This window comes from Papaver somniferum, unplaced genomic scaffold (assembly GCF_003573695.1).
Source record: "Papaver somniferum cultivar HN1 unplaced genomic scaffold, ASM357369v1 unplaced-scaffold_125, whole genome shotgun sequence".
Taxonomy (NCBI): Eukaryota; Viridiplantae; Streptophyta; class Magnoliopsida; order Ranunculales; family Papaveraceae; genus Papaver; species Papaver somniferum.
The window spans coordinates 8,116,660-8,188,748 of NW_020621603.1; the positions used below are offsets into that span (position 1 = coordinate 8,116,660).

A 72,089-nucleotide genomic window follows, 5' to 3' on the forward strand; every position below is an offset into this window, starting at 1 on the left:
GAAGAATTATGTCTTCTACAGAAATAGATGGCATTTGTAACTCATCAAATCTTGGTCTAACTGGAAATTGCTCAGAAAAGAGGTTACAGTAAAAATTAACAACTTCATCTGAAATCTTTGATTTATCATAAGACATATCCCCATCAATTATTAAGAAATTGATGCTATTCAGCTTATACTTATAAAAGCATGCTGATGAAGATACCTAGTATTTCTTTCAGCATCTTTAGACAATTTATCCTTAGCTCTTTGACCCCATTTTCTAGCTAGGTTTAGAGAAACAGAGCATGTTTAGTTTTAGCTCTTTCCTTATGGATAATGTCATCAATATGTAAAATGGAAAATTCTTCCATACAATCAATATCATCAATCTCCTTTTCTAGATCTTCCATCTGAATTTGAAGTTCACCTAAAGATTTTCTCCAAGGTTTGATAAGAGCCTTTAAGCCTTGTAATTTCTTAGCAAAAACATAACTTGTTCTGCATGTAATACTAAGCTAGCCCACCACTGTTTCATATTATCCAAAAAGGATGGATGAAACAAAAGATAATTATCAAGCCTGAAAGGAGAAACAGTTTTTATATCAGAATTACAGTTCAACATAATTGGACTGTGATCAGGCATAGGCCTTTTGAGTCTAACTTGCACTAAGGAAGGACAACGATCTTGAAATTCAACATTAACCAGGAATCTATCCAGTCTATTCAAAAGAGGATTATGTTGAGAGTTAGTCCAAGTAAACTTACCTCCATTTAGTGGCAAATCAATGAGAGAATGTTGTCTAACAAATTTCTTAAAAAAAAATTCTAGAAGCAACACAACCTCCAGGTTTGTTTCTTTCAGATTGAAACAAAATAACATTGAAATCACCTCCCAGTAACCATGGCTCATAAAAAAGAATTATAATATCATTTAACTCTGCCCAATACTGTCTGTAATAGCTATTATCTGAAGCACCATACACTGATGTAAAATCCCACCTGAAATCATCAGTCACATTCCTGAATGTTATTGTAATAGAAAAAGCCCCTAACAGATTATCCTCTATTTACACCACTCCATCTTTCCACATAACAATAATGCCTTCAGAAGATCCATTAATACCACATGAAGGAACATGGATATATTTGCAACCATTATTACCCCAAAGAGATCTAATGAGAGCGTCATCCACCAATTCCTTATTAGATTCTTGAATTGAACAGATGGTGATGTTATTTCTCCTGATAGCATTTCTAATTGCAATTACCTTGGCTTCTTGTCCCAAACCCCTAATATTCCAAGACATGATTTTATGATCCATTAAAATCTTGAGAAACCCTTGAAACAGAAAATGGATTAAAACCATCCAAATCATAAGGCTCAAATTCTGCAGCACCAGAAAGAGCCTCAATACATTCATTTTCTGGAGATACCACTATTGCTTCTTCATCTATTGGGTTGAAAGAACCCAATCCATCAGCATCCTCCGACTCGGGAATTTCCATATTTATGATCTGTGACGAACTTCGTATCACCAAACTTTCATAAATTTCAACTGTTTTCGGATGATCACATGAAACCCCCATTAGTCTACTACACTCAATATGCGAATTGGCATTTGAATTAATCGCCTTAGCAGTAGAAGAAACAGTTGGTTGTTGGTATCTTGTTTTTGAAATCTCCAACGGTCTAGTTTTTGAATTACAAAAATTCAAATTTTAAACCAACAACCTATGTTAGTTTGAGATAAACGAAGGAGATTGCGAGATAGGGGTTGAGTCAGACTTATTTGAATCATGAACTGGCGCAGGAACAATAGGTGAGTCCGAGTTACTCAAACCATTATTTGTCCTTAGAGGGTTCATATAACAATTCGAATAATCCGTAACCAAGTTCGAATCCGAGTCCAAAGAATCATGGGCAGGAGTTAGATTCAAAAATTTAGGGTCGGATCCCGGATCCTTAGATGGATCATGCGGAAACACCCCATCCCCCCCCCACCCACCCACCCATATGTTGATCCTTTGAATCCTGGACTCGTGAGTCATGAGCAGGAGTTAGATTCAAAAATCTAGAGCCGAATCATGAGTTACAAAAACTCGTAGAAGACACTCTCTCCATCTGGCTCATATCAAGACCCGATTTTTTCTTCCTTACTGTAACCCAAGGAATAATCACTTCATCATTTGATGGAGAAAGATCTTGAGCAGAAGGCCCAGTTGTGCTATGTAGAAGCCCGTCATCCAAGTTTATGTCTTCTTTAGATTGTGTACCCCCTAGCTGATTGCGAGATACCCGTTTCCAAACTTTATTCAGCTTTTTTAGCACCGAATTGGAAGACAAATTCGAATTTGAATGAGAGTGGTACTTATTCTCCGACATATATTTAGCATGGACTGATAAGTCTCTTTGAGTGATTGACTGCGTGCAATTAGGATCTGCATGCGAAGAGACTGCATCATGATCATCATGTTTTAATCTTTGATCAGGAATCACCAACTTTGATTTAATTGAAGGGACTTTAATATGTTGCTGGTGCAAGAAACTTTCAGTAAAGTCATGGATCCATTCGATGCTCAACCAACTACCTTTGAAATAAATAGCAGCTGGGATTTTACTGAGATCAGCATGGACCTTAATTTTACAACTATTAAGTTTCGAAAAATTACTAGAAGAGTTATGTATTTCCAGTAACTTACCACATGGATAGCAGATGGCTTCAAGATTATTAATATCCCATTGATAAAACGAAAGACCTCGGATACCTATCCAGTGAGAACCATTGTTTGAGTAAGATATCAATTCATCAGAATTCCATTGCCTCAAGGATAAGTGGGTTCTTCCAAATGAAATAAGTTGTTCCTCCTTGAAAAGGTCAAAAATTGAAGTGTTTTTTTTCCTCAAAGAAAGCCAGACGAGAATTAATATATCTGAGATCCAAATTGCACGTCCACTTAAAGTAATTTTTCAACCCCTTCAAAATATGATTTCATCCTAAGTGATGTCCTTTGGATTCAACCACCACGCCCAAGTGATGAGTATCATGATTAACTTGTTTATCTTCCAGCAGCTTAGGAAAATCATGTCTTAATCTTTGAATTACAATAAATTACTCTCACCTTGTATGTTATGTGTCCTTGGTAGTGAGGTTAATCCTCTATTGGATGTTCAAGCCTATATACATCGATTTAGTTCAATATGTGATTATCTATGCTCTAAATAGATAGGTAATGCTAGGGATTGGCATATTACCTAATGTTAAGTCATACATATTGTTAGTGATTTATCACATCTTCAAGGGTGCTTGAGGCTAGAGAGAAACAGTTTTCAAATCGGGAATTTCTATGCATTTAGGTGGTGGATTCAAATCCCTAGTTCATCTTTATTTTTCCTTTTAATATTGTTGCTTTAGTATAATCAACAATCTCTAATCATATCGACAAACCCCCTGTTTGATCTAAATTAGCAGAAGTTGAACTTAGAAGTTTAGTTCGCGGATCGACCCGTATTTTCCATTGTCTACTTATAGACGTCGTGCGCTTGCAGTATTTTATAGTAGGTTTTTAAGCCTACCACTAAACCCCTTTGCTGACGCGACGAATGAAGCTATTGTTTTAATAAAAGTTGTATATTTGTATTTTAATTAATTTTTGCAATTTTTTATATAATTATTTGATTTAACTAATATTATGTGATTGATTTTTATTGAACGATTGTGATTTTTTTTGGTGGATCATGCTTAGGTTAAGACTTTTGATGTTCCATACTTAGAGATTTACAATAGTTACTCCGAAAATCTACTACATGCAATATATTAGATTCACTTTAAACGTAAAGAATTGCATGGATATTAATTAGATTGAATCACTTTATTGATTAATGGTGGATTCCCGGGTCTCGATGCTTTTTATAATCTTGGTATCAACTTTATTTTGAGTTTTCGTGTTTTATTATTAGAGTTTGAGTCTGAAAATCAACCTTCATAAGTCTGAGAAACGAATCACTTATTTACTACTTTCAAAACTACAACAATACCTTCTTGGACAGACGTAGTTCTTGCATGGAAGAATTATTGAAGTTCATTAAGATTAAAAACAATAGGAAAACGTGGGACTAGAAAAGATATCTCTAATATTGATTTTCCGATTGCGACTTACATCTTTTTTAGTGCAAAAGGGTGGCATGTTTGTCTCCGTCAATCGAAGAAGTATTAAGAGTAAAGTTTTGCAATGAGGTATCTTGCCAGTGATTCCTCGCACATTAAGTACGAAGTTGTTTTCTTTTTTGGCATTTTCATTTTCTTTCTATGCTTCCTTTCTTTGTATTTGCATTAATTCAAGACTTTTTTGTTGTTTTTGTTCTTCTTCCTCTTTTTTGCTCTAGCTATCTATTTCTATTTTTGTTCTTATCTTTTTCTCTCTTGAGAAAACTCATATACTTTCTGTTTCTCTTCCCTTTTTCTCTCACGAAGTTTTTCTTTTTCAGCCACTATTTTTTTTCCGTTCTCTGCTTCCCTTATTTATCTTCCAATAATTTACGTTTTTTTGTTATTGTTGTTGTTGTTCTTTTTCTTCTTCTGTTTGTAGTGTTTTTTTCCTTTCTTGCCAACTCTTTATGTTTATGTTCTTCCATTTTCTTTTATTGACCCACCTCTTCGTTTTTCAAATTTTCTTCCTCTTTCTTTTTATATTGAGCCAACTTTTTTTTTCTCTTCCTCCTTTTATTCCTTCTCTTTACTAACAAATCCAGTTTTTCTTTGTCTTGTTTCAAGATATCTTGTAGAATATTCCGCATAAATTCTACTTTTATATTTTATGGATCCTTGCTTAAATATTAAGAAGAAAATTTCTGTAAAAAAAATCGACACCATCGTTAATATTTTTTTTAACACTTCTATACAGTATGTTGTGGAAGTAAACGACTTTCAGAAAGCTCAACTAGATGTTTTTTGCTTATTGTGCTGAAAAAATCATGTCTCACTTAAAAGCTGGAGGGGAGAAGACGACAAAAGCTCTCAAGTCTCTATGTTTCAGAGTGAAAGGTTTCCCAATAGAGGTAATATTTGATCATACTTGTCGGTAATTTTTTGTTTATTTTCTAGCTTTATGGTCATGTCACTCAATTGCAAATCTTTACTGGAATTGAGTCTTTCCTTGGCTATTACAGGAGGTAACAGTCATAGGTATAGATAGTATTGGATTCGACCTGAGAGTTTGCTCAGGAACTCAAGTTCAGACCTTACGGTTTGAATTTAATACGAGGATATGTCATAATAGTTACACCCTGTAGAAATTTACCCCCATGATTTCTTTCTATTGGTAATCGAATTTTGTTTAATTTGCTATTCCAGAACGTTACCTTGCTAAAATTTTGCCTTTTGATCCAAACAAATTCCAATTGCAGGCCACTTATTTAACTTAATAATATCTCAAAGGAAGAATTGTCAAATGTGTGGATAGTTATTGATATTGTCTTTATGCTCCACTTCGTAAATCTTGAGAAGATATTTTCATGATCATTTTTGTTGATGAACTTTTTACTTATCTCGGCGTACCAATACTGAGAAACAAACACGTGAATGTTAATAATCAATTAAAAATTATTTTTAATAATTTGAGAATTTACAAATGATTTCAGTAATTCCAGAATTTCTATCTGATTAAAAGATAAAAAGTGCATCAATATATATATATATATATATATATATATATATATATATATATATATATATATATATATATTTGTGTACAACCTCCATTTGAAAACTCGAAACCTTTCATCATGAATTTGTGGATTAGATGAGACTAGTTTATTTTTTATATAACCTCCACGCCTTTTACCAAGACTAGGCACTTGCAAGACATTACTGATCCTCTTATTCTCGTACAGAAAACTGTATATAACACGGGTAAAAAACCAAAAGTTTGACTAATTCCTCCTCTTAGTTTCCTATTGCACTTAGAATTGCTTCTTTCACTTGAACATTAAATATTTTTGTGGCTTTAGATCCAACAGAAATGCTTCTTGTACAAGTCATGAATTTTTGAATACATTTTTTTCTCTATTAAATTTTGTTTTTTGTTCTTCAATATTTGCATTACAAAAACGACAATTATTTCTTTAGGAGTTGATTCATATGCTTTATCTTCACGTACAAAGAATCTTCCTTTATTTTCTCCCTTTTTGTAAGAGCTAGTCAATTTCTTAAACCCATCGATTGTGTTTTCCAACTCATCTTTGGTTATTTGGCTGTTGATGAACAATTGTAATAAATTCCAAACAAAGTTGTCTTTAAAAGATCGCTTATGTGGGTGAAAATGTGGTTTTCCACCACTTCAAAATGAGAATGTCCTTAATTCACAAACCGAAAATATATATCGTTTATACATTATCTTTAGTATGAGAACTAACTTAACATCAAGTAGCCATCTATATTGATTTTCCCTGTATATCTCTTATAAGAATACCAATCCTGAATAATTTATCTTTCATTATCTTCGTAATGTATTTACTTTGTGTATTACTACTATCTTAAAATAATAATGTATTTCGTGTGTTAAAATACATAGTGATGTTATATACCAATATATTTATTTACTAAGATTTCCTTGTGTTTCTTCAGGGTACTTGGGTCACAACTCATTTAAAGCATATACATACATGATTAAATCCTTTTATCATACACATTAACACGCTCACTAAGCATGAACAATGATCTATTTTTCTCTATATCCATCGCTTTTTTTCTTGTTTTTGTAGTATGAAAATAACTTTAACTTTTTTTAGGTTTTCTATTTTGTTCTATTATTGTTCAATCAAAGCTTATATGAGATCAAGCAGTATATAGAGTGTTACATGAGATCGAGCATTAACATATATAAAGTATCACAATGAGCAGATGAAAAAGGAAAATTAAAAAAAAAATACAAAGAAATACTTGTTTTTTTAGATGAAAAACATGGGAGATATCACCAACACAAGTTTTAAAGCCTTAAATTGAAGTTTCTTCTTGTGTTTATTAATATTGTTGCTTCCAATCCAGTGCATTTAATACAGGATGTTATACAGTATGTACATATATGATTTGTCTTAATTTCTTGATTAAAGATAGGAAAAAAAATCAAATTACGGTGAGCTACGAATTGGATATTTGAGTATTGGATGGAGAGGACCAAAACGGGGGAATTCGTCGGTGAGAATAAGGTGTTGTTTACTAAAACGTCGCTTAACTTGTTAATAATAAAAAGAATATTTTGGATAGTTTTCCAAAAATAGTTTTATCTTTGTCACATGTGCGACCGATGCTGCTGAGTCATCTAATTGAGAAACATATAGAATAGTTGATAATAGGAGGATATACTAATATTGAATCTCTGGGGGAGGAAGCGCTAATTGGAAATCTTGAATATGAAGGAAATGAAAAAGACCATTATTTTTATTTACTTTTTTGGGTTTGTTATGTATAAAATCATTAAAAAAAATGAAAGGATTTTGGTAAATCATACAAACCAATTGGTATTGGTAGCGTTCAGATAACCTTGTGAAAGAAATTGAAATATTCTTGGAGTCAACATCAACAAAAATTAACCTTGTATAGTGATTATTTCGGACCACAATAAGTGTGTACTTTGGAGATACATGCTTTGTTTCTTAAGATAAAAGGCCATCTATAGCCTAAAGGAAACATAATTTTTGACAGGGTTAACATGGACTCTAAAGAGGTAAAATTAAGGAAACAGGGACGACATGGAATCCATGATCATCATGAAGACACATAAATGTTGAATGATTCCTTGTTAAGAAATTGGAGTACTTAGGCCAGACATACCCTTTCCATTTCATTTCATTCCATTCATCTATCATTACTTTCTCGAATTGAGGCTCACACACTCCATCCTACAAGAAAAATCATAATATTTTACAACTTACGTCCTGGTTTTATTGTATCGGGGAAATTCGAGAAGAATGCAAGTGAACCATGATATGCAGTAACTTTATCACCTAAAGATGATAATCTGTTCTGGCGGTTACTCATGTAGCGCAAGGAATACTTTATAAAAGTCATTATAATTCAAAGCAGTGAAAAATTCATATTCATTCCTGGCGAGGTATGGCCCAGTTGTTGAAGCGGAAATTCTTACCATGGACTACGTGCAAACCTTATTCATTAGCTATTGATTTCTCTCTATAATCAAAAGTGGAATTTTGTACGCTGAACGTCTTTTTAATTCAGTGATCTTTACTTTTTCCATAAGATCACTCAATGCGTATCTTGGATTGAGTAAGCCAAAAAAATTGTAGTGTACTGAATACACTAGCCTTTTTAATAGATACATGTAATAGTCTTAACTTAAATGAATTTATCTTTGCATCAAGAAAACAAATATATAGTATAACATAGTTTGTTAACAATTTTCTTACACCATGTGTTATAAATTTTATTCGTCACACTTTTGAAGATCATCAGAAGATGATTAATGGCTTCTTATATACTAAAATAAAAAACGAAATGGTAATCCATATGAAATTAAAATAATATAAATATTTTGTAAATAATATTATGTAAAAAAACAAGCTTATCACCCCAGCTGCCCTCCGCTATATCCATTCTTCTCTCGGAATACTTAAATTATAATATTAATACACATGGTCTTGAAAAACGTCATAGTCCGGGTCAAAAGAAAAATTAAAGATAGACGAGAGAGGACATCCTTTATAGGAATTCAACTTCAGCTAGCGAATTAAATATGAACAAGTGTACGGAAAATCGGGAAAAAAAACCGAAGTTACAAGGATCATCATAATGTAATGATGTGACTTTATAGTTAAAAGAAAACTGGGATGATGAGATTAGCAGACTTAACAATAATGCACACACAAAAAGGATTTTATTAGTTGATACTTTGAAAATAAATGAATTACAACTAAATATATGGTGATTTATGCAAAATATTTATGTCATTTGTCGATTTAGGTTTTTCAAATTAAGCATGCCATATATCCAATAATCATAAGTAGTAGAAGATTTAAAAATAACAATTAGGTTTGCATAACGAATCTTATAATAACTTTGTTAAGCAACATGCCATCCTCTCTACTATCAATGCATGACATTCTTGGGAAGCCCTTTGTCTTTCTCGAGTATTCAGTCAACATCATCCTAAGTTTATTGTCATAAAAAACTTAGAGCTTAAATGATTGACTACAATTTTTCAAATATATTAAGATTCTTAACATTATTATTTTGCACATGGGAATGTACTCATCGGTGCCATCCGTTAACCATAACATTAAATGCTAAGGGATGCAATAATATTTTGTATAAGATCATGTCCTTGTAAATTTCGTGTATCAAACTGATAATTAAACAAAGGTTGTACCTGATAAATCTCTCCTAATCTTAATAAGCTAGTTGTGGCCCATTCAGAAACAACGTTGGAAATCTTGAACAGAGTGTATCACATCTGAAAACAAAACCGGATAATCTTTTCGTGGTATTCGTCGCTAAATCGATTCGTTCATATTTTTGTGAACATATTCCACTTGGCTCTGGAGCTCTAGGTATTTTCCCAGCAGATAGTTGCAACTTAGTGGTAGCCTTTATTCTTTCTTTTTCTCATTTTGCATCTGATTCTAATAATATATGGGTTGACATTTTTCACTGTCGATTTGAAACGGTTATACCCATACTAGTATCTTCATCGATTTCAAATTAGGATCCATTATAACGGATAATTGATCGAAATAAAAAAAGATTAAATATTTATTTGCAAAATAGATAGAAAGTTGTGAAAATTTGTTAGAGCATTGCTCGGTCGAACTCGCATGCGTTGTTATCTCAAGCATGTTTGTCAATGTTAGTGATCAAAACTATAAGTCTTGATTTCTAGTCTATTATAGCTGAGTCTCGGACTAGGATAGAAAGTGTAGTTGAGCTCAAGGACTTCATGGCGATTCATCATACAAGTAAAAGAACTACTCAAGGAACCAGTGGAACTTCTCGACAAAAAAGGTATGTGAAGACTTGAACTTATCTGTCACTCAAAAAGTCTATCTACTCTATCTCCTACTTCTTGAGACAAAAAGTCGTATGCTATACATATAAACTTAGATTATACACATTTGGTATTTCGAGCCTAGTATACCTCGCCTATCTATATCTCGAAATATGTGTTGGTAAGCTTTTCGCTTCGACCAAGTTTATCTTTACCTAGTGACGAAAGTCATGGTATGTTTCAATCATATTGAAAATTACTTTGACGAGAAATGGTGTAACAACTATATAACGTCCTCTAAGAATGTTTCAATGATTGGAATGAGAGTTTCGATTACATAACCAATGATGGACATAAGCATTGTTGTGGAAACACATTTATGTATAAGTCCTATTCATTGAACCAAAGTTTGCGAACTTTCTTGATCAAGAGAAACCGGAAGAATGGCTTGTTTCCAAGTCCGCAAACTCAGTCCTCAAACTGCCGAAGTTCTCAAACCCGAGAATTTATGCTGGAGTTGACAAACTACTTGTGTGAGTACCAGCCCGCGAACCGGCGGAAGGTCTCTTGCAGAGATTTTCTGCTGGAGTTTGTAAGCTCTGCCGGTTGCTTAAGTCCGCGAACCTAGTGTGTGAACTTAAGAAGGTTATATATTTGAAGATGATTTTTGAACTTAAACTTTAAAAAGACTAAGGAATGTAGTTTGCAAACCGTGGCTATAAAAGTTCATGAACCGATTCAAGTGAATCAAATCATCTTTGCTTCAATTGTGTCTTGTGTCGTTACATAAGATTTCCTTGCAATTGAAAAACTCTCTAACTAGTTCATTTGAGTCATTTGAACTAGTTATGGTGAAGAAGAACATGGTTGATATGAAATGCTCATATGGCTAACCTTTTGGTTAACTATTGTTGAACCAACAATGTACACGTTTGGGTACGGTTAACAAACCTAGAAGCGTGCAGTTCATTTGTGTATAACAAGCTAAGTTTTCGATCTAACGGTTGAGAAATATTAGCTTGAATCTAAATCAGGTTTTCATCTAACGGTGAATATTGATTGCTTTGTTACCAAGGAAAAACCCTGATTTGAAAAACTATATAAAGGAGACATCTAGTATTGTGCAAAACTAATACCCACACCTTATGTGTGATACTAGTTTGCGTACTAGAGTCGGTTCTCCTTTAACCTTTGTTTTTCTTCTTTTAAAACCAGTTTAACGACTTAAATACTTCATTGGGATTGTGAAGCCAGACCGATACTACTTTTATCGTAGTTGTGTGATCTGATCTTGCATCTTCTATCGTACGAGTACAATCTTATTGATTGGCTTGGTATTTGATATCTCCGATAGGCAAGATATAAAAAGTAATGACAAATATCTTCGTCTCATTGTTTGTGATTCCACAACATCTTGTTTCGCTACCATATGATTAAGATTGTTGTGAGGTGATTGATTAATCTAGGTTGTTCTTCGGGAATATAAGACCGGATTATCAATTGGTTCCTGTTCACCTTGATTATTATCAAAAGACGGAACAAAAACTTTAGGGTTTTTCTGTGGGAGACAGATTGATCCTTTGATAGACTTGTCTGTGTGAGACAGATTTGTTTATTGTCAAAACCTGCAATTTTGGGTCGTAGCAACTCTTAGTTGTGGGTGAGATCATCTAAGGGAATCAAGTGCGCAGTATCTTGATGGGATCATAGGCGTAGGGAGTACAACTGTACCTTGGATCAGTGGGAGACTGATTTGGGTTCAACTACAGTCCAGTCCGAAGTTAGCTTGGAGGAGGCTAGTGTTTGTAGCGGCTTAATACAATGTGTGTTCAATCTGGACTAGGTCCCGGGGTTTTTCTGCATTTGCGGTTTCCTCGTTAGTGTATGTGTTATTTAAATTTCTGAATTATATTGTTTTATCTTTATAATTAAAATAATACATGTTGTGCGTTAGATCAATCAATTAGAGAATCCGACCTAACGATTGTTGATTGATATTGATTGACACTTGGATATTGGTCTTTGGTACCATCCAAGTTATTCCTTGTATTTGATTAGTACTCGCAGTTTCTGTTTGAGGAAATCAAATCAAGAGAGAGATATAAACTCGTTGATATACTTTTAATTGATTGAGTCTTGTTGATTCTCTTAAAAGTATATTCGAGTTTGTCCATACAGATTGCTAAGAGAAATATTGGGTGGTGTTGTTAGACCCACGCTTTTTCAAAATTAAAAATTACCCAACTTTTATGTCGACTAATATTGGTCATTGTTCATGGTGACAAATAAGATTTGCTTACCATTTTATTTATTTTTGCAAATTGGTAATATATTAAAACAAACTAACTTGAAGTGTTAGCAACCCAGGTTTCAGCCTGAGTAGAGTCATCTAATGTGGAAGGATTGAGAGACTTCCTAGCATTAGATGAATCTACTACTAGAGAGTTAACAATACAAGAAGGGGCAATAAGATCTCAATTTAAGTTACAGTTAAAGATTTTAAGTTAGAGTTAAGAGTTTAGCTTCTTTAGTTAGAATTTCTGCTACACCAGTAGCTGATCTAGAGATTAAGGTTAATCCTAGAAAAGTTGGACAATCACTAACTTCCAGTTTTAATTCTTCCGTGATTGCTTGAATTAGCCAAGAGATAGAGGTTTGTTTCCTATTGAGGTAGTCAAAAAGATTCTTTTAGTCGCCTTTTTTGTTAAAATTTTTGAGTTGAAGCTCCTTAACACATTTTGTTGCCTACATCAATCCTACTGCTTCATCTTCTTTCGGAGATGTTGTGTTGGAAGGTCCATCTCTGCCTTGTTCAAAATCACCTGCATCATCTTTAGGGATTAAAAAAAAACCTGAAGGATTATTAATGGAAATCCAAGAAGCATCCACATTAATTTTATGCTTATGTTTTTCATGAAATTTCCATTCTTCTCTATGTTGTTGTGTCAGATTCTTTTTTGCATGTTGATGTAATCTAGTTGTCGAACTACTACGCCAGAATTGAACATGTCCATGTATATCTAAGGCTAGTTGGTCTGTTGATCTTTGTTTGCCTTGAAATGCTCCGTTATCAAAATTGATGTTATTAGGATTATCTAACCAGGCTTTACATATTTCTAGGAAAGTTGAAGAGTTATAAAAATTGAAATTTATTGTACTGGGTGATAGAGCCTATACATATTTACCAAAATTACAGTGAGAAAAAAAAAGATGCTCTATAGTTTCATCAGCATAACAACCAAAGGTACATGTTGGTGCGACATCCTTAAGGATTTTAGATAATTGAAATTTGTAGAAATTGCATTTTGTAAGCATTTACAAGTAAGGATCTTAATCCTCTGAGAAACATCTAATTTCCATAAACTTTTCCAGAATGTGTCAGGCATATCTAGATTATTAGAGTTGATTCTTTTTTCATTTAATTTTTCATACATAAATTTGATTGTAAAATCCCCAGAGTTTGTCAAAGGCCACCTTAATTTTTCTGGTTTAGGATTAGTTATCCTATTTTGAAAGATTATAACATTACAGATTCTTCCATCTATATTGGTATCAAATATTGAGGTTATCAGCGTTATGTTCCACTTTTTTGTGATTGGGTCAATAAGATCAACCACAACTGTTATATGGTTATTGAAATTGTTTTTGTGTTGAAGTAGAGTGTCTCATAAACTCGGTATCAAGTTATATTCCCAAATATTTATGCTATTTTCATCTCCTACCTCTGATATGTTTTTTTGTTCCATTAAAACTATACCTTTGCTGATACATTTCCAGATCCAAGAACTTGTTGTAAAAGTTTTAACTCTAAAGGAAGATTTCTTCCCAAAATATTTGTAGATTTAAATTGAGAGGCCCATAGCGAGTCAAATTCTATTAGGAGTCTCCAAGCTAATTTAGCAATCATAGCTAGGTTAGTTTTATGAGCATTTATGAATCCCAGACCCCCCTTGTGCATTGGTTTACAAAGACAACTGTATGCTTTTGGGTAATTTACTCTGGAATTAGATTCCTTCCCCTACGAAAAGTCCCTTTGAATAGTGTAGGATCAGTATCTCGCAACAATTATGCCTCAGCGAAATTATCAATGGTATAGCACAATAGTGTCGCAGAACAATTTCAGAAACGACGTCAGCAAGGATCATGAGAAAGATGTGATAGTCCTGCGAAAATTAGAGAGCTTGCGAAACTAACATTTGTAAGGTTGCGAGAATGTCGCAAACCATATCCGAAAATAAAGGACAGACTAGCTGTCATCCACTATGTATTTCCTTATAAATAGTCATTCGAGTTGTGAAGGAGAGGGAGAGATCTTTTTTGAGTAAGAAACAAGTAAATAGGAGAGAGAAAGTTCAGAGCAGAGATCATTCTTGACTTCTTTATCTTTCTTGTAAGAACATTCAAAAATTAATCAATAAAATTAAGTGTAAGTCTAAAAATGAGTTGATCAACAATGAAATAATATGAGGGGTGTAGTGTAGGATTTCCTGCAACTACATAATGGCGCTAGAAACAGGGAGGAGTTGAAGATTATTCTAGAAAAAGCTAAAGATTGATATTGAGATTTGTGAAAATTTAAAGTGATTGATTAAGAATTTTTCATAATTTCTTGCAATACTGTTAGCATTGAAGAAATGGCTAGAAGAAGAAATACATCCGAACAACCGACTACTATTAGAAGAAGCAAAAGAATTGCTGGAAGAGAAAGAAGTGAAATGGGAGAATCTACTAGAATGAGAAATAATAGAGAAAATCTAATTCAATCGCCAATTCAACAAACACTAGTTCAAGAGAGGAATACAGATTATGACAGAGTGAGCGTACACACTTGGCGATCAAATTCAGCAGAAGAAATAGAAGAAGAGCAACAAAATAGAAATTACAGACAGGAAGAGAGAAATCAAGAAGTAGATGGAGGAATAATTCATGGAGAAGAGGAAATTGGAGCGTTAGAAACATTGAGGCGAAGAATACATGAAGAAAGAAGAGCTGAGGCAGAAGAGCGTGCGAATTTAACAAGGCAAAATCACGAATTAAGGATGGAGAATATAAGATTGCAGAATAGAAGATCGAGAAGTATCACAAAATCATATTCAAGATCGACTAGAAGGTAAATGAGGAGAAATTCACCCACAATCAATGCTGGAAATAATGTTCAAGAAGAAACATCAAATCCTAACGAAGAATATCGCGAAAATAGAGAAAGAACTGATAATCGTTACATTCCACAAAATGAAACTTTTGATGGTGGGCAAATTTGAGGAAATCAAGAGAACGGGAAAAATCAGAGACAAAATAACCAAGATGGCGAAGGAAATCAAGAGGAAGGAAGAAGAATTTTACATGTGAGGGAAACTCAAAGAAATCAACAGACAATTGAAGAAGAAATTGAAAGACATAATGTTGAACAAGCACGTTTAATCTGCGAACGTGAAAGATTGAGAGCGGAAATGGAAGAACAAGAACTTCAGGAGACAATTCGCCAGAACAATCATGACAATCGAGAAAGAAGGCGTATGCAAAACCGGAATAACGATAATCTCGATGAAGAGTATGATAGAGTAAAGAGAATGGTTGAAAGACAGCGAATTGAATTGATAAGAAATGAACAAAATTATGGAGGGGAAAATGAACGACATCATCATTTGCGAATTCAAGATAGAGATGAGGAAGTGAATCGCAAAAGAAGACGAGATGAGGATAATGAAGAAGAGATACAAAATTTCGTAAGAGAAGATAGACGTGAACGCAGAAGAAGAGGAGCAAAATTAAAGAGACCAATGGGTCACGATTCAGGTGTAAATAAACAAATCTTGAAAGAATTAGAAGAAATGAGAGGAATGTTAAATAACAGAGGAGAAGTAGGTAGCATACAATTGGATGAAGCAATAGAAGAAGCTGTGAAAACTCCATTTACAAGGGAAGTACAATTAGGAGAAATACCACCGAAATGCAATTTGCCCGCATTAACCAGCATTTTCGATGGAACAACTTGTGCAATTCAACACATTAAAGCTTATGTGAGGTGTGATAGACGCATTTATGTGTCTATTTTCATCTCTATTGTGTATATTGTTAGTACCCATTTTTGTACTTATTTCGGTATTTTATCTCTTTGTAGGTGTTTTTGGAGAAATAAGCTTTTGCGGCGAAATTGGCTCGAAAAGTTGTTAAAGGCACCTGGGAGGACATTTTCTATTCGGACTCTCGCTTTGGATAAGGGGTAACCCATTTCTAGGCATGTGCTAAAGGGACACCGAGACTAGATATGGGGCATCCTTTCTCAAAATTCAAATCATTGAAAATTGGCGGGAAAAGCCATGGATACGTCTGCAGATTTTGGATTCGAATTTTAGAAGAGTTTTAAAGAGATTAAAAACTGGAAATCGATTGGGCTGGACTTGATAGAGTAAAACAGGTTTAATACAAGCAATTGGATCGATCGAATTGGGCTGGATAAGTCGTGAGAGCAAAACAGAGGAGATGGACAGAGTATATTGTGTTTCAGAGTTTGCGTGAGAATTTTACGTCGAGATTGGTACGCATTTGGTCTATTTCGAGCCTTAGTTGGATTATGATACGTTTATAGAGTTTTGGAAGAGCACGGAATCAACAGAAGCCGCACACAGAGATCATTCCCGTGACTTCCGGCCGAAGGAAAAGAAAAAAAACAATAATAGAATACAAATCGGATTTGTGGGATCTGTTGTGTATAAATAGATGTCCTAGGGTTCCAAGAAGAGATATCAAGTGAGTTGGGGCCGAGAAGAGCACCACAGGAGGCGTAAATCAAACCATCATAATTTCTCCTGCTGCTGTTCCGCCATTAAAGAACCCTGAAGAACAAGGAAGAACGGACCACCAAGGACAGACTTATTTCCAGAAGCGTCAACAGCAGTTAGGAAGTTTCTCAGCAGCAGTCTTTTATTATCGTTCTTTTCTGGACGCCTTTTGTGAGTCGGAGATTCACTGTTTTATATCTTTTCATCTTTTTAATCAACTTTTGGGCTATAAACATGTATTTTGAGCAAGTGATTAATATGATGAGCTAAACCCCAACACTGGGATGATGGAGGAAGCCCGATTTCACGCATGTGGTAATTCTAATAATTCTTTTATGACTATTTGCATTGATTTTTAATCGATTTATGATTTTTATTGAATGGGTGTGATTTCGTTTGATGGTGTATGCTTGGTCTATGTATTTTTGATACATCATGCTTTTGATTTACAGTCATTGCTTTTCAAAAATCTATTTTTGGCAAAGAACAAGAGTCCATATTTTTATAATTTGAACTATAATTGATTGGAATTATTATTTGAGTCGCATGAATGGAATTTGGTGGAATCCTGAGTCTCAGTCTCTCTCGATATTCATGACAACCTTGTGAATATATTTTTAGTATTTTTATTCTTAGTTATTAAATCAAACCTTTACACAATCCGAGTTGAACGAACTTTATTACCACTTTCAAAACTACATCAATTTTTGGCGCCGCCGACGCGGATTTGTATTAGGTTTTAGGTTTTAGATTTATTTTATTTCTTTTAGAATTTTGTTCTCTTTTACGCCTTTGGTATTTTTTGATTCTTTTCAGATTTCGAGCGAAGCTACAAGGAAAGAAAAAGTGCTATAAAAGGAAAGCATCGCCAAAGAAGGAAAGAAAAGAGAAATCCGGAAGGAGTGAAGAAGAAGATTTTGTATATAGTTATTTTGTTTTATTTTTAGAAACTGTAAATAGGGTATTATTTTTGTAATTTTTCTTTTCCTTTTTGGGACATTTTTATTTTTGGAATTTTTGGACATTCTTGGACATTATTTTTAAACCCTAAGGAAGGGTCAAAATTAAATATCAATTGTTTGCAGGGAAGGACGACAGTTACGATACTGTCTCGGCCCCTCGGGTTCGTACACTGACATCGGAGTCGGTGGCCTGAGTCGACTTCAACGGTTCATCGCCCGTCTGGTACGGGAGGTAAGATTCTATCCACCCACGAATCCCCTGTCAGTGGGTTTTATTTTGTGTGACAACTCACATCCCTGCAATAGAATGTCGAACTGGTATCACAATAGCCAATACAACGAATATTCGACTGAGTTTCAAAATGGACGTTACAATTTTAACCATAGTGTGAATAGTGATTGGGAACATCAACCTTTTCAAGGTTACGGCTCATACCATGGTGAGCCCAATTACTATACACACACACACCGGTCATACGAGCAAGAAAATAAGGATTATTATAGTACTAGTTCCTCGTCTTTGGACAATATAATGAAAATGTTGAAAACTAGTCCCTATTATGATCCTTCTGAACCTGTTCTTCCTCTAGAAGAGTCTCCCAAACAATTAACTGAGAATACAAATAGGTTTGTGTTAGAAATGAATAAACAAAATGCACCCATGAGTGAACCTTCTATACACGATACCATAAGGAAGTCTTGTGAGTCGACTCAGAAAATGCTGTTAGAGGCCCAGAACAGAACTGCTCAAGATAGTCTTAATTTCCAATACAGTGTTTCCAATAGTACCCTTGAAAATGAGGATAGTTATTTGCATAATCAAGATGCCGAGGTTAGAATTGGTAACACTACTTTTTTAGATGAGGTTCAACCATTTTCATGTTATTATGATGAGGATAGTGCTGATGAAGAATTTGACACATATAGGCATAGTGATCAGGAATCTGTTACTCCAATTGAGCTTTACAATGATACTACTATTTCTAGTTCAATCCAAATAATTTTAATAATTATTCACCTATTCAAAAGGACGAGGATTTGACTAGAGATACCCCCGTTTTAGACGATGTAGTATTTCCTTTTGATTACGAAGTCGATAATGGTTTAGAGGAACGAGTTTATTCTGAGAATATCGTTTTAGAGTCTAGCGATTTAGAAACAATGGTCTTAGACGAAGAAAATGAACTCGTACAACTATTAAATATGGGTGAGGATGCGTCACTTGAGTATAACCTAGAAGAAGCAATTGACTATTTTCAGGATTCCAACGATCTAGAAATTAAGGAAATTGTAGCTAGTCTATCTAGAGATACACAAAACTCTAAGTTTGGGGGTGATTATCATTCTCCATGTGCCTCAACCATTTTACAAGATTATCTTCACACATGTTTTCCTGAACCTAGTGATGTCCATAAGGAAGTTCAGTTATTAGAAACCCATCCTCTGGTTGATGAGGTTAGACCAGGCTATGATACTAAGATCGACTTTGTTTTCCCACCAAATATTTTTAAACCAATTGTGGGAACGTATAAATTTCAGATGTGTCAATTATTTAGTTTTGAGACTAAACCTAATTACTTTAAGAGATTAGGGTTGATACATTTTCTTAAGATTGACCACCAGTTTCATCGTGGTCGATTGTGTGAGTCAAAACTGATTGACTTTAAGGATCCTCAATTATTCAGGTTATTATTATGTGCTTTTAAATTTTTACTTGAGTTTCTTCAGACTCTAGTACCTGAACCGGGTCTTAGCTTTGAGGAATTCCAACCCATGAAAATATTTTATTTGGACCCAGTTATAGAACCTGAACCTGAACCACAGCTAGATGTAGTTGTCTTAAACAGGAAACTAGACAAGGGTGCGCTTTATTTGTTAATTTTCTTGGCAGGTTGCAGATTCCTTTTATTTGTGATAGCTCTATTTGGTTTTGATGACCCACAGAAATTTCGGCTATTACTTTATGATTTTATGAGGTAACTAATCCTTTCTTAGTCTGGCTGAAGACTTTAAACTTAGCACTTCTTGGGAGGTAACCCAACATTCATGCGACACGGTAATATCTTTCCTTATCTCTTTTGCTTCAAATGGTAACAGTTTCTCCTTGTTCATGCTTTTAATTTCATCTTTAGAACTTTGAGGACAATGTTAGATTTAAGTTTGGGGGTATGGGAGAAACTTTTTAGTTGCAGTATGAATAAATAAACTCCAGAACCTAGAAATTTATGCCTATTGAGGATTCCACTAACTAATCTAAGTGGATGGAAGCATTTTGATCGTAGGAGTTGAGGAACCAATCTGATTAGATGGAAACATCTAAAGAGTCTATTCATAAAAGCACAGATCTCAGGTGTTAGAAATAACATGATAGTTTCACCATATCTCGTTGAGTCCTTTTCACTTCTATTTTTATTTTATTTTGTTTTTAAACTATGTTTCTCTAAGTGATAGGTGGGGCCCACGATTCAAGTTGTTACCAATGCTAGGGTGAATTAGAGTGATTGAGATACCATGAAAAAAAAGAAAAAAAAGTTGAAAAAAAAAAAAAAAAAAAAAAAAAAAAAAAAATGGTAGTTACCAAAAAGTTGAAAAAAAAAATTGAGACCAGACCATTTGACCAAAAGGAATAAATTCAATAAAGTCGACCACTGGTACCCTTGTATATGCCAGTTGTGTTGGCCTAGAGTTAGGTTATCGACCACTGGTACCCTTGTATATGCCAGTGTGTTGATATTAGTCAGACTAGTATCTCAATCCATTAGGATAGGTTCATTTTGGTGGAGGCCTTCAGACAGATATGGGAAACGCCGTTCACTCAGTAAACATCAAAACCATCTATGTTTTTCTATATCCATTTTCTTGATCTATCCATGTGATTAGTCTTGACTCCGAATATGATGTCCATAGTGCAACTATCTGAGTAGAGCTCTGTCACTTTATATGAATTTTAGTATGCTTGAGTGCAAACTCGTGTACAACAATTGGAATTTCGCATCAGGGTACTTCTTCCTGTAGTCAATAAGTATGCCAACCAAGGAGATTCTTTAGTGCCTTCCAAGGTTCTGCGTAGATAGCTAAAGTCTGGAGTAAAGGTTTTGTGGGTATATCTCTTGTAAACCCTCCCGAGACTATAACTCGTCCACTAGGGCCACCTAGGGGTTTAAAGGATTATTGCATACGCTAAATGCAATCGACGATGCCTGCGACAGTGAGTTAGGACTTTATTTTGTAGTTTTGATTTGCTCGGGACTAGCAAATAATAAGTTTGGGGGTATTTTGGTAGACGCATTTATGTGTCTATTTTCATCTCTATTGTGTATATTGTTAGTACCCATTTTTGTACTTATTTCGGTATTTTATCTCTTTGTAGGTGTTTTTGGAGAAATAAGCTTTTGCAGCGAAATTAGCTCGAAAAGTTGTTAAAGGCACCTGGGAGGACATTTTCTATTCAGACTCTCGCTTTGGATAAGGGGTAACCCATTTCTAGGCATGTGCTAAAGGGACACCGAGACTAGATATGGGGCATCCTTTCTCAAAATTCAAATCATTGAAAATTGGCGGGAAAAGCCATGCATACTTCTGCAGATTTTGGATTCGAATTTTAGAAGAGTTTTAAAGAGATTAAAAACTGGAAATCGATTGGGCTGGACTTGATAGAGTAAAACAGGTTTAATACAAGCAATTGGATCGATCGAATTGGGCTGGATAAGCCGTGAGAGCAAAACAGAGGAGATGGACAGAGTATATTGTGTTTCAGAGTTTGCGTGAGAATTTTACGTCGAGATTGGTACACATCTGGTCTAGTTCGAGCCTTAGTTGGATTATGATACGTTTATAGAGTTTTGGAAGAGCACGGAATCAACAGAAGCCGCACACAGAGATCATTCCCGTGACTTCCGGCCGAAGGAAAAGAAAAAAAAACAATAATAGAATACAAATCGGATTTGTGGGATCTATTGTGTATAAATAGATGTCTTAGGGTTCCCAGAAGAGATATCAAGTGAGTTGGGGCCGAGAAGAGCACCACAGGAGGCGTAAATCAAACCATCAGAATTTCTCCTGCTGCTGTTCCGCCATTAAAGAACCCTGAAGAACAAGGATAAACGGACCGCCAAGGACAGACTTATTTCCAGAAGCGTCAACAGCAGTTAGGAAGTTTCTCAGCAGCAATCTTTTATTATCGTTCTTTTCTGGACGCCTTTTGTGAGTCGGAGATTCACTGTTTTATACCTTTTCATCTTTTTAATCAACTTTTGGGCTATAAACATGTATTTTGAGCAAGTGATTAATATGATGAGCTAAACCCCAACACTGGGATGATGGAGGAAGCCCGATTTCACGCATGTGGTAATTCTAATAATTCTTTTATGACTATTTGCATTGATTTTTAATCGATTTGTGATTTTTATTGAATGGATGTGATTTCGTTTGATGGTGTATGCTTGGTCTATGTATTTTTGATACATCATGCTTTTGATTTACAGTCATTGCTTTTCAAAAATCTATTTTTGGCAAAGAACAAGAGTCCATATTTTTATAATTTGAACTATAATTGATTGGAATTATTATTTGAGTCGCATGAATGGAATTTGGTGGAATCCTGAGTCTCAGTCTCTCTCGATATTCGTGACAACCTTGTGAATATATTTTTAGCATTTTTATTCTTAGTTCTTAAATCAAACCTTTACACAATCCGAGTTGAACGAACTTTATTACCACTTTCAAAACTACATCAAGGTGCATGTTACAATGGGAAAATCATGATGCGGTATTGTGCAAATATTTGGCATCCAGCTTAACAGGAGAAGCGTTAAAATGGTTTGAAGGTTTACCAAAGAATACAATAACCTCCTTCAATCATTTGCAGACCACATTCTTGGGAGCATATATAAGTAATAATTCCTCACGACCTGGTATAGAAGATGTGTTTGGACTAAAACAAAGGATTGGCGAAAGTTTGAAACACTTGACTAAAAGATGGAGAACTATGTGTAGCGAAATGGCTGGCCGTGTAGATGAGAGATATCTCATATTATCATTTATCAATTCTATGTTTGCAACAAACCTGTTGTATGTCCAAATTTTCAGAGTCAAGAATACGATTACAATGAATGAATTGCGAGAACTTCAAGAAGAATACATTGCTTTAGAGGAGAGACAAAATGAAATGGAATCATATCCAGTTGCGAACACCAGCTCACAAACAGCGAATGCAAGCTTATTACCCAAGCTAATAAACACAGTGGCGAATACTTCGCAAGTACAACAAGAAAAGGTAACGGGCAACAATCAGCAGAAGTTGGTAGCTATGGGGAGCCGAGATCAAGAAGAGTATGAAAGAGAAAGAAATTTCTACAATCGTGGAGGAAATAATAAGATTCAAAGACTCGATCAACCGCAAGAAACTTATGGAGGTCAAAGACCAAACTTTAATAGAGGACAAGGAGGTCACAAGGTAATATGGGAAGAAATCAAGATGCCACCTCTAAATGCAAGTGTGGCGAAGATATGGGAAGCTATAATTTTGATGGAGAATATACCAACACCATGGAACATGGGAACAGAACCACCCCCAAACCACAGAAGTCATGAATTTTGTTCTTATCATCATTTTCATGGACATACCACAAACGATTGCAGAAATGTAAAGAGAATTATTTTGAGAATGATAGATCAAGGAAAACTAAACGACTTTCTGGTAGGGCATCCGCAATCTCAACCATTACCACCACCGCCAGAACATCACAAAGTGAATACGATGAAAAAGAAAGAAACATTCTTCATAGAAGTTGGTGCAAAAGAAAAAAATCTATTCTGTCACTCTATCTTACATTCATATAAGACAATTGAAGATTTTCATGATAATGTTTTGAGTAGAGTGTTCGCAAGAGATAACAATGGAAGAGAAATTATGAATATTGTGAAAATCTCGCGACTAGAGGAATGGCAGAAACAGATCATTTCTTTTACCGCAGAAGAAATTACCGAAGGAGAAGAGGTGCATGACAGTCCATTGGTAATAAAAATAGAAATTAATCCAAAATCGAAAGAAGATGAGGATGATGAAGCTGAAGATTCATGGGCAATCAATAGAATTCTAGTCGATACTGGAAGCTCTGTGAACATCTTATTTTATCATACTTATAAAACCATGGGTGGAAGAGATGATGATCTTATACCATCAACATATAAGATATATGTTTTTAATGGTACTGCTAATAAGCCTAAAGAGGAGGTTACTATGCAAATTCCATTGAAGGGAATATCTTCTGAAATCTCATTCTGTGTCGTTGATGTAGAATCACCCTACAATGCATTAATTGGTCGACCTTGGATACATGGGATTCTAGGTGTAGCTTAAAATTTCCACCAATGCATCAAATTCCCTCACCCCAATGGTGTAGCAATCATAAAGGGAGATTGGGTTGAAGGAAAGAGATGTTACGAGACTGAGATAGATTCTTGCGAAGGAAGAGCAAACAAGGAGGAAAACTGGCGACACAAAATCAAAGACGTACAAAGAAGTGAGAGGTTGATGGTGGATACAATCGAAAAGAAAGGAGAAGAGATGTTGCGAAATTAATGCTAGCTTAGAATAAAAAGGATGAACATACCACTACCAAGGAAGCAGTGGCAGAAAATAATAAAGAAGCAGAGGATGGCAAAGGTAATAAAAACAAAAAATGTATGAATGATTAAGTTGTTGCGATAATCTCGCAATAAGTAAAATTCTCAAAAATACATTTGATTGAACAACAAAATTGAGATTGCGAAATTCAAATACAATATAATGATTTGCGAGACTCTCGCAGAGATAATGAATTTTACAGAAAATAATCAGAGAAGAATAACAAAAGAGAAAGAGGCGAACCTTTATGGCGTACACCCTAGTTCGCGAATACAATTTCGCAAGAGGAAAATGTAAGACCTAAAGTACGTCATATAAGGGGGTACCTATTGCATGATTCAGGGAAAGGCTACACCGCCACCGGAACCTGGGTCATGGAGATTTGGGGTCAATGAAGCCCATCCGGGAGAGGCACCTTGGATTCTCAACTTAAGCATATGACTTAGGTTGGGCGACTAAGGTAATAAGGACTCTCCCAAGGAGTGCAGAATCTGATCAAGGCGCCGAGGTACACGGTTGAGCCAAGAGTGTCGGGGGCGTTTGAAGCGTCCCTTTCCATTCTTGACAAGTTTTGGCTCATACTGCACTCGGCCTGAAGAAAACCCCACTTAGGGTGCAGTCTCGTAACCATAAGCCCTATAGGTAAAAGGGATAAGAGACTGCGAAAACAACCGGTTGTTGTTAAGACTGGATGGGAGGAGCTAACCTTGTATGGTAGAAGTACGCCTCCTTGAAGGGACAACCAGGGGGAGATAAGGGCGACACCCTCCGTTAGGGAGCTGATAAGTGTCTTAAGACGCAAATGTCATAAGGCTTTTTATTCGCAAGGATATTAAGGCTTGTCATATTTTTGCAACAATCCTGAAGAGGCAATAATACAAGAGAAAAAGATAAGACGAGATCAATGGGTTTTCGCATGAAAGTGCGAAGACGTCCTGCGATTTCGTCGCAAGACGGCAATGTCATGGGGATTTATTTTCGCAAGAATATTTAGGCCTATCATATTGTCGCAACATTCCTGAAGAGGCCATAATACAAAAGAAAAGGTTAAGGCAAGATCAATGGGTTTTTGCATGAAAATGCAAGGACGTCCTACGATTTTGTCGCAATGACAAGAGGTGGCACAATAAGACCTTTAATTAGGAAGGAAAAATAAGACCACACAGGAATGAGATTTTGAAAAGAAACAAAATTCACTTCGCAAAAGGTTGCGAAATTATACAATAAGAAATTTTTTATGAAATCTCTCATTTGGATTCAAATAACAGAGGCAAGTATGGGAATGTATGAAATTAGAAAATGTTATTTATCTCCATATGAGAGATTTACTCAAAAATTCAAGATTAATGATTATATTGATTAACTATATTGCAAAGAAGAATTGTTTTCATTTACGCAGGTCAAAATGAAAGAAACACAAATATACAGAAAGAAGAAATAAATGTACAAGTATTATAAAGAATCAAAGAAAAAAGTAAAGACTATTTCTTGATTAATCCTTCATTATCTTCATCAGACTTGTTTCCTTATTCATCTGCGTCAGAATCTTCATCACCATCAGAACTTCCATCACTATCAGATTCTTCATCATCAGCTTCGCTATCAGAGATAATCAAACTGGGAGTATTCTGTGGGATTTCTTCTAAAAGACAAGGATAATCAGAATGTGGGATATTATGATCATCACAAACCATTTGGATGGTTTATTGCGAAAATGCATAGCGTCATTCTTAAAATTCGTAACGGTGATCTTGATTTGATTCTTCAATCTAGAATACTTGTCGTTGCGAGAAGAAAGATTCTTTGCGAGTTCCTCCTTTTCAACTTCAAGTTCTTCAATATTTTCACGATATTTATTTTCAGAATCTGCGAACAAAAGACAACTAATTATTAACTTGATGAAAATTCATAAGAAGCAAAAGATTTGTAAAGAAAAGCAATTAGCAACCTTCTCTGTCAGAAATCATGTCTCTAATCAAGGATGTATGTTCAACTTGGAGACTAACATTTACGCTTAAATCTTTTCTAGCATCATCTAAAATTTTCGCAGCCCAGACAAATTCATCCTCACTACTTATGAGAAGACGAGAACTAATTTGATTTTCCCTTTCGCAGAGTTCAATATTCTTGCGGTTAGCTTCATCTCGTTCAAGTTGAACTTCAAGGAGAGCCTCTTGGAATTTCGTCAAATCCTTGGCACCTTGATCAGAGATACGATCCTTATCATTTATGAGACCACTAATTTTGGTTCTTAATTCATTGGTTTTCTCTTTGGAATCAATAAGGAGAAGCTTAAATCTGTTGGCTAAGCCTAAACTGGATCTATGATCAATTTCTAAGAGGCGAAATTTCGATCTAAGTTCATTTAGAGAAAGAGATGAAATTCTATCATTTGAGAAGCTATTTAAGGAATTGTTAAGACGTTCAAGAAGGGAATCATTATCCAAGGCATTAGGAAATGAGCGAAGAAGGGTAGCTTCATCAGAAAGACCATAAATGTCTGCAAAAAGGATCATTTAAATAAGATAAAACAACAGGATGAATTAATAAAGAGAAAAGAGAAAAGTAACATACCGTAAAGCTGATTATTAGCTTGTTGAAGACTAGAAATTTTGTTCTTATACGAGGAAGAATCAATTTCTAATTGTCTATTTTTCTCGCGAAGACCTTTAACTTCAGCTTCCAATTCTTCATTCTTTTTGCGAAATTGAAGATTCTTCTTTTCAAGATTTTCGCGTCTTCTCTCTAGATCTGAGGCAACAGCAAAAGAAGCTTTTCCAGACTGCGAAAAGAAATAAAAAATATTAATATAAAAAGACATTTTGAGTTATAACAATGAAGAAGTATTCCAGACTATTGAGAGAATGCAAGAAGTCGGGAGTCACTGATCTAGAAACTCCACGAAGAGAGCTATCACCATCTAGTAAAGGGATATCACAAAGGGTAGCAAGAGCTTTGCAGGTATTTGAGAATTGGATGTCTCCCATCCCTTGTAGAGAATCAGAAAAGAGGCCAGAAAGCTTAGTCATAGAAGATTCAGGTGGAGAATCTTCAGTTGCAGCAAGATCATCGTTATCCTCATCATCCTTGTCACTTTCGGAATTTTCGTTAGGAAGAACATTTGAAGGAGAAGAAGAACGAACTTTTCTTTTCTTTGGAGGAGGACCAGCTGATTTTTCCCTGCGAAGAGCACCTTTACCTTTATCACCAATCTTCACCGCATCAGCAGATTCTTCTACTTCAGCAACAATCTTCACACACAGATCGAAATAAGAAATGGAAGCATGGAAGTAACCGTACTATTTAAAGTCATAAGAAAAAAAATTCTTACCTCATCTGTGTATGAGCGAAGAGCTAACAGAGTACTATATTTCCCAGTCATGTTATAACTATCCTTTAGTTTTTGGATCTGCGGAATGTCGCAAGAGTTAGCGAACAGAATAGTAAAAATAAATAAAGAAATATAAAATGAGTTAAAGGGGAGAAACATACCTCTTTCTCCTTCTCGGGCCAAGAGAAAACCCAAGGTTGATATGCAGCGAGATTCGCAGGAAGAACGTTTGATCCAGCAATGTAGGGTCCCTTTAGAATTAAAGGAAAAACACACCATTTATCATCTTTGGATTGGCGAGGAGTTGTGTTTTTACCAGAATGCCAGTCAATATCTTGCATAAGAATTTTGGATTCATCAATGTTATCTTTCCTTCTTAATCGAATACCCCAGCGAGTATTCTCTTTCTTCATGGAGATAAGTTCGTAGTTTTCAAAGAAATTTTCCACTGTATACTTCTCAACAACTATCTCTAGGTTTGCGAATTTTGGATCCCTTAGTTCTTTGGAGTAAAGATATCCTCTACCAGCACCACGATTAGCGAACTCTAGCATCAGACGGATGCAGTCCACACTTAGTTGGAAGATGGCTCGCGAAAATCCCGGATGAGCAAGAATTTCATAAAATAAAGGAAGATCTGGGTTATAAAGAGGAATAGGGAGACCTGCGAGAATCTGACCTAGCGAAATTATGATTGATTGATCATCACAATTTTGATTAGAGAAAAGCTTGACAGAAAGAATTGATTTGGCATTCTCACTAGGAATGGTGGAGAGTGTAAAACCTTTATCAGCAAGATCTTTTTGGACATCTTGTAAATTCTTCTCATATCTATGACAACTTGGAGCCATGTTTGAATATAGAGTATGGGAATGTATGGAAAGTAAAAGGATTGAAGGAAGAAAAAAATACAGCAGCAGAATTTGCAGAAGAATAACAGAGTTGCAGAGATGAGAGAATAAAAATAGAAGAGAAAGTAAAAAAGAAAAGTGGAAAAAGGGGGGGAGAAAAGTATATAAAGAAAATTTTTTACTCGAAGAAATAAACACCATTAAGACGAAGAGACGTGAGCGGTTGAAAAGTCGCGGTTACAGAAGACGTGTCAAGAAATAAATGGAAGAGAGAGTACGTGTGATAAATGTGGAATATGAAAAGATAAGCAGCTGCGGCATTTCTCACATCATTCTATACTTTGCAGAGAATATATGAGAAGAGGCAAGATGTAGGATCAGAATCTCGCAACAATTATGTCTCAGCGAAATTATCAATGGTATAACACAATAGTGTCGCAGAACAATTTCAGAAACGACGTCAGCAAGGATCATGAGAAAGATGTGATAGTCCTGCGAAAATTAGAGAGCTTGCGAAATTAACATTTGTAAGGTTGCGAGAATGTCGCAAACCATATACGAAAATAAAGGACAGACTAGATGTCATCCACTATGTATTTCCTTATAAATAGTCATTCGAGTTGTGAAGGAGAGGGAGAGATCTTTTCTGAGTAAGAAACAAGTAAATAGGAGAGAAAGTTCAGAGCAGAGATCATTCTTGACTTCTTTATCTTTCTTGTAAGAACATTCAAAAATTAATCAATAAAATTAAGAGTGTAAATCTAAAAATGAGTTGATCAACATGAAATCATATGAGGGGTGTAGTGTAGGATTTCCTGCAACTACAAATAGCATCAATTTTACTAGCTTTTTTGGTGACACAAAGCAAACCATTTGGAAAGTGGCCATACTATCCAAAACTGATTTGTTTAAAACCATTTTGCTAGTTTGAGGCAACACTTTACCTTTTCAGCCTTGTGATTTATGTTCCATTTTCTCCACTATTATCTCAAAAGTTTTGATCTTAGGTCAGTGCCTATGAGCATAGCAAACTGGCGTGTTTGCCAGTTTTGTACCCACTATGGAGCTGGAAAACAAGCAAACTTTCATGCCTAGGTGTCAAGTTTGCCACTTAGCCATGCCAGGTAAGGTTTCCACCGCCAATGGTCTAGACTCGACCGCTTATATCATCTCATCTAACAGTCATCATTTCATCATCCTATAAATAAAATATCAAATTTCATTTCAACTCACACCAATTCTTCAATCTACATTCTTTCACTCCACAAATCCAACATGTCAGTTCGAGTTCGAGGTCGCAGATTTAGCATAGCTGAAGATGAATCCATTTGCATGCATTATGTTTTTGTTATACAAGATATGGTCAATGATGGACAACAACAACAAGAAGTTATTGTACGGAGTCCCATATTTCAGAGATTTCAAGAAGAAACATTGAACCTCAATAATCAAGATGCAAATATTTTGTGTCATCGCTTCGGAATAATCAGCAAGGATGTGAATTTTTTTGTTGCTGCACTTACTGAAGGCTATCGAAACCGACAAAATGGCCAAAACGCATTTGATGTGGAGAAAATTCGATGGTTGTTATCTTATCTTGAGGGTGTTGCCCAAATATGATGAGTTTAGATTAACAACCCAAATATGATGCATCTTTCATTTGTATCAAATTTTAATTTTAAGATATTATTAATATAAAACTAGTGCATCTTTCATTAAGTTTATAATTTTAATTTACATTGATGCCTCTTTCATTCATCCAGATAATATAAAGTAGATATAACTTACAATAAAGACTTTAAAAGTAAAAATTTGGGACAATGTTCTTCATTTCACCAAACTTCCAACCAATGCGCTCATGAACGGAGGTTCCTTTGTTTATCTTCTTCTTTGCCTTCAAATTTTCCTTCCCTTGAACTTTTCTTAGTTGGAGGTTTGATTTGGTTAATATCCAAAACTTGTAGACTTCTTTGGTTTTTACCTATTTCTTTATAACCTTCACATATCTTACTAACGGCGGCTTCAAGCACCACTCTGGAAAAATCAAGTTGGGTAGCCAAGTCAAGTTGAGGTTCAAACTTTGCCATTTTGAAAGATAAGATAGAAGTTTTTTGTGTGTAAAGTTTGGTGTAATTTTTGTGTTTGAATGACACATTTTATAGCGGTGGAGAAAGAGCCGTTGGAAGTTTGAAACCAACCGAACAGTTGAGACTGCACCGCTAGCGGTCGAGTCGAGACTCGGTCACTTAACATTTTTACCATAGTAGCGCGGCCAGTTTGCCAGGCCAGCTGGTATGGAAAATGGGTGGGTTAGCCACCTCCATAGGAATCGACCTTACATTTATCTATAAAAAAGAGGATCCCCTAAGTATGAGTCTTTTAAATCCATCTTCTTAATTTTGAGCAGTTTAAACATCATTCTTTGATGTTTTGGATGAACTTTTTTACTGGAAAAAAACTCCGGATTTTTCAAAGTTTTTAAGTTGACCGGAAGCTTTATTGAAGATATCAATAAAAAAATTTTTTTTTTTTTTTTAAACTAGGCATAGGCCCGTCCTGCCCCCTGGCAGTGTAGCCACCAGCTTACTCCCCACTGAGCAAACTCGGCCCCATGAACCCCATAGTAAAGTTAGTATAATTACACGAGTACTCCAAAGTTTGAGCGGAGACTCGAACTCCTGACCTCCTCCTTGAGAGTCAGGCTCCTGGCCAATTGGGCTAACCCCAGATGGTTAAGATATCAATAATATTTAAGATATTTTTGGGTTCCTTTAGATCTGTGAACACATAAATCACGTGGGCTTTTACGTGTTCACAAACAATGTTCGCACATGCTAAAAACTCTTGACTTAAATGGCACACGCATAAAGTTAATGATACTATCGGTTCATCGACTCAAAGCCCTCGGGCTCATCACTGCCTAATCGAATAATATCAGGAAAATGATCGTATGAAGAGTAAGACTACAAATACGAATCATAAGGGATATGCAATGAATATAAAAGTGCTGAAATATAAATAAGATGGAGATTTACGTGGTTCGGCACTAAGGCCTACATCCATGGAGGTGTTTCACTATGTATTGAATGTTTACAAAGACGAATGAATTTTGAGTATACATTAGTCTGCGGAAGCAGGGGATTTACTTAATCTTCCTATTTCTCTCTCTTATGTTCTCTTCTAAGGATTGTGGATTGGTCGACCCCTTCTCTCTTTGTGGAGAGGGGTATTTATAGGGTTGAAACGTGGGTCCTACTTCTGAGAGGCCGTTGCAACCTTATCTTCTTGTGCTTTGTGTCCATCACGCAGAGGTCTTCGTCCTTTACAATGCCCCCTGCGTTCCATGCTTGATCACGAAGGGTTGTCCTCGTTCGTCCTATGGGTTGATTGACACGTACACTGCTCAGAGTGTTTAATGCGGGTAGTTGAGACGTTTGCTCGTGTCAGACAAGTGTCTTCTGCCCCTGTCACATCTGTGTCAGTCAGATTTCTCCTCGCCGTTGATCTTGGCTCTTTCTGGGATAAGAGAAAGTAGATCTTTGGGGGCTATTTGGTGCTCCGCAGTAACATCATACTTCGGTACACCTTAATTTTCTACCATCGGATTATCTGGACGAAGATCTGGTGCTGATGGGGCATGTTTCTTGGTTGTAAGCGTGTCTCATCATGTTTTGATGACTTGGTTCGCATGTCTTCCACGTATTTTTTCATAAACGCGTGGCTGATGGTTAAATACGTACACACAAGATCAGCTTTTATGAAAATGAGACGGTCATCCATAAAATATAAAATATAGATGAGAAACGAGACCATTCATCATTTTTTAGTGTTAATTTGGCTCGTGTATAAGTTTTTCGGATTCCTGAGTTGGGAGTAATATGGAGAAATGGGATTATTTCCATTCTAATACATTTGACCCTTGGTTTGATGGTTAGTTCAGACTTCAGATGCAGACTCATCATACCTGAATTCTAGTGTGCTACAAGTCACGAGCATGTGCTTTTTTTTGTTGTTTCCCATCTATGCCATCATCCACATTACACATGCTTTCACATCCCATCCACACTCTATGCCTCGACTGTTGCATTTTCTGTGAGATCCTCCGTGTAATGTGTTGGTCGGTCTCTGTCAATGATAATCTAAAATAGAGCGGGGGATCCACATCAGTAGACATAATAACATCGAACTAGTCAGCAACCTTAATAGAACCCAGTCACCGGAAAATCAAAAATGGAAAGAGAAGAGGAAAATACAGTGAAGTTTGATAAATGGGGGTACCCTGTTAGAACTTCCTCTGATTCTTGCATTTCTGCCATTAATTCTTACTATGTAGAGGTTGGCTGGTTTCTTCTTCACCTTCTGTACCCTTTCATGGGTTTTTTCTATTTTTTGATTTTAGACTGATTTTGTTTCATTGGATTATTAGGTTCTTAGTTATGGGAGAAAACCATCAGTGATACTTGAAGCGCCAACTCATGATCAAAGCTGTGTTCTTGCTAATACTTTAGCTGGTTATTTAGTCTCTTCATCTAACCCTTCAAAGAGCCAATTTCATCTCTCATCTGCTAAATCTCAACTAGTAAGATTTTCTCTCTAGTATTTTTTTTTTTTTTGTAAGTTTTTTTTAATTGTCTCTATATGATCTTTGAGTTTGAATTTGAACTATTGGACCCTTTTTGTTCAGAAATATGCCACTTCTTATGAAAAGGCTGTATTTGATGCTATTTCTAGCTTGGTTGTTAAAGACAGGGATGACCATTTGGCATATGATTTGCACTCAAAGGTACAATTTTTGTATGTGTTTCCTTTGTGAATTTGAATTTCGGGCTTATTTCAATTTTGGGTGTACCCCCTTTTATCATACAAGAAGGTGATATACTTGCATTTCAGTTTTTTGGGTTTATTTTGGTTTTGTGTAACTCCAAATGTTGTGTTTGCTTTTGCAGCTGTTGAAACAATTCCCAAAAGACTTGGCATCTTTGAAAAGGGGACAAATTCTGTGCTTTTACATGGGTAGACCTGATATGTGTTTGAGTCTGGTTGAGCAGGTAATGGCTTCTTTTTGGCGGCGTGTTCATGTTCGTTTCTGAATGAACAAGTGAAACTTTGTTCCAATGTTGCTATATGTTTCTGTAGCAGTTTCTATATAGTGTTCTCTAGTTAGTAGCTTGGTAACACAGTCCAAGGGGTTTCTTTGCTATGAATACTTCAAAGTGCACCCATTTCCTTTGATTAAATGAGTTTGGTACTGATTTGTGATAGGTTTTACCACAAAATCAAGAAGAGAACTACATACACGGAATTCTTTCTTTTCCTTTACTAGAACTTGGAAGAATGGCAGATGCTGAGAAGGCTGCAAGGAAGGGAATGGAAATCAATATGCATGACGTCTGGTCACAACATGGTGTAAGTCAAAGCTCTGTTAAAATTGTCCTGTGGGTATATGCATATATTTGATGCCCTTCCAAATTGTATAGTCGGACTCACTGTACATGCTAAAAAGTTAGCAGTTGAATTTCCACGTGGAGGGCAGGTCAAAAGCCCCCCTCTATTTTCTATTTCCCTTTTGCTCTTTAATCAATGTTTGCTCCCTATGATCTATACTTAAAACAAAAAGTTGAATTTCTACTAGTATACTATCCGTGAGAATATATGTACACTCTTATAATTCGATCAGTCGGTGCTGATCTCTATATATAGCATATTCGTACACCCTATCTCTCGCTTGTGTAAGGCTACAACTCTAGTCATCTTAGTTTCACCTGTGAAATAACATGTGAGCATTATCGTGCAGTTATGCCATGTGCTTCAATATGAATGCCGCTTCAAGGAGGCAACAGAGTTCATGGAGAAGTGTTCATCTTCGTGGGGATCGTGTTCATCATTTATGTACAATCATCAAAATCTTCCTAGTAAGAATATTCGTTTTCTTTTCATTGACATTGTATACATCATAGATAACTTGATTTATGTTCAGGTTCACCCACAATTGGTGGCATGTTGCCGTTTGTTATTTGGAGGGCCATTCTCCAATCTCCAGAGTCTTGGAAGTTTATGACCACCATATCTGGAAAGAGTTGCAAAGAAGTGACGCTTCACGCGTAGAGGTAATTTTACTTCACGCACAAGTATCATTAGTAAATCGAACAACTATACTGCACTCAGTAAGTCATACCTATTTTGTGGAATCAGGTCTATCTGAATGCTCTAGCTTTGTTGATGCGGGTATATGTACGCGGTCATATTAGTTCATTTGGGGACCGCCTGAACGTCTTGGTGGATTGTCTTACTGACCAAGTGAGTTGATTTATATTCAGGTTTTAAGTCTCACTGTAGATGGCTAATGCATTGATGATTGAAATTGCATTTGGAATCTTTGGATGATGTCTGAAATGGACAAATAAGTCATGATATCTTGATTTCCAGTGTAAAAATGAGTGATTATGTATATATGGTGTCAATGTACATCTTATAAGGGTACTGCTTATAGTACATCTTCTCAGCAAAGAATATGAACTTCGACTCGTAAAATATGGTCGAATATTGCTTGAACGAAGTTCAAAAGATTAAGGAACTGTGAAGAATCACTGCCATTTTAACATAAAACTTGATCCAAATATTAGGGTACGTTCGAATTTTGGTTAATGGTTGGCATAATTGCAGTCTGTCTGGCATATTGAGTGGCATCTGGATATATTAATATTATGGGCCTTAGCTAGCACCAACAAAATTACTGAAGCAGAAAATTTACTCAACACAATGAAATCCAGGTAAGAGAAACACTTCCCTTATCTCTTCTTTATTTTAGTCCTCAGTTCCTCGTAACTGGGACTAATATCTTTCTCTCTCTCTCTCTCTCTTTTTGGGTGCGTTTTTTTTATGACCAGGAAGAAGAAACAATCCCTGCAGACAGGAATCCTGGTTGGTCTCGTTCTCTTAGCCTCATAGGTTGAACAGTCTTTATACATTAGTTGCTTAATTTCCAAAGAGTGCAACTTGGTAGATAATATATGAAACAGTTTCGTCTTAAACAATGATGGAAGTAATTTTAGAGTATATTTGGAAATGTACAGGAATAAAAAACAAAAGCAAAAAACATTAGAGATAAGTGTCTTCACAGGGTTATTACTACCATGTTAGGTGGTTTCATAACAACTTATGAACTTAAACCTGACTAGGCAGGTAGCTAGTTGAAACCTTCTGGCCATTGTCTTATTTTTTATAATGCTTAGCTTGCAGAAGCCTTACTTGAATTTGGGCGAGGAAATCATGAAAAAGCATTTGAATTGCTTGGTCCAGAATTTGATACCTGTAACTGCAAGGTACCATCAGCTTCTCTTTAATACTTTTACTTAATTTGCATTAAGTGAAATTTATTAACGTCTATATAACTCCTTGCTCTTACTCCAGATAATTGGGGCATCAGATGAACAGCTTGATGTATTTAACGAAGTTTGGTACTGTGTTCTGTTGAACACTGGACGATTCCAGAAGGGTATGATATCCATTATTTTTAGTCTTGAAGATTTTGTTTATTTCTCATATTATAAGGTTTGAATTACAGCCATTAACCAAATTGAGAAGCGGATTAAGCAGACCGAAGGAGTTCCTTTCTTGTGGCGTTTGCTGGTACGTTATATCTCATCTTTTTGGACCTACTGTGTGTTTTATTCTCCTAATCTAAGCTTCAAGACCTCTAGACATAAAGTTAGCTTGATCAGTCCGGCGTATGACTCTTGGGTCGGTTACCTATTAAAAGGAAATCTAGGAGTAAGAACATATAAGAGGGTCCAGAGTTAATATATGAGTACCTCTCAAACAGTCATTTCGACATGCCTTCTACTTCAGAACTCATGGGATGGCTTCTGAAGCATAACATGTGAGGATACTTTCCAGAATACAATACTGTAGGAAGCATAATAGGATCACAGCTGCATTCTTTGTTCTTCCAGGAGAACACACACTTTTACATAACTCAATGTTCGCACTAAGTTTTCTTTGCCATTGTTTCCCCAGGAGAGAGGTTATTCTATGGCAGGAAGAGAAGATGTGAACGGGATATCAGAAAGAGCCAAATTTTTGGAGTCTGCATATTTTTGACAGCTGGTATAAGCAATCCCTAAGCTATAGTGATTCCCTTTAGCGTCTGTTGCTGTTGTTGTTGTAACATTATGTTAGTCTAGACATCACAAGTCCTACCATGTACTAATATTTATGATGCGTACCAGCTGTATGCTTAGAAAATGGCACACTTGTGATTTCAATAAGTTGCCTTCACGAGTCGAAACTCAGACAGCAAATTAAGAATGTAAAGATAGGAAACCATGAATAAAAACTCACCTTTAATTTGTTTGCTCCACCTTAACCTCTTAAAGGAATTTCATTGAGATTTGATTCTCTGCATTTCTCATCATGGCCTCACAGGAGATGTTTGTAATTTGTTTATTCATCAGGAAATGAAGTTTATCTGAGAGTGTGTGATTAAATAGAAAATTTTGAAATTCTTGGAAATGCTCAAAATTGTGAAATGTAAACCTACTTCTGCAAAAAGGGGAAAAGGAAATGGAAAAGCAGACAATGGTTACAACATAAGAACTCTTCCAGAGTTCGAAGTCTTATTCCTCTTCCATCGTGCTTTCATTTGCATGCTGTTGGTCTCTCTTGTGCACTTTGCTCAGTTCACACTTGTCACGCTGAAGCATGCCGCTGCATTTTTTAACTCATTCTCTGAAACATGTTCAATTGATTGTGTTGCATCTCCTGGAGATGATTCAGGACTGCTGCAGAACAATGAACCAACAGCAACAGCTTAAAATTGCATGTCAATGTTGATTACAAATAGATGAAAGTAACCAAAACAACAAAGATTAGAAACTACCTTGACTCGTAACCTTCCTTGTCGTCAATTGCATCGAAAAAAGCAGGCATTTCATCATAATCTTGAGATTCCAATACATCAGGTTCTTGCTGAAACAATACCGGTTGTTCAACAAAAAACTCATGAGACTGAACTTTCGTCGAGTTACTGTTATTATTACCATTATGATGATCATTAGCAATGAAATCATGTTGCATCCACAAAGGATTAACAATTTCATTCTTCACATAATCCACCGGTGTAACATCATTACCATAACCTTGACTATTCTCATTAGAAAAAGACTCCATTGGCATAATACTCGCTACATCGCCGTTAACAACTGAAACATTATTATCATCATACGCTTGTTGCTGAAACAGCGAAAGCGTGTTGTAATCCGGAGCCGGAGTCGGTGCTGCGGCCATGTTGAGGTTACCTAATTGCAGCAGTTCTGGAGAAGTTTGTATTTGATTCTGTTGCCGGTACATTTCAAGATGAGCCCTGACATAATGAAGTTCCAATTCAGCTTGTTGGAGTTGATACTGAAGTTGTATAATAACACCTTGACAACCACTAACAGGAAACCTTGCTCTCATATTCGATTCGTATATGATCGATCTTGTTGCTTCTTTTTTGAGATTAGGAGTAAGTGGTTTAAGGATTTTCTGAATGTTACTAACACCAAAAAGTCTATGAGCATTCTGAAACATTTTTGGCTGGTCATGAGGAAAGTACGGAGCTAATGCACAGTCTGGTGCGCATTTCCTTCTTTGGTATTTGCAGGCAGCACAAGCATGGTTTGTGCCTCCCTTGACCGTCATCTTCTTCTTTTTCTTCTTCCTCTGGCTAACACCGAATCAGACCGGCAATAAACAAGGAACAGAAATGAAAGCAGTAGAGGCAGTATTCCATTGATGGGTTTGCAGAGAGAGATAATGTGAAAGCTGTAAATGGAAAAGCAAAACTGAATTGGTTGAATAGACTTGGCATATAATTTTAGTTAGTTGGAATTATTTGCGATATTCTTGGAGATTAGACCAAGTAAAAACACGGTTTCATGAGGTGTTTTTATATGGCTAAGAAGTTAGAAGGGGGTTAATCTTTTTTCAAATTTACTTTGGTTTGAGCTTCTCAGAAGGACTTCTAGACGCAAAAGAAAATATATTTTTGTTTCTGACTTCTAGAACCTACTTTTGCTCATTCAAACCTTTTTAACTTGATCAAATCGAAAAATGAAAAGTTAGTTTGGCGAGACAATTCCAAAATAAAAAAAGTTTTAACTTTTTTCCACTTCTGGTATCCAAACGTGCTTCTGAAATCTGTGTTTGACTTCCATTTAGAGAATATCTGGATACCACTTCAGCAATTACTTCTCGATAAATCGAAAAGCCACAAGTATATTTTGGAACACAATTTCAGAATGACTTCTATAAACCCAAAAAGATTTACTTTTTCCAAAACAATTTTTTTTTTGCTTACGACTTGAATTGACTTCTTCTTTTGTTTTTGCTTATGACTTGAATTGACTTCTTCTTTTGAGAAGATGTTGCTTGGCGATACGGGATCAAACTTTCCAAAATTTTAGGAAGTTCAAATTCGAAAACTTCAAAATATTTCAGTTTTAAATACGTGTAAATTCATCTTGATTTTTTCTGTAACAAATTTTTGATTTCAAATAAAAAACTAACTTTGCTAATAATGATCTCTTGATCTACATTTTACATTCCCTGTATAAATAGGGCTTGGAAGATAAGATAACTGTACAATAGTAATGGGGCTAATGCCCCAAGATAATCCAGACCTTCCGGCAGGTGTCTGACTGACTAACTCAACTGTTAACACTTGCATTTGAAACTCAGTCTATCTATGTCTACTAGTGGAAATGGAATTCTTAATCTGCTTCAACTGAGCAACAACTTCTTTAGCATCAGGTCTGTCATCTTTCTCAGCTGCAACACATCGAAAAGCTAATTCCGCCATTGATTCCACACTGCTTATTATACCTTCACCTTCAATACTAACCAAAACTGGATCAATTACTTGATGTAAGCAACCAACTTGAATTTTCGATACGACGAGATCAACTAGAGCTATTTCTCTTTTATCTCTATTCAGATCAACAGCTTTCATTCCTGAAATTAACTCTAATAATATTACACCTAAACTATATACATCACTTTTTTCTGTTAATCTAAATGATCTGTGATAATCTGGGTCTAGATACCCTGGTGTTCCTTGTGGACCTGTCCATATGTATCTAGATGATACTGATGATTCTGGATATACTAGTAATCTTGATAAACCGAAATCTCCGACTTTGATTTTCATATCTTTTTCGACAAAGATGTTTGATGATGTTATATCTCTGTGAACAATTGCTGGGTCTACTGAGAAATGTAAGTATTCAACTGCCATTGCTGTTTGTAATGCCACTTCAACTCGAACCTGCGAAATAACACCAGACAGACCATATCAACACCAATTTCATGAACTGCTACAAACTTCACACATATTCATGAGGTTTTACATAATGGGAAAGCTCAATTGTGACACTTGCAATCTCATTATGAATCCATCGCTTTTGACAACTTAGCAACCAATTGAATGAATATGTACAAACATGTTGATAACTTCAACTAATGCTAACATGGAAATTTAACGAAAATGACAATGTACAAACTTTTCGATAACTTGAAGTAATGATAACGTAGAAATGAATGAAAATGGAATACTAAAGTATTAATGAAAGAATTTGAGTTGTTACCTGCCAAGATAAAGACCCTTTTCGGTGCAAGCCATTGGAACCATGGAGATGATCAGCTAAGGTACCATTAGGAACATAATCATAAACAAGAAGAAGACCTCTTGGATCAATACAATACCCATGAAGTTTGACAAGATTCGGATGATTAATAGACGAAAGAATCAAAATCTCATTGCAAAACGGTTTACTAGCAGCAGTACTACTATGTAATTTATGAAGTTTTTTCACAGCAACAAGTCTAGTATCAAATAATTGCCCCAGAAAAACAGACCCAAATCCACCATCACCAATTTTACGTTTTGGATCAAACCCATTTGTTGCAGATTCAAGTTCTTCATAACTATACACAGGTGGTAGTAGAAGATTTGGCGAGCGATGTTTATGTAGAAACAGAGTTGTTGGATCTTCTTCAGTTTGAAAAGAAGGATAAGTTTTTCTGAATCTAAACAGTGCTAGTATCAGTGCAGTGAGAAATAAAACACAAACAAAAATGAAGAGTGGAATTAAAAGTGCAATCTTTTTTGATTTATGCCTATGGATAATGACTTCACTGATATTCTGGGTTGAAGATGATGAAAAACAGAGAAAGGGTTTAAGTGGGTCTGAAGAATTAAACCCACAAAACCCATTTTTTGATTCACAAGTTCTGCAATTTGAAAACCAAGTATCTAAATTTTCATCATACTGGATTTGAATACCATTCTTCAGATAAATCTCTAAAAACCCTAAGAAATCTTCTTGACAACCATTGTGTTCTTCATCTTCTTCTTGATTATCAGAATGATTCTTTGATTCACAGCCATGTAGTAGTTTAATTGGTTGTTTATACAATTCACATTCCCAGCTACAAACACTGCAATTTGGATGAGTTGTGAGAGATTCCTTACAAGGTTTAACAAAAGATAAACGAGAACAAGTTGAATCAGAGAATCTAAATGGTGAACCAGACAGATTTATAGAACGACGAGTTAGAACTGAAGAACAGTGGGTTTTCTCAGTAGGGTTTAAAAGAGATAAAGGAGAGACTAGTAAAGAAGAAGTGTTTGGTTCAAAATGAAGGAAAGAAAAAGAGAACCCATTAATGGAAATTACTGGAACAGATTGGTTTGAGCAATGGATCTGAAACCATGGGTTTCCACAACCTGGGTTTGTTGAGAATGGATAAGATAGTGTTGTTGAATTGAAACATGAAGATTCTTCAGTCCTTGATGATGAACATGAATGAGAATCTCTGAAAAATATACTTAGTACTACTAGTAGAAGAAGAATTTTTAGTATGATTGTCATTAACAGAGAAAAATGATGAATGAATCTATCTGTTTATGAAGAGATCTAGTGAGGAGTTCTACCGGTAGATTTTTTTTCTGTTTTAAAGAAAAGTTATATTCCTAGAGATGAGAGGTTTAATGAGTTTTGGTTTGGTATGAATTCTTTGGAGAGAGAGAATGGGGATGGGAGTGAGACTTGGGAGAAGACAAAAAAAAATCAAAAGCCCCAAGACGAGATTATTGAGAAATGAACCCTAATTTGCGATTTGTTTTTGCTTTTGTTTACAGTAATCATCAGTTTTTGTTAGTGATTACTTCGATAAAAATGCCTAATCAAATTTTCATTTATGTCCAATCGAGTTTTTAATTATTTTCTTGAGTGAGAGTGTTGATTAACTAATTATTTAAATAAAAGTATGTTGAATGGGAATTGATTCTTCAGTTCTTCTCTTTATGGGCGTTTCTCAATGGCTGGAGCAGTTCCTATGGACTCCACGAAACAAGAATCCGTTGATTTTTGATCTCATTATGGACTCAACAAACATGAAAAACAGATGGACAAACCAATAAATTTGTTGGTTTGTTGAGTGAGATGGAAAAATAAGCGCGTGCAATGGAAGACCAAGCGAGCGTGGCACAAACGCTGGCGTGTGAGACAAAAGCGCCGGCATTTGTCCTTCAGTCGCCCGGTGTAGCTCCACACGCCAGCAGCTCTGGTTAAAGCGCCGCGTGTTTTCGAAAAGCGCCAACGGCTAAATCTGGACGGCTGAAAACTCTTGTGATCTAACGGCTATAATTTTTGAGTTCTATAAATACTCTTCATTCCAACTCTAAATTCAAAGATTCTACACACTCTTCACTCTCAAATCATCTATAAAAATGCCTCCCAGAGTTCGTGGTGTTAGATTCACTCAACAAGAGGATTTAGCTGTTTGTAGAGCCTTTGTTTTTCACACACAAGATGTTGTTGGTAGGAATGTAGCCGAATCGACGTTGACTTTCTGGGAGAAAGTTTATAGAATGTTCACCACTGAAATGGGGAACATTAATGAGTGTGATTCTCACTTATTGTCGCATCGTTTTAGTTCAATTAGTAGTCATATATCGGAGTTCGTCGCTTTACTAATGGAGAATCACATAAATAAGCTCAAAGGTGAAGCTGTACATGGAGTGGAACCCAGAATTCTAGCGATGTGGGAAGTATCTCATGGCGGTCGTCCTTTCAACTTCCATGCTTGTCTCAACTTTCTTAGGGTGCTCAATAAATACAATCCCTACATCGCCCTAGGAATTCCACCACTCGATGAGAATTGACGCATATATGATGTGGTAGTTGTTTTAATCTAATGTATTTCGTTTATTCTCATGTATGATGTGGTTGTTCAATGCAATATGTTTTTATTTATGAGATTGATGGTGCAATGTTTAATCCAAGAAAAATTTAAATTAGTTATGATATTGATGGTGCCAATGTGAATACATCCACATGCTTGGTTTTAGATAATCGTAATAAACACAAAATCCAACTTCAATCAGCCCACTCCATCAAAAAACACCTTGGACATTCCCAGAAATGCCTTCCATATGTGTTTTCTTCAGAAGAAGTGCGCAAATGCATAAAAGTCTTGCAACCGGGATTTGAGCATCCACTAATTCTCTGTGGACAATGTTTGTATTCGTGATCTCCATATCCACAATGCTTGCAGTGTAATAACTCCTTCAATTTGGCTTTAAGTTTGAAGTTTTTGAAGAGTGTTGCAATCTTTTCTTCTTCTTCTTTAATCTTCATAGCATCATCTAGCATATGTGGTTCCTCTGAACAGTTGGGATCTTGACATTGCAAATACCTGAGCTTTTCCGGTTGTGATTCAATCACCATTCTGATGCGTGAACAACCTTCCCGCGGACACTTTGAATACATCCAAGGGCATTGCATAAGACTGTGGTTATCCATGAAACATAATGGACAAACTCTTTTGCTTCGACACATAGTATTTGCTTCGCTTTGCCTTTAGAAAACATGGTGGATATTGAGAAAGAAATATGTTGGTTTGGTTGAGAATAAAACCTAGTGTTGTATTTATAACAAAAAAAATAGGCGTTGGTAATTCAACGAGCGGTTTTAGTAAAATCGCGTTGTTTTACTACATACGCCAACTCTTAATTCAAACGGGCAGTTGTAGTAAAGCCGCGTGGTTTTACTACAAACGCCAACGACTCGATTTTCTTTCTCGACCTATAAATTCCATTCTTCCCATCTCCAAAATCACATCTTCCTCTTCTTCTTCTTTTTTTCTGAAACTCTTAATCTCTCTCACTCTGCATAAATGTATGTTAGAAATCATGGTCCCAAGTTTACTGAAGAAGAGGATATAACTATATGCAAAGCATATATTTTTCATAGGGTAATCACTGGTATGGGCTCTCAAGATGGATTTTTTTGGGAGAACGTTTTTCAATGTTCGTCTCACTGACGGGAAACCCATGAAACCGAGATGCTCGTCAATTGCGTGCTCGTTTTCAATCTATTAGGCTTGCAGTCCAGGCATTTCTTGCTTTGGTAATGGAAATTGATCTAGAAAAGTTCATCGGTGTAACTGAAGAAGAAGTGATCCAAACAACTCTTGATAATTGGGAGGAAGCTCAGATAAACCTTTTGGTTACGAAGCGTGTTTTAGAATTCTAAAAGATGGTCCATCTCAAGCACATATGTACTGCACTCAATGCCTCTCCCGGTCTTTACAATAGAAGAAGATGTTACTCTTGTTCGATTTTGGTTACATCGTATGATGAGACCAATGAACAATGATTATTTCTAGTAAAGAGTATTGAGACATTTTGTAGTATCGCGGAACGAAACCATAAGAAACAGTAAGAGCCTAGAACTAAGAATTGCATTCATCAATAAGGAAGTCAAACATTATACAGAAGTTTTGTGGATGGTTCACCGTAGCAATTCTGGATTATCCAACGAAGAACTGGTGAGTATCTTAGCTTTGTCCTCACTGATCAACTGCATCATAAATATCCGAACTTGTTGTTTATCTGTTTTACAGAAAACCATCGCTCAGAACAAGTTTACTAAAGAAACCGGAAGAGAGTTTAAGCATTTTGAATGTTATGAACTCTACATCGAGAATGTCGCTGGATTTGATGTAGTTTGATGTTTTTGTTGTGGTTTATTAAAATGTAGTTTGATGTTATTTGCAAGTTTAAATTGTAAGAACTTTCGCTTAATCTGAAGTGTAAATCTATTTTAAAATCTAAATATTTTCATTCATTGATATTACTGCCAATTCATTTACAAGATATAAACTTAGACAATAATAAAAAGTACTAAACAACTTCAATAAAAATCAAGTACAAGTTTTGGCCTCCTGTTTATCTTCATTTGACGTATCTTCCATTCAATGCACTCTTTGACAGTTTTTCCTTTGTTTTTGAATTTTGTATTGTTAACTTTCAAAATTGGAGCTCTTCTTTGCCTTTTAGCGGAACATTTTCTTGGAGCAACTTCAAAAACTTGCACTTCCCTCTTACAATTTTCAATCTTTTGAAAACTCTCACATATCTTAGAAACATCAGCTTCAAGTTTTGCATTGCAAAAAAGTGTGATCGCCTTTTCAGCCATTTCACCAACAATAAACTAAAAAATTGAAATAGAGTTTAGAAGAGAAAATTCAAGGTTGTGAATTTTGGTGTGAGTGAATTGTTTGAAGATGATGGTAATTTATATAGGTAAAAAGTGAATTTTAAATTTCTAAAATACTACTCGTTCACGTTTTTGCTTCAAACGCCAGCGTTCGAAGTTTGAGCGCCGTGTTTATGTTTCGAACGTCGGCGCTTGTGGTTTCAACGCCGGCGTTTAACCTACACACGTTGGCGTGTGTCCCTAACCCGGGCGCTTGATGTTCACCGCTCATTGTTGTTCCATAGTGGAGAAACCTGGTTGGCCATCCACCTGGCTCAACAAAAAAAATGGGTTTGTTCATTCCCATAGGAATTGCCCTTAAGGTTTGCTGAAGCAGATGATACGTACAGGCCGATACGTAACTGCATCGATAAATATTGACACATGATCTTTAATGTATCAGTTTCTCATTGCACTTCTAGCAAAAAGAAAGAAAAAAAAAGTACTAGTAGGTCGTTGTACCAATTTTGTATTAGTCATACCGAGCTCATACAAACTGGTTAGTATCAGAGTGATACACGACTCTCTTTTTTTTTGTGGAAGAATAGTTTTCCCTCGTACCATTGATAAGAAAATTTTGTATTTTCCGGAAAAAAACTGTTACATCTTCATTCCATGTTTAAATGTTCAGATAGATTAAAAGGGAAATTAGTGTGGAGCCTTTGCATACATGTTGTATTGCATCCTTGTAACAAAAAAAATTAAAATTTGGTTGACCGAGTGATACACGACAGGCAGAATAAATGACCAGAGTTATATATGTGTAGCCAATAAAGGGGGGATCCTGCACCCGGATTTTTAGGGACTGTACCAAAATCTATAAAAGACAAAAAAACTTTTAACACGTGGATTAGTACCTATATCAACAACCATGCTGGTTTCATAGGGGTGTACTGTGCACATAGTTGAACTCCCATTTCACAAAACAAATTTTCAACTTTTCTTCCTCACCGTCATCAAAACGTTAATGATCGTTGTCATTGAAGTTTATATGGTTAGTCCATTATCTTTGGAATTGTATTGTTAATAATTTTTTATTGATTAACAATTACGATTGATCTGTAGTACAAAAGAAATTGACTTTTATTTTAAATTTTGAGGTTCCAGAAACTCAACAACATAAAAATGGAGATATATTTGAGTTCAATGATTAATAATAAGATATAAAAGCTCTGAATTTTCAACGATATTCTTTATCAATGGATGTTGCTTGTGGATACAAGAAATGTGGAAACCGGAGGGCCAGATAGGTGAATCAAGGAAATTTTATCTTCTTATATTTTTATAAACGTTTATACTTTGACAAAAGTCAAGATTTATATACTTTGACAAATTATATGGCTCCTTCTATAGAAACTACCGCGTTTGTGAGGATCTAGGCCTCTTCACTAGCGAGATCAAACAATTTTTATCCGATTTTTCTTATCCGGCTCGTAAAAAGAAAATCTATTCATCATTTCATCATATCAGTACCTGGTTGCTGGTGGAAAACTGAATTTTGTTTCTGTGTCATTACACCAAAGTCATGTGGAAAAAATATACAAGCATAATTCACTAAAAGGTAATTAGTATAAATAAACAATTTCATAGAGTTTTTTTTTGACACATTCCACCGGGTTTAAGGAAAACTCAAAACCTTACAGACTAAACAATAGGAAAAGAAATGAAAAAAAAAACTCTCTAATGAAAACCTACAACTACTGAACTCCACAACATACTACCAAAAACAGGACTCACTACTGCTCCAACAACAACATACCAAAGTTCAAAACCTATTACTATCCTAAAAACTCAAATATATCTAAACGCTTCAAAAACTTCTCTTAAGTACCCTAACAAGCTTCCTCGGGCATAAGGAAAAACATTCGTCAATAACACTTTTGACATCAAATTAACCATTTGAAGGGTTGGTTTTCTCACCTTAGCAGAACTCTCTTCTCTACACCTTTCACCCATAAACGAGAATTCTTCTAAACTGAAGATTTATGAGAGAAATGAGCCCTTACACCCACAAGCTTGTCACGTTGCAAATACCCATTCATCCTCTCCACCTAAGATAAAAGAAAACTCATATTGTCACTACCAGCATTAGATATATCCTCCCTACAATCTCCTCCAATAGACATGATCACCTCATTAATCACCAGATCACAATTCATCCCGCTACTTGAGTTTCCATTTATCAAACCAACTTTATCTATTATTACTACCTCCATTGTTCCACCTTCTCCGATTTTAGAAATTTGTTGACTATTATAAGCAAAGAAATGTTGAACTTATTAGTCATATCAATAGGAATCTCCATCCGTTTATCAATTCCATTACTAGAAGATTCATCAAGAAATCCTTCATCAAAGAAATCAGAGTATTTGTTCATGTTCGAGCATTGCTCGGTTGAACTCGCCAAACGTTGGTATGTCAAGTTTGGTTCTCATATATTAGTTCCAAAACTCAAGGTTGCTTGATTAGATTACTAGATTCAACTTTGTTAGGTTAGACTATGAAGTCTAGAAATGTTGAGATAAACTCGTGTTACTCTGAAGAACCTGAAGACCTATCAAAATTAGCGAACACGTTATCTTTCTATTTGAGGCTAACAATACAATACTTGAATTGTTTCCATTTCTATCTATGTTGCTGGCTAGTCGTTTATATTGAAAATACAACATGCGAAGTTATATATATATATATATATTCTGGATACGAAAAATAATTCTATTAGATATATATATATATATATATATATATATATATATATAAATGAAACTCTAGTATTAGAGACTTGATCATTTCATTATCATCAAAGTGCCAAGGAAAAATATACAAGTTGTAGCACAACTTTGTATATTTAATTACGAAGTATAACGTCTAGATTTTGAACTTCGTAATTGCGACATTGACATTATCTTTGTAACTTTTTACAAGATTGGGTAATCAACTTTAGGTTGATTCCATGCCTAGAAAACTATGTTTAACTACATGAGTTTAAGGAAATACACTTGCAAAACTCGTTTCGTAGTTGAAAGGAATCAATGTGACTGGTGGTTCGATTCCTATTGGGGTTCTATAGCAAGACCCATCCCTATTAGGGATCTCTTGCAGGAACCTTCCCAATAACAAATCTTATTTCCGGTTTCATATGTACTTTAGGGTTCGTGTGAATATCGGAATATGAATTGATATTTAAGAAAGTTCAAGATGTCGACATAGTGAGTTTTGAACACATGCTAAAATCTTATTATTTTATTGTTCAAAGATATTCCTTGAAACTCAAGGTGAGATCCCAAACCGAAATATTTGAGAATCTTATATTTGGGTTTTGAATTTATATGTTCTATTTTCCCAGTAAGCAAAACATATCTTTGAGAGATATATTAGTAAAGTATACTTGTATGCTAGCTAATATTGAGTTGTCATCCATGAGAGATTTCGGTAATTAGTTGGATATTTAGTTGGAATTAGACAAAACCGAAAATTGGTGTGTATTCCATATCTTTTGATATTTTCGATAATGGAAATTCCTTGGTGTCCAAACTACCTTGGTCTATAGATAGTGAATATTGTTCTTCTTACAAACTTCCTGACAATCAGAGTGATAGCCGACTAATAGTATTATAAGTAATACTATTCTGGACTGATGAGTAACCTAATTAGGCAAAATCTCTTACATCTGCGCTTTGAAGTCTTCTGTGAGATCAAGAAGCGTCTAGAAATATTGTTGGTGGGAAACTGGAATTGTATTATTATTGTAGTTTTGTATTATTAATTTGATTGAATAAAGGTAGTTGAACCTTGATATTCAACTAGTTTCTTTATTTTAAGAACCTTCTCTTCTGATATAAGGTCACTCAAACTAGATCAAGGATCGACAAATTTCATATCTGTTTTAAGATCTGGAGATAGGCTTGTGATCATTTATTATTAACAGACATCGTTCTGTGCGTGATCGATCATAAGGGAACCAAGTTATTTGTGCAGGTACATTGAAAACTGAAGATTTGAAGACAAGAAGATTCTTTATTGGTTTATGATCTTTGTGATTTACTTCGTTCACATTTGATTGGATGGGATCCGACTTGGATTTGTTTATCTCGATAGACATGTTATATATAGTGGTATAGGTCGATGATCTATTATTTGGTGGTTATCTTCAGGATACGAATCTGATAGGTTGTGAACCTAGATCTGATTATCTTGATAATCTAGATCTTGGTTGATCTGAAGCGAACAAAGGAGTTTATATTATTTAAATAGGAGAGCCTTTGTTTGACTCAACAAATATCTCTTATTTAGTTCTTGAGATTTATAGCGGTTACAGAATACAGATTAGTCCTTTATTATTTCGGAATGTGATCCAAAGGAGTTGAGTGCAAGAAGTCATCATAGCAGGTGAAGCGGATTAAGATAGTGGACTCTATCTTCGGATTTACGTGCGTCGACCAGATTGGTATTAGGCGCAAGAATACTAAAGAAACTAGGTAACTTGGAATTAGTTTATTTGATTTCAGCCATACGAAGTTGGTAGTAGTCTTTGTATATCGGCTTAATTCTGAGAGTATTCAAAACTGGACTAAGTCTCGGGTGTTTTTTACATTTGTGGTTCCTCGTTAACAAAATCTTGTGTCGTGTTATTTACTTTACTTCCGTATTATTTAGCTTGTCTTTATAGTTTAAGTAAATACACTTTGTACGTTAATTGTCACTTGGACAGATCCCACAAGTGAACACCTTATTGAAATAATCTTTTAGTGATTGTTGCTTAAAGAAGATTATACAAGGTTGGTCTTGAATAAGTTGTGATAACGAAAAGATTGTGTTGAACTTGGTACCCTCGTCATTTCAGTTCCTCCCCTACATCTCTTCAAAAATTTTAACTACCCATCCCTCTTGCTTAGATGCCTCATTATTCTTATTCGCTTGAGCATTCATTGTCAATTTAGCAGCTGCAGCAATAGCATCCTCAGAAGTAGCCTTTCCAGCTGTTGCAACAGCTGTAGAAAAGGCGCACTTCTCATCAGTGTGACCAAAAACTTCACAATGTGTATATCGAGATGGTTTTCATCCATACTACATGGGTGGATTGATCCTTACCTTCCCAATTAGTGCATCAATATAGCTAGGAAAATCATACTTCACATCAATCTCAATACAGATTCTTGTATAAGACGCTCTTGATCATGTATAAGTATGCTTATCCAACATAATAGGAACTCTATTGAAGCTAGCAATCTTTGTCAGAATTGTGGCATTCCACAAACGAAGCGGAACTTCCCTCAATTTCAACCAAATAAGAATTATTTTAATCTATGCTAACTTCTGCTCTATCATAAGAGTCCAAGGTCTCAGCACAAACAATTATTAAGAAACACCCATGCTCCAAAGTTGCATTTTTATCCTCATCGGAGTCAAAATCAAACACAAAATCCTATCACCATGCAGAATCATTTTAATCTCACCTAAATTTCACTAGTAAAAATAGATATCTTGTTTTGGTTCATAAAAACTGATGGTTAATAATCAGAATGGATACAATCAAGTATATTCAAAATGTTTTATTTCAGGTAAGTTTACTGATTTTTTTTAATCATACACACAATAACTTAATACCCAAAATCAAAGATGATGCTAGTGTTATGGAATTCAGGCCAGTTGCATTATGTAACATATTATACACAATAGTAACAAAATTGTTATCCAATAAGTTAAAACAATATATGAACAAGTTTATCTCATTGTCTCGAAATGCAATTTGAAAATGAGGGGTACCAATTACATCACCAAATTTTAATTCGGAAACTTATATGGAAAAACTTGTCACAATCGGTAGCGCAGATCATCAGTAAAGATCTGATACCAAATATGAAGACAAGTTTAACTTGGACGATATCATAAATAAATATCCAAGTAATTACCTAGCATGTACCTGAACTGTAACACGAATCGAATTCCAACAAGTATTGCAATCTTTCTTTCAAGATATGAATTAACAAGTTCTATGCACTCTTTTAGGCTTAAAAACTATTTAGGTTATTTTAACGTACTACTCATGCTATCAATACTTCTTTATATAAAGGAGGATGTTGAGGCTGACGTGGCAGATCCATAATCAATTTCCCGTTTTCTACCAAATTAGGCAGCCACGTCGGAAAACAAGTTATTATATTTGAACAGACAAGTCTTTAGGCATTGTACAAGAAAAAAAATAATACTTTTGTTTGTAAGATATCGTTTGCCAACGAAATATACGAGAAGTTATGCCTTTTCAAAAATAACGTTTCTCAAGTGGAAAAAAAGAAGATCTTCCCCTCGGATCCGACGATTCAAGGATTATTTACATACACGGTGACAACCATGTTAACGCTATTTTTTTTCTCGATCTATTTTTCAGCCACAATGTTTTTGAATGACGCGTCACTTAGGATTTTGTAGCGCACGATTTGTGAAGAAACATATCCTTCGGATAAATATATTAAAAGGAGAGAATACGAATCAACTATATATACCAATATCCCAATCCTCTACTTTCTCCTTCATGAGATACAGAGCAACCGCGCCTACTTTTTCACTCACAATTATGAAACATTCATATCATAAACAAATTACTGGTGAAGGAATATGCAAAGCACAAGATTTTTTTTTTCTTAAGCAATGGAAAGGATAAGGTAAGGGTACACCCATATATGATCATGATGATAACAGAGAAATTGGAAAACACGAAATAACGGAGGAGAAGGAATACGGAAGGCACAAGATTATTTTGTTTAAGCTATGGAAAGCATAAGATAAGAGTACACCATACACGATGATGATCACAGAGTAATAAACATTGAATATATACCTTCAAGTGTAATGTGGCGAGGAAATTACGTTAGGAAGTGAAACATGAGAAGGGGCAGTGGGTTGCTAAATCATGCATGGTTTTTTCTTTTTATGAACTGGCATCCATGAATATTAGTCGCTTCCCCGATTTTTTATATATATCAAAATATCAAGGTACGTAGTATTAACGATTGTTGAATAAGCTATCTAGAGTAGATTATTGCATATGTGTTTCGCTCATATTTTTATTTGTTGTTTTCTTGACATTGAATCATTGAGGAAAAAAATTGATAGAAAAAGGCAAAGTTTATATTAGAAAGGTTCTTAATCACCAAACAAGGAAAAGTAGAGTTTGGATGTTGGCTTTCGTGAAATTTATTATGCGTATTTTGGGGTATCATTTAGCATTCAATTAAGGAAACATGTCATCGGGCGAGTTCTAAATCATCGAGAGTGGAAACTCGGGGGTATAATAATCACACCCAATATTTTGTTCGGCAATCTGTATGGACTAAACTCCAATATAATTCCTAGAGCACCAACTTAAAAGTGAGACTCAATCAAGAAAGATATCAAAGAGCTTTATCTCTTTCTCAATGCAATCAGTAAATAAACTAGATAGAAATCTGTGAGACTTATTGATATGAGAATAACTTGGATGGTAACAAAGACCAATAGTCGAGTGTCAATCAAGTTTTATCCAACAATCAAGGTCGGATTTATCAACTGATTGAACTACGCACAACCTGTGATATTTCAATTATATTAACAAATATAATGCGGAAAAGAAATAACATAGACACCATAAATTTTGTTAACGAGGAAACCGCAAATGCAGAAAAACCCCGCGACCTAGTCCAGATTTGGACACCACACTATATTAAGCCGCTACAAACACTAGCCTACTACAAGTTAACTTCGGACTGGAATGTAGTTGATCCCTAACCAAGTATCACACCGATTAAGGTACAATCGTGTTCCTTACGCCTCTTGAATCCCAACAGGACTCTGTGCACTTGATTCTCGTAGCTGATCTCACCCACAACTAAGAGTTGCTATGACCCAAAGTCGAAGACTTATAAACAAATCTGTCTCCCACGAATATGTCTATCCTTTATTCTTTTTGTTCCGTCTTTTGATACAAAGATCAAGGTGAAAAGGAACCAACTAATAATCCGGTCTTATACTCCCGTAGAGCAGCCTAGAAATATTAGTCACCTCAGAATAACCTAACTGGTAAACAAAAGAAGTTATTGCGGAATCACAAGAGTCTGAGACGAAAAACTGTTGTGATTACTTTTTATATCTTACCTATCGGAGATGATTCTCGAGTAAATCTTAGAGAAGATAAAACTCAATATGATAGAACAAGTAAGATCAGAATACGCAACTACAGAGAAAATAGTTGGATCCGGCTTCACGAATTCCAAATGAAGTCTTCAAGTCGTTAACCTAATAATGGTTTTGGGAAAACCTAGGTTAAAGGAGAATCGACTCTAGTTTACAACTAAGACACACCAGCGTGTCGAAGTTAGGTTTTTCCAGCTGCTAGAGTTCTCCCTTATGTAGTCTTTCAAATCAGGGTTGCTTACAATCAAAGCTAAGAAAGCTTAGTAAAAACAATTGATATTCACCGTTAGATGAACTCTTAATTTAAGATTCAAGTTAAGTCTGCTTAGAAAATAAGCAATCAATCTCCACCGTTAGATGGTATTAGCTTGATACACACAAATGAAATATACATATATATAGATATGGATGAACTGTACCCAAACGTGTATACCTTGTTGGCTCAATAACAGTTAACCGAAGTTAGCCATATTAACACTTGTAACTTATCCATATTCATCTAACACTTCTAGATCAAATATGATGATCAACCAATCATGATAGATAACCAACTGAATCTAAATGTGTTTCAAGAGATTTGTTTGAATGTTCATCATATCATAGAAATATGTATATGAACCTTTTGAAACAAAATCGGTTTGGTTTGTAATTGTACAAAGTACTTATACAAGAACCAATTCATGAACATAATTCCAAGGCTTTTAAAACTAGTTCACATACCTTAATCATTAAAGCTCCGGGGACTTTAGTTCGCAAACTGAGTTCACAAATGAACATGAGTTCATGAGTATGAAAATCACACTTTACCGATTTTAGAACTTGGCCACTGTGTTCATGAACTGAGTACGCGAACAACAGTTTCGGACTTTGGCTTTGTCCAGCCGTTCGCAAACAGGGTATGCGAACAACAGTTCGGACTTGGCCTTTGTCTAGCCGTTCGCAAACAGGGTACGCGAACAACAGCTCCGGACCTTTTCACAGGTAAACCAGTTCGCGAACAAGGTTCGCAAACAATAGTTCCAGACCTGAACTAGACTTCCACAGTGCACATACAAAGTATACATACTGTGATATATCCAGGTACTGGTAGTCATTCTAAACTCTCGTTTAATCATTGAAATATTCTTAGAATACAACAATGGTAATCTTACACATAGCACTAGCTTCAAGCAATTTTCAAGTGATTAATCGATCAATACGAAACTTCCCAAGTTAACATCAAATGACTGTCTCACACAAATCATGTAAGATGTTCAAGGTAATTTTCACATAATCATCTTTGACTTAATATTTAGTTTCCAACAAATAAATTGTTTCCAACTAAACTCGTCAAGTATACGATGAACTTAGCTAAAGCTAAAAGCTTCCAACACATATTTTGAGAAATATAATAGTGAGATAAATTCGGCTCGAAGTATCAAATGTGTAAAATGTAAAAGTCAATATAGATATACGACTTAGTCTCTTTACAAGATAAAATAGAATAGACTTCTGAGTGATAAATAAGTTTTAGTCTCCACATACCTTTTGTTGATGAAGTTCCTCAAAGCTCTTCAGAAGATCTTCATCTTCAATTGGTGAACGTCGTGAAGTCTAAAGCTCAACTACACACTTTTAGCCTAGTCCGAGACATAACTATAAGTAGACTAGAAATCAAGTATCTAGTTTTGATCAACTAAACTTGACAAACAAGCTTGAGATATCAACGCTTTCGAATTCGACCGAGCAGTGCTCTAACAGAAAGAAATGTTAATATGTGAGGTGTCGATTCTTTCAGAACTAGGAAACAGATAATGGAGGTTTCTTTCAGATGATATTGGATGGAAGCCAAATGTTCACTCTGCAAAAGAACGACGTCGGTGAAGTACTTATTCAAATGTGTCAAAAAGGAGGGGATAAAGCAACAACTATCATCGAAGACCATGCAACAAATAAAGATACATGTAGAGATGCTATAGAAAATGAATCAATGAAATACTAGTATTGACACAGACGTACCGGAAAAAGTCAAGGTTGACGAAGTAAAGAGATATATCTTGATTGTTGTTATATCTCAATGTCAGAAACCTGTTGGACAATATTTGAGTTTGAAATACTGTATCGACGCCAGGCACTTGAAATACTATCCTTCTACCTACCAAACGAATAAACAATAATGCCTTGGATGGACAAACTTTTCATTTACGAATGTTGTTAAACATTGTAAAAGGTACCGCATCATGTTATTACAAAGGTCCTACATTATATGACGATACGCGAACCGTCAATAGATCAATGATTTTAGGTCAGCACGTCTGGCATTTGGATTTTAGAGGATGACAATGAATGGCATCATGCAATTAAGGAAGAAGGTCATAGGGAGAGTGCTAAATCTCTGCGAGAAATGTTCTTGACAATGTTACTAATGTGTGAGGTGTCTAATCCTTTATAAACATCTACCATTCTGATGTTTACACTACTGATAAAGTTATTTATCTTTGTTATATATCTTTGAGCACCCTTTGACATAACCATGCATGAAGTTGATAGCATTCGTGCCCATTAAGAATGAATAACTATCCAAGGTTCCCAAGAGTAGAAATAAGAGAATGTGCATTCAAAGAGTTTCCGTCGTCATAATAACTTATTTCGATGGTCTGAATCTTTGATGTAAAATGTGGATTCCTCAAGTTTTCATTGACATAACATTTTTTGTGATGGTCTGTGACTTAGTGTGATGAAATTATTGAGACCTCCATAAACAATTTAGTATTCAAATAGGATATATTCCGGTAAAAATTATTATGAAACTTTTAGATGTTTAGAATATGTTTATGTTTATGTAACAACCCAGCTTCCCACACAATCCCGGCAGATGATTATGTAGAAAGCATATCGTTAATTTCCTGTGTAACGTACGCAACCGCAAGAAATTATGGGATCATATCCAATGGTTTAATATAAACCGTCTAACAATTTTGTCTACAGGGTGAAATCTTACATGGATCTCTAGCTATCAGAATGAAGTGCAATACAACGTCCACCACCTACTTTGCAGTAACTTAGGAACCTGTCATAATGCAACCAAAAAATCCAAGAACTACTATTGTCCTCAGGACGAGTACTCTCCTCTCAGTTTCAGGCTCAAACTTGATTTAACTAAAGAAAACCTTTAGAACATGCTAGAGATAGATGAAATCTCCAATAGTACCTAGAATTTGTGAAGCATGTCAAAATGATGATTTTAATAGCACGACTCAGGATTGCATAAAATTATGATCTCTGGACATTATGATACATTATATGCTTTACATTTCCCAAAAAAACTTCTGAACATACCAGATTACGTCCGCGCCTTACGTCATCAGAATAAACATAGATTGCATAATTTTCAACTTAAGACAACAAAAGATCTACACTAGGACCTCTAGGTCGCTATCTATCCAGATTACTTGTTTCAAAATATTGTCCATAAATAAAGACCGGTTCCCAAACTCAATAAGTAATATTTTCTCTGGAAATACAGTACGAAACCTAAACATAATCTATATTAAACACAAATTAGATCTTAATATAGGTTGGATAGTAAATACTTAAACTTTGAAAATTACTATACCTTAATTAAATAATTATTATCCTTAAGTAACACAAATTAGGTTTCCTTAAATTATACCCACAAGGAGGTACCGGTCCGTATTAACGCTTGTCATTTTAAGAGAACATGTCTTGACACCATGTCGTGAAGATTAAGATAATGAGCACGCCAGAATTTTTTTATAGCCTACCCTACATAACACCAAGAAACCGGAGACCTACCAAAAGAACCCGGAATGAGCAATTCAACATTTCAACTTTTCATAAATTCATACGAAGGTACTGTAGTGTTTGACATATCCTGTGCATACTCTTAACAGAAGATAGTTCACCACTGCTTAATAAATCTATACCAACATGCAAACCACGTAAGAATTTTTTAAGCCCAATAACAAGGCTACAAATACAAATGGGGTGTTGTCATCAATTTAAGGGGCCTTATATATGTACCCAATTGAGACAGTTACCTAAGCATTTGAATTATGATGTTTCTATGAATCTAACCAATGAAACAATTAACATCACTTTGTTTGCTTACTCATGTTGTATATAAACAACATGCTAGCTACAACGTGGGTAGTTTTCCTGGACCTATTAAAACAAAGTATTTAACAAGTAAGCTTCTGTAAAATTGACACTCTTAACTGAAAACGTCATTTCAATAATTCAATTTCAAATTCACATCCACGCAAGCATACAAACCACATGCTATCTACTTATATCATAAGAGACAAACTAGAATCTGGGTAACAAAAAAAATTAATAATTAAACTCTTAAGTTAAAGATCCAAGTTTTTCATTCTATTTATGATTAAGTCGATTCCTATACACGTACCAATAAAGAATCTGGAAAATGCAAAAATTACATATTATATAAGTGCATCCAAATCATGAAAGTGCCTAACGAAAACGTTCTAGGCTCACTTCACAAGTCTTAAAGGTTCTCTAAGCTAAGATCTGATACCAACTGTAACGACCCTACTTCCCACACAATCCCGGTCGATGATTATGTAGAAAGCATATCGTTGATTTCCTGTGCAACGTATGCAACCGCAAGAAATTATGGGATCACATCCCATTACACAGTTGTATGCAGAAGGGAAAAAATATTTAATATAAAAGATATAAAATGGATTTAAGTTCATGTCAACGGTTTCAAATCCCAACAATAAATTAGTGAAATAAATATCCTTACTGCCTTACAACTATAGTTCATAAAATCATAAAACGAAGAAGTGTAGATTTCCACCCCAGCTAGATATCTTCCAAATATCCACCAGAACTGAAATCAAACAACCTTTTTCCACAATCTCTAGAACAGCTGAAAAGTTGTCAACGAGAATTAAACTCCAAGCAAATTCACTCGATCACTGAGATACGAAGAAATATAAAATGGTATACAAATTTATCGCAAGCCAGTATGTCACAAGAAAATAAAAAATTGAACATTAATTACAAGTGGATGCCTAAAAAATTTCTAAGGTTCCCCGATAAACAATCATTAGCAGTATAATAAAAGAAAAACTCATTTCAAGTAATATCTCATAACTCAATGAGATACCGAAACCTATCCGCAATCACATTAACTGCATCCGGGACACATCCGCAATCACATTAACTGCGTCCGGGACACATCCGCAACGTCTAACAAACATATTGTATCTGTATATACGGCTATATTTAGCGCATATATAACCATACAAGGTACACATCCATACCCCATTTCCATTTTTAGGAATGAGATTTAGCACACTAAGAATGGTTTGTAAGATTTAAAAAGTTTTTTTATCACTTATAAACATACAAGATATAACCATATGATATGAAATCTATGCAGTTAAGCGTGATCGGGAGGGAGTAATCTAAGAATGGGTGACCTCCTAGGAAGTTGTTGTCGGATGATCACAGCGATGCCCGTTGAAAACCCTACATTGTTGGATGTCCGCAGCGATGCCCGTTGGGACAATATCGGTGGAGGGTTGAATCATTACAAAGAAGCCTGGATTTTTAACTGCCCCTCATGAAAAATGTTAAACCGATCAATAAAGAAGAGTTTTATATATTTATCTTGAGGAATCACGAAGTCTGAGACGAAGAGAACTTTGCGATTTTTATCTATCTCGTTCCTGAAAGAGATCATTAAAACTTCGATAACATAATGAACGAGATCATGATATACAAATTATCAAGGTAAAGATAGTCGGACCTGGCCCACCTGGCTTCACATATCCTTAAGTGAAGTCTTTAGGACGTAAACCTAATTACGTTTCTTTGTCCTTTTTGTGACAAAAAAAAAAGAGAAATATATGGAGTATACAGTGACTTACAATCACTAAGAAAGGATATATTTACTGGAAAGTATATATCTAAACGGAAAAGAGAACACCAATGGTTAAGGGGGAGAAACATATCATATTGTGTAGTATTACATACTAAAAAAGGGAATACCAAATAGGTTCAGATTAAATATATATACCTAGATTTCCTTTAGGTGGAGTAAATCTTTTTGTTGTTCAAATGCTTCAACACCGGCATTTTTTTGTTGTTGAAACTCGGAATCAAGCGTATGAAGATTGAGTTAAGAGATCGTTATGTACTGTAATATTTTGTTTTTTAAGTCTTAATTATCCATATGTAAAGAATTTTGTCAATAAAATTGACAATTCGGGAGATTGAAAAAGCGGGGGTCTAATAACCACACGCAATATTTCGCTCAGCAATCTGTATGGACTAACTCCAATATACTTTCAAGAGAATCGACTAGACAGTCAAACTCAATCTTAAGAAAAGTATATCAAATAGTTATATCTCAATTCAATCTGCAATCAAACAAATAGGAATTTGCGAGCCCGATTGAATATAAGAAATAACTTGGACGGTATCAAAAACCAATATCCAAGTGTCAATCAATTTAATCAACAACCAAAGGTTGGATTCACAATTGATTGAACTTACGCACAACCTGTGATATTTCAATTATATAAACAAATATAATGCGGAAAAGAAATAACATAGACACCAGAAGTTTTGTTCATGAGGAAACCGTAAATGCAGAAAAACTTCGGGACCTAGTCCATATTTGAACACCACACTGTATTAAGCCGCTACAGACACTAGCCTACTCCAAGTTAACTTCGGACTGGAATGTAGTTGAGCCCTAATCAATCTCACACTAATCAAGGTACCATTGCGCTACTTACGCCTTAGAATCCCAGCAGGATTCCACGCACTTGACTCTCTTAGCTGATCTCACCCACAACTAAGAGTTGCTACGATCCAAAGTCGAGGACTTGATAAACCAATTTGTCTCACGCATAAAAGTCTATTGAATAGATAAACCTATGAGTTTTGTTTCGTCTTTTGATAAATCAAGGTGAACAGGAACCAATTGATATACGAGACATATATTCCCGAAGAACATCCTATAAATATCAACCACCTCACAATAATCTTAATCGTATGGTAGTGAAACAAGATATTGTGGAATCACAAACGATGAGACGAAGATGTTTGTGACTACTTTTTATCTTGCCTATCGGAGATTAAATATCGATCAAGTCTTAGAGAAGATAGTAATCAATCAAGATAAAAAACAGCAAGATCAGAACAAGCAACTACAGAGAAAATAGTTGGGTCTGGCTTCACAATCCCAATGAAGTCTTCAAGTCGTTAACCTACAGGGTTTCGTGAAAAACCTAAGGTTAAAGGAGAATCGACTGTAGTCGCAACTAGTATCATACATGAGGTGTGGGGATTAGGTTTCCCAGTTGCTAGAGTTCTCCTTTATATAGATTTCAAATCAGGGTTTGCAATCAATATTAACTTGGTAACAAAGCATTCAATATTCACCGTTATATGAAAACCTTATTAGACCCAAGCTAATATCTTTCAACCGTTATATCGAACTTAGATTGTTACACACAAATGAAAAGTGACTTCATTTAGATATGAGTAACCGTACCTAAACGTGTACACCTCTGTTGGCTCAATAATAGTTAACCGAAGTTATCCATATGAACACTTTCATATCAACCTTATTCATCTTAACCATAACTAGTTCAAATGACTCAAATGAAACTAGTTCTAGAGTAGTTCAATTGTTCATATTCTCATAGAAGTATACAACACACAATTGAAGCAAAATCGATTTTGATTCACTCGAATCAAGTCATGAATATTATAGCCACGGTTTGCAAAAGATTGCATTTCTTATTATATAAATGTATTAATTCATGAACAAACCAATTTTAGAACATAACTCACTCAAGTATGCAAACGGTACGCATACCTTAGTGGCCGGACTAAGTTTGGGTTCGCCAGTATACGAACGGGTACACATACCACCAAACTCAGTAAAGTCCCGGAACTTGAACCTCACACCAGTACGCATACCGGTATGCTTACTTAGTTCCCAGACCTCTACTAAACCAATCAGTACGTATACGGGTATGCATACCATGGTTCCCGGACTTGGATTACACATATGCAAGTACGCATACTGTGCTTATATCCAATTGTTCTAAAATCTCATTTCAACCATTGAAACATTCTCGGAAGACGACAATAGTTGTCTCACATAAACTATTAGCTTCAAAGCAATTTTCAAGTGATCGAATGATCAATACGAAACATTCTGAGTCTACATCAAATGACTGTCTCACACAAATCATGTAAGATGTTACCAAGTGATTTTCACATGATCATTTTTTGACTTTCGTCAAGAATATAAGATGAACTTGGTTAAAGCAAAAGCTTACCAACACATATTTTGAGAAATATGTAAGCGAGTTAAACTCAGCTCGAAATATCAAATGTGTATAATTGAAGTCTATATAGATATACGAATTTTGTCTCAAATAGGAGATAGAGTAGATAAACTTTTGAGTGATAGATGAGTTCAAGTCTCCACATACCTTTTGTTGATGAAGTTCCACAAGCTCCCCTTAGTAGTTGTTCGTTTTCAATCGATGAACACCGTGAAGTCTAATGCTCAACTACACTTTCTATCCTAATCCGAGACTTAGCTATAATTAGACTAGAAATCAAGACTTATAGTTTTGGCAACTAAACTTGACAAACAAGCTTGAGATAGCAACACTTGCGAGTTCGACCGAGCAGTGCTCTAACAAAGATTGTTAGAGCACTACTCGGTTGAACGCACCAAGCATTGGTATGTCAAGTTTGTTTGTCATATTTTAGCTCAAAAACTCGAAGCTTCTTGATTAGATTACTAGAGTCAACTTCGTAAGGTTAGACTATGAATATTTGAAATATTGAGACAAAATCATGTTACTCCGAGGAACCTGAAGACGTATTTGCATCAACGTACACATCATCCCTTTGTTCGAGGTTAATAATACGAACTTGACTTGGTTTCATTTTTGTCTATGTTTCTTTCAAGTCGTTTATGTTAAAAACATAACATATGAAGTTTATTTATGTATCTCTAGTATTGGTGACTTGACCATTATATTATGATTAAAGTGTCAATGTCATTTCGTATAACTTTGGTATATTGGATTACGAAATATAACGTTTATCTTTTGAACTTCGTAATTATGACATAACATTGATTGGTAATTCATTACTAGATTAGTGTGTTGAACTTTGGGTTGATTCTATGCCTAGAAAACTATGTTTAGTTTCATGAGTTTAAGGAAGTACACTTGCAAAATAAAATAAAATAATAATAATCTTAGTTGAAAGGAATCAAGTGATCTATTCTAGGACAGATCCCTTAAACAAAGATTTACACTAGTACTGGTCTCAGGGATCTATAGTATGACCAATACCTTATTTGGGGATCTATATTATGACCGATCCACATTAGTTTAACCAATTATAAAACGTATTTCCATTTTTTTCATTACTTTAGGGTTTGCATAGATATAGGAATATGTTTTGGTTAACATGGAAAGTTCATTAATGTCGTCATAATATTTTAAACATGTGTTAAACTCTTATTACTTAATGTTAAAGTATTTTTCTAGATACTCAAGGGAAGATCCCAAACCAAAATATTCCATGATATCTTTTGGTATTGGAAATTAATACATATTTAATTTCCTAGTAATCAAAACATATCTCTGGATATTATATCGTAAAGGTACTTGTATGCTAGGTAATATTTAGTTGTCATCCATGAGAGATCTAGGTATACTAGTTGGACGACTGTTAGAATTTATTAAAAACCAAAAATTGGTATTTATTGCAAATCTTTGCATATTTTCGTATTTGGAAATTCCTTGGTGTCCAAACTACCTTGGTCATTATAAATATTGAGGTTTATTCTTCTTGCAAACTTATCATGTAACACACGTACTTTATTTTGTGTAGTTGGCGTGAGGTATGACCACTAGTAGTATTCTCTTAATACTTTCTAAAGAGGAAAGTAATCTAATTAGGTGAAATCTTTTATTTGTGCTTCATTTAAATACTTATTTTGGACCAAGAAGAATCTAGTAGTACCGTTGGTGGGAAACTAGAATCGTATTGTTATTTTAGTTTTCGATTATTGATTTGATTGACTAACGGTAATGTTAAACTTTGGTATTACCTAGTTTATTTATTCTGTGATCACTCTCTTCTGATATAAGGTCACTCGAACTAGATCAAGGATCGACGATGTCATATATTAAGAAAGGATTTGTGATCATTCATTGTTAATATACTTTGCTCCGTGCATGATCGATCATAAGGGAATCAAGTTGTTAGCGCGGGTACTTTGAATATTGAAGATTTGAAGAATAAATTTTTTTTATTGGCGTCTGGATATTTGTGATTATACTTCGTGTACACTTGATTGACTAGGATCTAACAAGCTTGTTTATCTTGAAAGACATCTTATAGCTTGTTATATAGATCGACAATCTGTCACTTGGTGTTTCTCTTTAGAAGCCAAATTTGATAAGATTGACTATCTTTGTTGATCTTTATATCTTAGTTGATCCAACTGATACAAAGAGTTGATATTGATTAAACGGAAAAACCTTTGGAACTCATTTATCTCTGATTAACTTGTTGATATGGGATATTGATAGAATGGTTACCCAAAACAAGATTATTCCTTTATTGTTTCGGAATACGATCCAATAGAGCCGAGTGCTAGAAGTCTTCACAACAGGTGAATCGACTTAAGATAGTTGACTCTATATAAGGATTCACGTGCGCGAACCCGATTGATAGTAGGCGCAGGGACACTGAAGGACCTGAGTAACTTGGACCACTATACCAAGTTGGTAGTAGTCTTTGTATAGTGGTTTAATTCTAAGAGTATTCAAAACTGGACTAGGTCCAGGATTTTTCTACGTTTGCGGTTTCCTTGTTAAAAAAATCTTGTGTGTCGTATAGTTTAATTTACTTCGAATTATATTGTTTTGTTTTTATAATTAAAGTAGATCAAACACTTGGTTTAATCCCATTGTTGGTTCGACTTCGGAATTTGAATATGTACCAAGTGGACATCTTGTGGTGCTATCTTTTTGTTGACAGTTCCTGACTATATTAAATCACACAAGGTGTGTCTTGCATCAGTTGGTATCGAAAATTCCAATAGATGTTATTCATTTTTGGCCAATTTCCTATTTGAATGTCAGTTTGCAACATAAGTTATTTTTGCCAATCTTCTTTTCAAATTCAGTTCCCTTCTTCAAGATAAAGTCCAATAGATGTTATTCATTTTTGGCCATGTTTAGATGATGGTAGGATTACTAAAACTTTGGTGCTTGCATTTTGTGGAACATCTGGAAATCAAGAAATGATAAAAAAAAATCAATAATACACAACTATCAGTTAACTCTTGTCTTGTCAGTTATTTAACACCTAACACTCTATTAATTATGCAGCTAGCAGTGAAGTTATTTCTGAAGAAGGAACTACCACTTCTTGCATAATAACAAATTGGAAGAGACCTCATTCTCTTCAATATGTCAAGGTAAATATCGATGCAATTTTTGATTGTGGTCGATTAGCTGTAGTAGCACTAACAATAAATTCTTTTGAAAATCATTTGGGTAGTGGTTATATATGTTTCTCTGTCGTTTCTCCACTTATGGCCGAAGAAAAAGCTTATAACTTTGGAAGACAACTGGATAGATGACTTCAGTTACCCAATATTATCATTCAAGGTGATGCAGAGATAATTCCAACTCTAATAATTAGTGGATAAGGGGATATCCCATGGAATATAAGAAATTCAATTCTAATGGTCAGAACAACGTGTGTGAATTTGCAAATGTTAAATATGTGGTTGTACCTATAAATGTAAAATCAATTTCACGTGACTTTTGTCCACATGCGATCCTTTTAAGAGGCCTAAGCCTTCAACCAATATCAGAGGGGATTTTTTTTTTTTGGAAAGGAAAACTCTGTACTAATATTTATATATAAGATATAAGAAACATACAAACCCGGCTTATGTAGAAGAAGCTACCTCTTAATTATATTAAGAAGCTTTACATGCCAAACTCATGTATACATGTAAGCTTGGCCAACCATTTGACTGGTTTATTACACACTCTATTTATATAAGAAACCACACAAGAAGGAAAAGAAGATGACAAATCTCTAATATATGTAATGAGATTGAGATCTTCTCTCATACAACTGGAAAACAACTGAGATACAACTTCAGCCATGCCCTTGTTATCAGTTTGTACAAGAAGCTTTTTACACTGTAGGTATTGCGCCCATTTTGAACTCCCCATAACTGCTAAAGCTTCAGCTTCGTCAATATCTATCGCGGTAGTTAAGATAGCTTTGGGAGTTAAAAACTCTTCTGCTTCATTACGAAGAACAATAACCAAGCCATCAGAGTTATTATTTGGACCTATTGATGCATTAACAATGATAGAAAACCACTCTACTGGAGGGAGGAGACCAATGCATATGCTGAATCCTAGGAGGTGGAACATGCACCTGATGACCTAAGTTAATTATATCTATATGATATGAGGTACAAAAGTGATAAATTCATTGGACAATAGTAACCAAATTAAATCTAGTATGTTGAAAGAAAATATATCGACGAGTTTTCCACACATGCCACATTAAAACCATCACCAAATTAGTCATCTTTTCTGAACGAAATTGGATATTGTTGATTAGATCATGACAAAAATCAATTCTGCAACAGAGGGGGAAAAACCAACAACAGAGGGAACTCGCTTCTTTTATGTTAGAGACCAACTCTAGTAACTACTAACTAATGGATCTTATGAGTCACGATACAAATAAAAATAAAAATCTAATATTTATCTCATGAATTACGATACAAAAAAAATTAAAATCTAGTATTTATCTCATGAATTCCAATATAAAAAGATTAAACTATAATATTTGTGACCAGATAGTAGATTAGTAATGAATCAGCTTTTCGTATTTCATTTCCTCATAAGAATAGATAACTGAAGTCTATTTTTTCGGAATTAAAAATTAAAATTGGTAAAAATATAATTTATGATTGGTTAATATGCTGACACCTATATTAGGAACACCGATATAAATAAAGAATTAATAACGGAGATAATATAGACATTAAGATGTCCCCTGCTAGCCTCAGTAAAAGTTAGCTGACGGGACGTGATTACGAACATTTATGCGTGGCGGTTTAAGATTTGTTTAAATCCCGGGCTCACGTAGAATAATAATTATAGAAAGGGAAGTATACACCATTTCCCCGACCATCACACGAATTAGCATCCACACGTTACTTGTAACTTGTACAAGGAAGGTAACAAGATCCACGAATTCTACTGATGACTATGGAATGAATCGACAATGAATGCTCTTCGTGTACGGACTTCAACTTTTGAATATGTGCATCACGCACGTGTGTAGTGTTTGATGGGTTTTTTTTTTTTTGGCAAACAACAGACTTTATACAGCAAACGAAACAACTCTGACAAGCCGGGGCAGAGCCATCCCCATAACATCTTTATACAGATTCTGCAAAATACAAGGAGGAGGGAAAACAGTCCACTCCTCAAAGACCGTTGGATCCAAAGCTTCCTTAGAAAGATCGTCAGCCACCATGTTACATTCACGGAAGTTATGAACAAACTGGATTATTTGAAAAGACGTTGAGAGATGCCAGATATCATGAAGTAGTCCCTTAAGGTACCAGGGAGGGGAGATTGCTTGAGAGCAAAAAGAAATAGTGGAAGAAGAGTCATTATCCACAATGAGATGAGTGATATTCATCTTGATAGCAAGTCGAAGTTCGTCCAGAATGACCCAAATCTCAGCTGTAGTAGACGAATTGGAACATAAGTGATGAGCAAAAGCAGCAACAAAAGTCTGGAACAATCTCGAATTATACCACCTGCACCTGCCAAGAAGGAATGGAAAGATGAAGCCCCATCACAATTGAGTTTATAAAAAGGAGAAGGAGGAGGCTCCCAGTTTAAATAAACAAGCTTTCTAGAAATAAAATTCCTACACTTAGGCAGTTCAACAAAGAACCAATGCTCATATGCCTGTGAATAAGCCAAGTGAAGGACCTTATCAACATCAAAAGGAATATTATTGAAAACAACATTATTCCTGACAAGCCAAATACTCCACAGAATAAAAGGGTAAAAGACAGACCAAGGAATATCAACATCCAACCCAGAGAAAGACAGAGTTTGTATAAGACCAGTTAAAGATATATGCATACAGGGAAAAATCAAATTCCAGGAATCTTGAAGTTTCATCCAAACTTGAGCAGTCAAAGGACACTCAACAAACAGATGATCTAAAGTTTCATCATGTAAAAGACAAAGGGAACAAGCCGGGCTTATATCTAAGCCAATGTTTGATAAATGAGCTCTAACTAAGATCTTCTTATGTGTTAAAAGCCATAAGAAAAGTTTCAACTTCTGAGAACAATGAGAATGCCAAAGTTTCTGCCATTTAGGGTCTAACAAGGAGTCATCAGCTACTAAGGTTGTGTAAACAGATTTTACAGTAGGTAAACCAGTCTTTGAAGTATGATAAACCATTATATCGGGAATGGAAGAACAATGCAACATATGAACCGACTTAATAAGAGATAGAATGTAAGAAGGGAGAATACCGGCCACACAAGAGAGGTTCCACAGACCAGTGTTATGATTAATAAGATCACTTACCTTTAAAGTCGAATCAAAAGAAGCATCGGGACTCAAAAAAGAAGCAAGGGGAAGGTCTTGAATCCAAATGTCATGCCAAAAATTCACAGACAAACCATTACCAATTTGCCATCTAAGACCGTATCTAACTAAATCTCTACCTTTAAGAATACTAGACCAGAAATACGATCGTCTACCTTTTGCAGTACAGTACCAAAAGGAAGTAGAACAAAAATATTTTGCTTGAACTAACTTACCTAAGGAGCTATCCAGATTAGAGTAAATGCGCCATGCCAATTTTGCAAGAAAAGCTAAGTTATTGGAAGATAAATTTCTAATACCGAGACCCCCCATACAAAAAGGACGACAAATAGTATTCCAAGCTACGGAATGTAGTTTCTGATGACCATTATTATCTTCCTAAAGGAAATCTCTGTGCAACATATCAATACCTTTAAGAACACCTACAGGCAGCCTAATGGTAGTCATTATATGGTTAGCAATAGGGTCAATGGAGGCTTTAATTAGCGTATTACGGCCTGCAAAATTTAAAGACCTCTTTTTCCAGCCCGAAAAACATTGAGCAATCTTGTCAAGAACATCCTTGAAAGTCTAAATACCAATTCTATTCCAAAGACTGGGAGTACCTAAATACTTACCTGGGTTTGAAGAAACCTTGACATTTAAAATTCGAGCTAAAGATCTAGCAACATGAGTGGAAACATTAGAAGAGAAAATGATACTGGATTTTTGGAAATTTATTTTTTGACCAGACTAATCACAAAAAAGAGAAAGAAGAGAAGAAAAATGAGTAAAATTAGTGTGAGTGGCTTTCAAAAAGATGATGCTATCATCTGCGTAGAAACTGTGAGTAATCAAAGGAGCACCCCTACAAGCTTTAAAACCAATTAAAGATTTATTAGAAATTGCAGTATCAAGAAGTAAGGAAAGAAATTCCAAACAAATAATAAATAAAGAAGGAAAAAGGGGATCACCTTGTCGGAAACCCCTAGTGGCAGAAAAAGAAACAGAAGGAGAACCATTCACAAGAATTTGGAAAGAAGCAGAAGTCACACAAGACAACCCAAGAAATCCAGATAGGACTAAAATTTAGAGCCTGAAGAGCAAGGCGCAAAAAATCCCAGCTAATCCTATCATAAGCTTTTTCAAAATCAAGTTTTAAAGCAAACCAACCCGGTTTTCCTTTCTATGTTTGAAAGAGTGAAACAACTCATTAGTAATTAAAACAGAATCAAAAATAGACATGTTCTTTATAAACGCAGACTGAGAATGAGAAATAAGAGCATCCACAGTGGGCGAGTATAACCAAAAATTTGGGATGAGATCGTAACACAGTGGGACGGAGTAAAGATCAAATCCCAACCAAAGATCAAATTCCAGACCAAATATGGTCGCGACCAAATCCCAAATTCTAATATAGTCGGGCGTAAATTTAAAGTACGCTTGTTGCTGGGCGTAAATTTAAAGTACGCTTGTTAACGGGCGGAGATTTAAATTACGCCCGATGAAATTTTAATTAAATAAATAAAAAAAAAAGAATGAGGCGGACTTTTAAAGTCCGTCTGATGAAAGTTATAAAGAATGGGGCGGACTTTTAAAGTCCGCCTGATGAAATTTTAATGGGGCGGACTTTTAAAGTCCGCCTGATGAAATTTACAAAAAATGGGGCGGACTTTTAAAGTCCGCCTGATGAAATTTTACAAAAAAAAAATGGGGCGGACTTTTAAAGTCCGCCTGACGAAATTTTAATCATGTACCGTTGCGTCACAACACGGACTAAACCCAAATTTTGGTCTTTTTTTTGATCTTTGATCTTTGGTTTTGATCGCACCACTGCAGTTGCTCTAAGAGAGTCCAAGAAAGGAGACAATCGAGACGTCAAAACCTTGGTAATTATTTTGTAACAGAAGTTACATAAACTAATAGGACGAAAATGAGTAGCTGAAGTTGGATTTTCTAACTTAGGAATTAAAGCCAAATAAGTCTTATTAAGGTCAAGTGGCATGACAATATTAAAGAAGAAAGACTTAATAAGGTTAGAAACATCCAAACCCACAATATGCCAATATTGAGCAAAAAACTTTCCCTGAAGGCCATCAGGGCCAGCCGCTTTCAAGGGTCCCATACTATGAAGGGCATTAGTAATTTCTAGGTCAGTCACCGGAGCAATAAGAACTGCATTTGTCTCATCAGAGATTGAATGATTAACTAAGGCTTTAAGAGAGGATAAAGTACAAGTAGAAGGCACAGAAGATCGAAAAAGAGAGGAAAAGAAATCAACAAGAACAAAAGAAACATCATCTTGACCAATGACCCAAGAATTATCCGGTATTTTAAGCCTAACAATCTGATTCCTATGCCTATGAACCAAGGTAGAAATATGGAAAAAATGAGTATTCAAATTTCCAGATTTTAACCACTTAACACGAGATTTTTGATGCCAAAAAACTTCTTCAAGATGCAAAGCAGACATATAAGACTCAAGGCAAGCATCAACAACAACTTTAATACAAATAGAAGGAACTGAGTTAAAAAATTGTTGAGCAAGACACAGTTCAATTTTTGCATTTTCAATATTTGTCTTTAGTTGACCAAATACAGTCTTATTCCAAATTATAGCATGCTTTCTGAGAGACTGAAAATTTATCAAAGATGGAAGGACTTGTAAGAGAAGTATATAACTCATTCCAAAATTGAGAAACAACATGCTCAAACCTAGGATCCTCAAGCCACATTGCCTCCAAACGAAAAGGTCTAGGAACATACTTATTCTTTGAGGGACAAAAATCAACCAAAATGGCACGATGGTCAGAGTTGTAGTAAGAAAGATTGGTTACCTGAACATTAGGGAATTGCACCTGAAAAAAAGCATTGATAGCAACACGATCTAAAATTTCTCTAATATTGTGACACCCATTTTGATGATTGTTCCAAGTGAAACGAGGACCAGAAGACGCCAAATCAATGAGTCCACAACGGTTGATGGTTTGCTATTAGATATCCTAGTGAAATCTATATAACGTCCCACATCTTAAATTTGTGTAGGCGCATATGCTTCGTGCATGTTGAGAACAGCTGGACGTGGACCAATTAAGCGTATGAGAACGGCTTGGTTAGATAATAAGAATAGTAACAACGAACCCTTTTGAAAGAAGGTTATTATTGGGGCGTCACACTTCATTAGAGGGGCTTCACCTAATAAGACAAAAACGGATCACCCATAAGTAATAGGAGAAATTAGGCTCAGGCCCAACCCATGGATAACCCATAATATGAGGCCCTTAATTAAAAAAAGTTTAAATCTAGGCCCCGAGTTTTTAAAAGACCTTGATACCCTTATGCATATTGTCAAGCCCATAATTAAATAAAATTTAAATCTAGGCCCAAAATTATTAAATCTAGGCCCGAAATTATTAAAATACAGTGCGAAGGTGTAAACAGAAGTTACACATGCATAATATGTGTAATGCAAAGTTACACTTGTATATATATGCAAATAAATAGACATCAAAAAAAAAAACAAAAAAAAAAGTTATTACTTTAATATTCATTTACAATAATTTCTTAGCATGTGTAACTAGAAGTTACACACGCATCTGTTTAGTGTAATTGAGAGTTACATATGTGTCTATCTAGTGTAACTGAGAGTTACACATGCATCTGACTTGTGTATTCAGCGTCAACTCCAGTTCCAGCGAGACCATTACCACGTTTAAGCAATTAGCTTTTATGAAGTTATCTAAAACCTGAAATATAACAACAAGCAATCAGTATTTATACGATTAAAATGAACAGTACATAAAACAATGTATATTTCAGTTTCACAAGCATCTGACTAGTGTAGCTAGCGGTTACACATGCATCTGAATTGTGTAACTGAGAGTTACACATGCATATAACATGTGTAACTAGGAGATACACATTCATCTGGCTAGTGTAGCTAGCAGTTACACATGCATATGACTAGTGTAACTAGGAGTTACACATACATATTGATATGTGTACCCAAAATCAGTATGTGTAAGTAAAAGTTACACATCTAATTAACATGTGTAACTTGCAGATACACATGCATCTGAATTATGTAACTAGGAGTTACACATGCATCTGACTTAGATATG

At 35.2% G+C, this 72,089-nt stretch overlaps 2 protein-coding genes and 1 pseudogene across 3 annotated transcripts; 1 reads left to right on the top strand and 2 right to left on the bottom strand.

The window, feature by feature from the left end:
• The first annotated feature begins 32,607 nt into the window (after positions 1-32,607).
• On the top strand, positions 32,608-36,743 carry LOC113331581 (annotated as a pseudogene).
• Positions 36,744-36,858: 115 nt separating this feature from the next.
• LOC113331582 (LOB domain-containing protein 27-like) lies at positions 36,859-38,333 on the bottom strand. 2 transcript variants are annotated; one of them, XM_026578284.1, is made up of 2 exons: positions 37,411-38,333; positions 36,859-37,309 (listed from the first exon to the last, which is right to left on the bottom strand). In XM_026578284.1, the coding sequence occupies exons 1-2, from the start codon at positions 38,211-38,213 to the stop codon at positions 37,207-37,209; spliced, it is 906 nt and encodes a 301-aa protein (XP_026434069.1). In that variant the 5' UTR covers positions 38,214-38,333; the 3' UTR covers positions 36,859-37,206. The 2 variants fall into 2 exon arrangements, with proteins under 2 accessions (XP_026434069.1, XP_026434067.1); XM_026578282.1 differs by having other exon boundaries at positions 36,859-37,312.
• Positions 38,334-39,042: 709 nt separating this feature from the next.
• On the bottom strand, positions 39,043-41,701 carry LOC113331529 (LEAF RUST 10 DISEASE-RESISTANCE LOCUS RECEPTOR-LIKE PROTEIN KINASE-like 1.5). Its single transcript, XM_026578239.1, has 2 exons — positions 40,157-41,701; positions 39,043-39,837 (listed from the first exon to the last, which is right to left on the bottom strand). Exons 1-2 carry the CDS (start codon positions 41,441-41,443, stop codon positions 39,253-39,255), a joined length of 1,872 nt encoding a protein of 623 aa, XP_026434024.1. The 5' UTR covers positions 41,444-41,701; the 3' UTR covers positions 39,043-39,252.
• Between the last annotated feature and the right edge of the window lie 30,388 nt (positions 41,702-72,089).

What these genes read in the sequence shown, in the direction of transcription:
- LOC113331582 (XM_026578282.1), bottom strand. Translation starts at nt 38,213, where the DNA reads ATGACGGTCAAGGGAGGCACAAACCATGCTTGTGCTGCCTGCAAATAC. An exon ending in AAGGAAGGTTACGAGTCAAG is followed by an intron (nt 37,313 to 37,410) that starts GTAGTTTCTAAT and finishes ATTGTTCTGCAG; the next exon opens with CAGTCCTGAATCATCTCCAG.
- LOC113331529 (XM_026578239.1), bottom strand. Translation starts at nt 41,443, where the DNA reads ATGACAATCATACTAAAAATTCTTCTTCTACTAGTAGTACTAAGTATA. An exon ending in AAGGGTCTTTATCTTGGCAG is followed by an intron (nt 39,838 to 40,156) that starts GTAACAACTCAA and finishes GTTATTTCGCAG; the next exon opens with GTTCGAGTTGAAGTGGCATT.